Source organism: Gorilla gorilla, chromosome 2 (assembly GCF_029281585.2).
Source record: "Gorilla gorilla gorilla isolate KB3781 chromosome 2, NHGRI_mGorGor1-v2.1_pri, whole genome shotgun sequence".
Lineage (NCBI taxonomy): Eukaryota > Metazoa > Chordata > Mammalia > Primates > Hominidae > Gorilla > Gorilla gorilla.
The window spans coordinates 23,955,854-24,027,286 of NC_086017.1; the positions used below are offsets into that span (position 1 = coordinate 23,955,854).

General features: G+C 44.2%; 2 protein-coding genes across 4 annotated transcripts; one reads left to right on the forward strand and one right to left on the reverse strand.

Moving 5' to 3' along the window:
• Nucleotides 1–781: 781 nt before the first annotated feature.
• On the reverse strand, nt 782–33,953 carry XPC (XPC complex subunit, DNA damage recognition and repair factor). Of its 3 annotated transcripts, none has more exons than XM_004033661.5 (16): nt 33,652–33,953; nt 28,056–28,251; nt 25,645–25,757; nt 23,468–23,591; nt 22,384–22,468; nt 20,645–20,802; nt 20,030–20,150; nt 14,951–15,040; nt 13,224–14,105; nt 11,538–11,698; nt 7,614–7,695; nt 4,451–4,585; nt 4,199–4,368; nt 3,545–3,638; nt 2,923–3,012; nt 782–1,794 (listed from the first exon to the last, which is right to left on the reverse strand). In XM_004033661.5, the coding sequence occupies exons 1-16, from the start codon at nt 33,752–33,754 to the stop codon at nt 1,576–1,578; spliced, it is 2,823 nt and encodes a 940-aa protein (XP_004033709.5). In that variant the 5' UTR covers nt 33,755–33,953; the 3' UTR covers nt 782–1,575. The 3 variants fall into 3 exon arrangements, with proteins under 3 accessions (XP_004033709.5, XP_030865144.3, XP_055237043.2); XM_031009284.3 differs by lacking the exon at nt 11,538–11,698 and adding an exon at nt 9,159–9,313 and having other exon boundaries at nt 33,652–33,834; XM_055381068.2 differs by lacking the exons at nt 782–1,794; nt 2,923–3,012 and adding an exon at nt 3,019–3,469 and having other exon boundaries at nt 33,652–33,834.
• Nucleotides 33,917–53,347, forward strand: LSM3 (LSM3 homolog, U6 small nuclear RNA and mRNA degradation associated). Its single transcript, XM_004033664.4, has 4 exons — nt 33,917–34,067; nt 36,728–36,838; nt 39,104–39,199; nt 53,052–53,347. Exons 1-4 carry the CDS (start codon nt 34,047–34,049, stop codon nt 53,130–53,132), a joined length of 309 nt encoding a protein of 102 aa, XP_004033712.1. The 5' UTR covers nt 33,917–34,046; the 3' UTR covers nt 53,133–53,347.
• Nucleotides 53,348–71,433: the final 18,086 nt, after the last annotated feature.

The window sequence follows — 71,433 nt, forward strand, 5'->3', positions numbered from 1 at the left end:
CATATGCCTGAAGAAGTTTTATTTCTGCAGAGACATGGCAATGCCATCATCTCAAAACCCCAGAAAGACAAGCGTGGTGGTGCATACCCATGGTCCCAGCTACTCATGAGGCTGAGAGGATTGCTTGAGGCTGCAGTCAGCTGGGATCACACCACTGCACCCCAGCCTGGGCAAGAGTGGAACCCTGTCTCAAAAAATAATTAAAAAAAAAAATAACAGAAAACGAGCTGCCTCTATAGGAGGGCCGAGCTCTGGTGAGGAAGTGTGAGACCAGTTTCCATAGCAACCCCAGTCTGTTTCTCAACAAGAGGTTCCAGCCAGCCTCTTGCCACATATGAGTCATAACTCAAGTGTTTTGTTTGTTTCCCTTGGATAAAAGTGACTCCGATTTTTAATGGCTCCTCTCAAAGATTAACATCTCTTCACTAAATACAGAAGAATTCCATATGTAATGAATTTCCAGCCTCCATGAAAACAAAATGGAATCTTTCATGCTGTCTCAACATATGAATACATTGCTCTGTCACCTGGGTGTTACTACCGACGTAAATCTGAAAGAAGCTGGGCACAGGCAGTGGTGTGTGGGTGCCTGCAGTCCTGAGGAGCTGGGACTGTTTCCCGAACAATGCCTTTCCACCACACACGGTGGTTGTGAGGGCCAGCTGAGGCAAAGCCCTCAGGAAGACCACTCAAGCCCAGGAGTCCAGCCTGCGCAAGACAGTAAGACCCCTTCTTAAAAAAAAAAAAAAAAAAAAGCTGAAAGAAAATATAGAGCCAAATCTTTAGATAAATGCTTTATTATTTTCTCAAAATGTTATAAAAGTCATTTCTCCTTAGTACAGAGAGCTTTATACATTTTATCTAGTAATGAATAGAATCTAGTTTAACACTGATCTATTTTACTAACATTTCCTTAATTTTCAATTCGTATTTTTCCTTTTCTTTCCTGATTTTAGCTTTTTTTAGGCTTCTGCCACCACAAAATGTTACTTGGAAAACTAGATCCCAGCAGATGACCTGTACTTCTCTGCTCTCTCCCCTACTGCAAAGAGGCAGCGAGAGCAGCATTAGTAAGCCCGACTCAGGGGAAGGTAAGTGGCCTGCAGAGAAATGGTCCTAGGTCCGCAACCGAGGCGAGTGAACTTGTCGGACAGATGAAGACTCTAACTGGAAGAAACGATCAGCGCATTCATGGATGCACCACCATCCAGAAATCTCCCGGTGGCTTCCATACAAAAACTGATGTTTCTAAAGATGGAAAGAACAGGTCTAGGAGGCAGAAGAGTATCTCCTAGCAAAGTGTTCTGTAGCTCAAAGGGTGAGTGGGCTTTGGTAGCAAAAAGCTTTGAAGGCTTCACCCTGGGTGAATCTGACAAGGGCTGGAGCCAGACGGGACCTGCAGCACCTCCTCAGCTTGGCCTCGTCTCCCCTGACCCCGCCTCCGTGCATGCTGCCTCAGTTTGCCTTCTCAGCAGAGAAGCCCCCACCACCGGGGGCTGGGCATGCCCAGGGCAGGTGTGGGGCCTGTAGCGGGGCAGCAGCAACTGGTGGGTGCCCCTCTAGTGGGCGCTCGGCTCACAGCTTCTCAAATGGGAACAGGTGGGAAGCTGCTGCTTTCTTTTCCCTTTTGGTCTTCTTGGGCCCACCCTTCAGCTTCTGCTTTTCTTCATCTTCTCGGTTTTGAGGCCAGGAGGCAGCCAGTATCCTGGCCGCTTCTGCTTGAGAGCTGGTCCCCTCCTCTTCATCAGAAGAGAGTCCACCTCCTGCATCTGTGTGGGGAGCTGCTGCCTCACTCTGGACAGGTGGCAGTGGTGGGAGGACACAGGCAAGGGTCAGTAATCAGATACCAGGAAGCCCCATGAAGAGGCAGCAAGTTCCCAGCCTGCCCTAAGCTGTGTAACTCTGGGAGGACAAGGGCATGGGACAGGGCAGGGAGAGAGCCCAGACCCTTCTTACTGAGCCGTCCCAGCCTGGGGTGCATCCAAGCAGACACTGGAGCACCTGCTATGAGCTGAGTGCAGGGGAACACAAGGATGATGGCTGGGCAGGAAGCTGCCCTCTAGGAGCACACTGCCTCATCTGGGGATGCCTGTGATTCGTGCCTTGCATTTGCTACCTCATTTCTGGACAAAAGCACATGATGTCTTGAACGGGCAAGATGCACAGTTTAGCCCTCGGAGCCCTAAGATCTGAGGCGGCACTCCCTGCCAGCTGGGATGGCTAGGGAGGGTTTGGATGGAGAAGGCGGCAAGGAGCTGGTCAGAACATAAAGTCAGATGAAGGGCTTTTCTCCACCAGAGGGACTGGAATGAGGAGCGTGACAAAAAAATGTTGAAAGGCAAACAGGCAGCACAGAGGGTTGGAGAGAGGGAACAAAACATGCCAGAGCAGTTTCTGCTGTGTCTGAGACAGCACTGACTACACCATGTAACTGGGCCTGGGGTCCATCTGCCCCAGGGAGGGGCCCCCTTGAGGGCTGCATGTCAAATTCACACCTGTGTCCAAGCCTGGCCTGGCACATGGCAGGTGCTGTGAGAGAGGTACTGAGCGGGCCACTGCAGGCCTGCAGGATGGTCACAGGCACTGGGAACACTGGAAGGCGGAAGGGTGCACCAAATGCAGGACACTTGGCCCTCCCTATGTGTTCAGTGCCAAATCAGACCCATGGCATTGCTCATGTGGACAGTAGAAACGGACACTGGGACAGGGCTTGGGGCAGAAGAGCCAGCTGAGGCCTCACTCCAGCGACACCTTTCCCAACAAGGTAAAAACAAGCGGCCTTAGAGACAGAAGACTGAGGTGTCCTAACACAAAGCTATCCCTGACTTGATGCTGGGGCAGAATCTGGGCCAGGCCTTTCTGAGCTGCATCTCCAAGAAACTGCCCCTGAGCTTGTCTTCTCTGCAAAGAACCTGCACTGACCTTGGGCCCGTAGCGACGCTTCAGCCTCTCCCTGATCAGCAGACCTTTGGCCAGCAGCTTCCAGTTCCCTAGAGCCCGCTTCTCCCTTTTCTGCAGGCAAAAATGAAGTGGGAGAAAAGTGTTCAGCACTGACATTTTCAGGAAAAATATTAAGATGGAAACTGTGAATGTAAAGACAGATATATACACCACTTTAGAATACAGCCTCTCCTTCACACCAAGTCTCACTTCCAAAAAATTGATCTGATTTACAAAGTGATATACTATACCTGAAAGCCACAAAAACAGATAACTTTTTAATCGTTACTGACTCCAAACTCTTTAGTGGGTGAGGTCTTCCAGAACCTGGACACAGGCGATTCAAGACAGAGGCAGGTGTGGGCAGCAGGGGCAGTAGACCCCAGAGCCCGGACCCAGGCTCCTCAGGGACAGTGATAGTGAGTCTGCGGGGTGGGCAGGAGCCTGCTGTATTCAGTGCTCGCTCCCTCGGGTGCCTGCCATGATGTCAGAGAGGGCTGGGAAGAGCCTGGGAGCACATGGAGGCGGCCTGGGGAGGGAAGAGGCCACCCGCTGAGTATTGCTTCCCACTTCTGCTGTCCCTCAGTCCTGCATATGCGCTTACCTCCTTCTCCTTCCTTTCAATAACTGCCTGCTCATTTTCCCAGGCAGTCAGGAGCACATCTTTGAATTCCTCGCAGACGATGTATCCATCAGTCCTGTGGGGGGACAACGCGATGTCAACCCTCGAACCTGCTGCCTGCTCTGCCTCTCCTCCCTCCCCGGTTTGCGGAAGACAGTGGGCCACATCTGAGCACTAGGGGTCCTGAAGGATGTTGCGGGTCAGCCAGTGTCCCACACCCTCCGTGCAGAAGGCAGGCCTGTGGAAACTGGCACTGCCTCTTCCTCCCCAGATTCTGCCGAAGAAAGCTGGGGTGAAAGCCCCTATCCAGCCTCACCCATCATGGAACAGAGCTCACTAACCAGGCAGCTGCCCGGGAAAGATGCTGACTGTTTTTTGCTCACTAGCCTGTGAGTCCCTAAACCTGGGAAGAACGTTTTAATCCAGCATTACGATGCCAGTTTCATGGGCTCTGTTCCCTCTGGAGGGAAGCCAGAATTGGTAAAGCACTGACTTTGCAAATCCAGTGTAACATCCTGAAAATTGGAGCCACCAGGCCTCAACTCCCAGCAGCCCCATGCCAGCTTTCCATCCCCATCTCTGGAGCCACCCCTCCCCATCCCTCTGTTTAGCCTCTATCGAAGGCCCCTCACGCACACGGGATGGGAGTAGCCGCCATGGAAATCAAAGCCAGTGATGGCCTGGACACAGTCGATGTCCAGCTTGCGGGCCACGCGGTGTAGATTGGGCAGGTTCAGCTGGACACAGCCAATAGGCATCATGCTGGGCAGGAAGAGGTACACATTCCCAAACTCGTTCCGGGGCACCTGTGGCGGGTGAGCAAGTCAGCATTTGGCCAGCAGGGGAACAAGGCGGCCTGGTCCTGAGCCCTTCTGATGCTGCCCTTACCTTCCCATCCACGGCCACTGGGGGCTGATACTCCTCTGTCTGCCAGTAGCCAAACAGGCCCAGGTCATTTTCTTCCCGCAGCTGGGGCTCAGCAAGTCGGGCTTTCCGAGCACGGTTAGAAAAGCCTTTCACCATCTGCACCAGAGGACACGGCCACAGTTTACAACAAAGGCATCCAGTTCCTCAGCACTGGGCCAGGCACCATGCTCAGTGCTGCATGCCTGGTACCTGGTGAACCCTCACAACACGCCTACCAGCTGGGGTGCTTTTTCCTCTTTTTTTTTTTTTTTTTTTTTTTTTGAGACAGAGTCTCGCTCTGTCGCCCAGGCTGGAGTACAGTGGTGCAATCTTGGCTCGCTGCAACCTCTGCCTCCTGGGTTTAAGCAATTCTCCTGCCTCAGCCTCCTGAGTAGCTGGGATTACAGGTGCCCGCCACCACGCCCAGCTAATTTTTATATTTTTGGTAGAGATGGGGTGTCACCATATTGGCCTGGCTGGTCTCAAACTTCTGACCTCAAATGATCCACCTGCCTTGGCCTCCCGAAGTGCTGGAATTACAGGCATGAGCCACTGCGCCCAGCCTATCTTCAGCGCTTTATATGTTATTAACTTATTTAATTTTTTCAACAAACCCACAAGGTAGGTCTTTGTATTGTTTCCGTTTTACAGATGAACACCACAGACGGGGTAAATGATTTGCCTAAAGTCACACAACTCGTAAGGGCCAGAGCCCGCACTTTCATCCACTAGCCTATATTCTGTGCTGTCATCACTGATAGCAGTGACTGAGACTGAGAGACAAAGTCACTTAAGAGCTGATGGCTGGTAAGTGACAAGAACCAGGATTTACAATTCAGGTAACTGTCCATCAGTAGAGCCTGTGTCTCAACATATAACCTATGTCTGCTCACACGCCCTAGAAAGCACTGACAGTTCAGGACTCCCAGTGTGCTCCCCAACAGCGTGCAGTGGCCAAGGCCAAGATCTTCCCTGGGGAGTGAAGTGGTGAAAGGGGCGCAGGACAGGCAAGGACAGAGTCACGTAACTCTTAGAGGAGTCAGGCATGGGCGTGCGGCTGAGGGCTGGCCCCTGGGCCTCAGCATACAGACTTCCTCTAGTGCAGGGGCCCACAAGCTTGTTCTGTAAAGGGTCATGCGTGGCCTCCATCACACATTCTTTATTCTTCTCATTCTTATAACCCTTTAAAAATGTGAAAAACCATTCCCCAGGTTGGGGGTGGCCTGCGAGCTCTCATGTCCATTCCTGCCACGATTTCTGGGCGCACCCTCTCTGTCACCGCTTCAGGGACAGAGGGACTCTGAGTTCTGACAACCGTCCCTTTCTGAGAAGCCATTCACCCAGCACACTGTTCAGTAAACTTCCACTGGGATCTCTTGGAGACCAGGCCATGACCCAGTCATGAAGGAGGGATGGAGCGAGGACAGTCTTTGCTCTTAGGAGCTCAGGCTCCTGCAGGGGAAGAGACAGAGCTACAACTCAGCGTGATGAGTACAGGGTGGAACAGGAGCTCAGAGGCAATCCATTGCCCAGCCCTGAAGACAGTGGAGGCAAGAAAGGCTGCTCAGAACAGGTCCCGCCTGAGCAGAGGCTTAAAGGGGCAAGGGGTTGCCCAAGAGAACAGGGCTGGACCCCACAGGGCACAGAGGTGGGAGAACACTGGGACCTGGGGCCTAAGTCCTCTGGAATGCAGAGGCAGTGAGCACCAGAACATCACCATGCACCATGGGGAGGGTGCGGGACTCAGACTAAAGGCGCTGGCCAAGGTGGGACGAGGATGGCCAAGATGCACAGAAAGAGCCTAGTGACTGACGGGGGAATGGATTCAGGCTGGGAAGGAGGCTGTGGCTGTTGCCCAAGCAAAAGATACTGAGGCAGGAGCTGGGGTGGTGGGGATCAGAACAAGGGGTGAATTTGAGAGATTTGGGATTCCAGAACTGTGCTACCATGACAGCCACCAGTCACGTGTGGCCAATGCACACCTGAAACGTGGCTGGTCTGAACTGAGGTACAGAAAGTCAAATACACAGAAGATTAGAGAGACTTAGGAACAAAATGGATTTAAATATCTCATTAACACTTTAAAATATTTCTTACCGCTGAAATAGTATTTTAGATATATCTCGATATATTTTAATGTTAAAATTCCACCTGTTTTTGGTTTTTAATGTAGCTACTAAAAAATTTAAATGTGTGGCTCACGTTACATTTCAACTGGACACTGCTATGCTGGTTCCAGCATGAAAGACAGGTGAGATGGTGCAGAGAAAATCCTCAGCAACCCTGCAGGCCCAGGCAGGGGGCATCACCCACTCCAGCCTGCTGCTGGCAGTGACCGTGACCAGCGCCTGCAGCCTTTCCCACTAAGCGGAGGCCCCTCCACTCCCCACTCAGCTTCCCGGAGTCTTGCAACCCCCAAGGACTCCAGGGGTCTGATGAGAAGTAAATGGTCTCTGTGATCGGCCACTGTACACTTCTGGTCGTACGGAGCTGTGTGTCCTGTGAATAGTCTCTGTGGGACCTCGCTCAGTTCGTGTTCCTCAAGAGCAACCAGCGTTAACAGTGCCGCAGCACAGTGTGAAAGGAGCACTGGCTTTAAGGCAAAGCCTGGGATTCTCACCTGGGCTCTGCTCTGCGATTTTACTAACTGTGGGGACTTGGACAAGTCACTTGCCCTGAGCTTCAGTTTTCTCATCTGTAAAATGGGCATCATAATGCCAATTCCTATGGCTTTTGAGGCAACAGAGATCACATCCATGCAAAATGCTCAGTGAACTGCCAAACAGAAGGGCAATCTGACTGGAGAACGTGCTGCTATAAAGCAGGGCTCTGACCTCCCAGGACCCAGTAACTCAATTCCAACCTGTAGAACCTTTGAATTCACAATAGGAATCTGAGGCCTACTTTTTGGCCTAGATTTCTTTTGTGTTTTGGAAGATCCATTTCTTACAAATGTCTTATTAATAAGACAATTTAAATGTTTCTCTCCTCCTTGAATCCTGCTCAAGCCGGGAAAGTGAGACATTTCTGATCAGGATCCTGGGCAGGACTGGGAGGCTCCTCATCACTTCCCTGCCCCCAGCTCTCCCGCTCAGCTACAGTCCTGTGTCACCCCTCCCCACAGGGACCCCCCAGCTCCAGTTACCTTGTAGGGTACTTCTCCAAGCCTCACCACTCTTGCTTTCTTCAGCCACGTGTCCCTGGAATGCAGAGTGTGCACACAATCCCTGCGGAACCAACACAGGACACAAAGGTAACTCAGTCCACAGCCCCACTGCGGGAATACGGGACAGAGGAGAGCGCGGCCCTGCAGGCTCCCTCCTCAGGTTCAGCCACCCTGGAGCAGGCCGAGCTCCTAGGGGGCCCAGAGAAGCTGTGCTAGGCAAACAGCCTTGAACGTGGACTGCCTGTCTTTTGGGGGATGTGTCCACTTACAAACCCTAATCTGCAGCCTTTGTGCCTTGCCTCCACCACTCCTCCCCTTCATAGGTTTTCTTCTCCTCTGCTGTCCAGAGCCTGTGAGAGCTCCAGCTGCAGACTATCAGGATGGGGTAAAGGCCGCTGTGCGCAGGCACACTCACATTTACTACCACCACCAAGCAAACACCTGCTGAGGCTCTGATCTGCTGTTAACACCATGTGGGGGAGGGAAGTGTCCAGAGGAGGGGGCAGTGAACCCAAAGGAAGGCTGCAGAGAAGCCAACTATAATAAGCTAATAAGCTATCACAGAATCAAGACACCTGCACATGGAACAGTCAAATGATTCCTGCAGGCAAAGTTCCTCTGGCTTCACTCTTCCTCCAGAGCTAAGAGCTCACCAAAGCCGTGCAAATCTACTTTCCAATGAGGCTCAACCCCTCCCTTGCCAAGCCATTTTTAATAAGGCACACCCATCTCATTAGTTTGCACCCCTTCACTCTGTCCAGGGAGCAGCTCCAATGAGCAAGGGCACCCCATTTCCTCCTAGTGCAGGTTCAGACCCTTACCCACAGAGGAATCTGAGGCTGAATTTCAGCACAGCACAATGGATGGAGGTTGAACCTTGCCTGTGCCACTTCCTGGCTGGGCCACCTGGACAAGTCACTTTACCTTCCTGAGCCTCAGTACAGACAGTCCCCAAAGTCCAGTGGTTTGATTCAAGATTTTTCAACTTTATGATGATGCAAAAGCAATATGCACTTGGGAGAAACTGTGCCTCAAGTACCCATACAACCATTCTCTTTTTCATTTTCGGTATTCAATAAACTACATGAGATATTCAATACTTCATTATAGGCTTTGTGTTAGACAACTTTACCCAACTGTAGGCTAATGTGTTCTCAGCACGTTTAAGGGAGGCTCAGCTAAGCTATGACCCATGCTACATAAAACAGGAGTGAACCTTGAGGACTTTATGCTAAGTGAAATAAGCCAGTCATAAAATGACCATAAATACCGTATGATTCCACCTACATGAGGTCCGGTTAGGTTTGGCAGGTTAGGTGTATTAAATGCATTCTCAACTTAGGATATCCTATTTTCAGCTTCCAATGGGTTTATGGGGATCCAACCTCATCCTAAGTCAAGGAGCATCTGTGTCCTCACCTATCAAGTAGGGACAGTGAGCTTGCCCTTTCTACTGCACATGGTTGCTGGGAGGACCAGATGTTTCCTGTGTGCCAGAGCAGCGCTTCTGCCAGTAGCACCAACCTGCCAGAGCTCAAAGCTCCGCTCATGCTCCCACTGGGGGCGGAACATCTTTGACTGCCCAGAGGAGTGATTATGTGATGGTCGTGGTCTTCAGACAGGAGCGGGTAAAAAAGGGGTCTTAGGGGTTGACAGGTAGGCAGCATCTGGACATCTTCCTAAGGAAAACAGCAGGGAAATGGACACAGTCCTCTCAGAATAAATGTGAACTTTTAACCATTTCACACCCGTTAAAATGGCTATTACCAAAACAGAAAGTAACAAGTGTCAGTGAGGATGTGGAGAAAGTGGAGACCTTGTGGACTGTTGGTGAAAATGTAAAATGGGTGCAGCTGCGGTGGAAATGGTAAGGTGGTTCCTAAAAAAATGATGGGAATTACCATCTGGCCTAGTAATTGTACTGGGTATATGCAAAAAAACAAACAAACAAACAAAAACTGAAAGCAGAATCTTGAAGAGCTATCTGCACACCCATGTTCACAGCAGCATAATTCACAACAGCCAAAAGGTGGAGACGAGCCAAGTGCCCATTGATGGATGAAGGCACAAACAAAATGTGGTCCACCCACACAATGGAGTAACAGCCTAAAAAGGAAGGAAATTCTGACCCATGCTACAATATGGATGAACCCTGAGGCCATTATGCTAAGTGAAATAAGCCAGTCACGATGTGACTATAAATACCGCATGATTCCACCTACATGGTTCCCTATAGTAGGCACACTCAGAGACAGAAAGGAGAATGGTGGGTGCAGGGCTGGAGAAGGGGAATTGGGAGTTTTTGATGGGGACAGAGTTTTGGTTTGGGAAGAGGAAAAGAAATCTGGAGATGGATGGTGGTGATGGCTGGATGACAGTGTGAATGTGCTTAATGCTGTATGTAGGCTGTACACTTAAAAAATGGTTGAGATGGTAAATGTTATGTTACATATATTTTACCACAATAAAAAATAAATCAATAAATATGCACCTCTAATGCTTCCTTCTATCACTGACATGGTGCCTCTGGACGACGCCTGCATTCTCTTCCCAACAGGCTTTCTCCCGACTACCCGTACATACCCATAAGAGGAAGCCTCTATCAGGGCAGCCCAGGCCCCCTGCTGCCTTTGACTGCTGGGTGCTAAAGTCCCAGAACAGCAAAGCCCTGCCCCTGCCCAGGGCGTCATGCCCCCCCCGACATCACACAGAAAGCTCCAAGACAGGGCAGAGCCCTGAAGAGGGGTCCAGCATGACTCCCATGGGGGGCTGACAAGCAGGAAGTCATCCCCAGTGGGAGGACTCAAATTGCCCACTCTCATGTGGGTTTCCCTACGCTTCCTTTTTCTCTTTTCTGTACCTTCCTGTTTTCTCATTTATTAAGAACATCTCCTATTTCTTGGTCTTGTACATCCCATGTCTTTTAAAATCACTTATTTTACTTGCTTTTTATTCCCATTTCTCAAAATTCCTGTTTCTATTTTTTTCTTACCTCAAAATTGTATTAACATTTTTCAATTTTAATTTTATATATATTTTATTCATTTTTTGCTCTTATTCCACTCTTTTTTTAGCTATTTCTTTTTACTGTGGTATAAAACACGGTCACATAAAATACACCATTTTAACCATTTTTTTGTTTTTGATACGGAGTCTCGCTCTGTCACCCAGGCTGGAGTGCAGTGGCGCGATCTTGGCTCACTGCAAGCTCCACCTCCCGGGTTCACGCCATTCTCCTGCCTCAGCCTCTCCGAGTAGCTGGGACTACAGGCGCCCGCCACCACACCCGGCTAATTTTTTGTATTTTTAGTAGAGACAGGGTTTCACCGTGTTAGCCAGGATGGTCTCGATCTCCTGACCTCGTGATCTGCCCGCCTCGGCCTCCCAAAGTGCTGGGATTACAAGCGTGAGCCACCACGCCCGGCCCATTTTAACCATTTTTAAGTGTGCAGTTCAGTGGCATTAGGTCCATTCACAACATTGTACAACCATTACCACCATCCATTCCCAGAACTTTTTCATCCCAAACAGGGCTCTGTACCCATGAAAAATCCACTCACTTTTAACTTTCATAATCAAATCCTTTATTCCTTCCTTTTGTATGTTTTTGACTTATATTTGTGGGGCGTGTTTTATACTGCCCTATCTTAAATTTTATTTTTCCTACTTTGTATTTTATTTTCCCTGTAACTGTTTTTCCCCTGCCATTCTTTTAAACCCTGTTTTAATTTTCAAATTTTCTTCTCTCCTACACATCACACACACACAGCACACGCACACTGGCTCAGCCCGAGAATGCTGTCCAGTCAGATGAGCTCCCATCAGCAACCCTTGCCTAGGAAGAAGGCTGCTAATCCCATGCCATCAGAAAGCCCCTGAGGCCAACCAGGCTGCATCACGCACCTGGAGTAGACCGCTTCTCCACGACAATACCCAAGGATGGCAGCTGTCTCGGGATAGATGGCCTCATATTTCAGGAGATGCCGCTTCAGGGCATACAGAGGGTGGTTCTTATATAAGCCAATGGCAGTGGGCAAAGGCTGGTCCATGTGTTTTGCCTGAAACTGCAAAGGCCAGACAGACAAAGTTGAGCATGTTATTTAGAAGAGGAAATGAAGTTTGAGGGAGATGATCCTTAGACTAACTTGTTCTGACAACAGATGGTGGAGCCAAGGTTTCATGAACACTAATGGTTTTGTAACATCACATCTGTAGCTCTGGCCAGTAAGTCAGTTACAGATCAATCAAAAGCTACAAAGAATCAAATAAATCTGTGGCTTGTGGCAACTTCAAAAAGTTGTCTAACCTATTTGAATGCTTAGACACCTAACCCAGCCACAGCAGATCAGTGCCTGCTCTGTTAAAGGTCTGCAAGGAAGAAAAACACAGTGCTCTTCAGTAAGAAGGTCTTATTTCAAAGGGACAATCTTCTTCTAGAGCGTGAGCTTACCTGTCTGCTCTCACAGGAAATTGAGAGCAGCGGTTCTCACCCTGCGACTTTTCTCTTCGTCCACTATGACAGTGTTCTCTCTGCCCTTCTCTGAGATTGCTCATTTCTCAGTAGGCAATTCACTGCTGTAAGTCACCCTGTTCACCAGGCTCTCTAAGGCTTGCCCTTGGCATCTCTTCAAAAACCCCAACAGACTAGAAAGGACTGGCAATGTGGAGTTGCTGAGAGTGGGAGAGGACGCTGCACGTTCAGCTTCCACTGAGCTTTAGGTAGGTTAGTTACGATACCATCTGCATACTTTCCACTTAACCTGTCATTACTAAGTAAAATGAACTTAGTAATGCACCCATTTTACTTAGCATTACTAAGTAAAATGCACCCCTGGAGCAAACACTCAATATGGGATGCATTGCACTCCTATAGGAAATGATTAATAAATCTGCAATTTACCTATCCTGAGGGACTGGAAATAAACCTGCGACAAATCTGGGCATGTTCCTGTGTAGCAATGGCAAGCTGCACCCAACACCACCACTGCCGTACACACAGGCGGCTCGGGCACTATTCCTGGTGTCAGTGCTGGTTCTAGGATCAAGTGACATAGCTGTCATGTTCTAGAAGTCTCTGCCTCCCGGTCTGCCTTCTCAATAGACTGAAGATACTGTCTCATTCCGAGACAGTATCATGTCTGTCTCATTCTGAGACCCCTCTTTCCCAGGAGGTGAGTGTTCTATGTATGAGGGGTGTTTGCACATACATCTTTACATTCACGCATGATGGGGGAGTGGGGGAGAATATATCCATGGGTTATTCCTTCTTTCACTCAGTCTGAGTTATATTACTTGCATAAATTATTTTAAAGCTCCAAATTTATAACTGGGCAATAACTAAAAGTATACAGGCTCCAAAGCCACACAGACCTGGGCTCAAGCACCGCGGCAGTTCATCTTTCAACTCCACAACTTTTTACACTAAAATTAAGGCAGCAACTGCCCCAGCTTTATATGGCTGTGACAATTAAATGAGACAACCCATTAAAAACACCCAACATAGTGCTGGGCATATATAAGGTGCTCAAAAACAGGAATAATTTTAATAACCTGACTGTGTCTTGGAGCCCCTGGCAGCCAAGGCCTTACCTCCAAGTCTTCTTTCTTCTCCCTGTCCATAAATGGGCTCTGGTATGGTCTCAAGGTCTCGGCCCACCACTCAGCATCAACCCGGCACTTGCGGGTCACTGTCATCCAGACTGGGTCGTACCTCTGTGTGACATCTCGGACCCAGCCGTCACTGTCAATGCCCACCACATAGGTCATGGGCTTGGTGGCGTACTTGTAACAGGTCAGAGGCTGGCCCACCACACCGTGCACACAGTCTACACATACCCACTTTTCCTCCTGCTCACAGAACACCTCTAGCCACTGGTCTATACCAGCTATGCTTCTTTTTTCTGCCTTCTCACCATCGCTGCACATTTTCTTGCCTCTTTTACTGCTTGAAGAGCTTGAGGATGCCGCTGGCAAGCTTGGGTCCTTATGATGGCTCCCACGTTGGGTCCTGGAGGCACTCTTGGACCCAGCCTTTGTCCTCTGAGGAGCGGGGGCCTTCCTCTGCTTTGGAGGGCCAGGTTCGGAATCCTCATCAGAGGGATCAGAGGCTTCTCCACTGGAGAGCTCAAAATCAGAGCCACTGCCAGCCTCATCACTCCCACTCTCCTCTTTATAAGACACCCTGGAGGCCACCCGCCGCTCCCGGCCATGCCGACGTCGCTGGGTTGGCTTCTCCTGCTTGTCTCCTGGGCCCTCATCTTCCTCGCTGGAGGAGGGCTTGCTCCGTTTCTTTCTGCCTCCCTTGTTCCTCTTCCCTTTGACACTTGGCTTGCAGGTGCCCTTAGCAAAGGTTTCCTCTTGTTTGGTTCCTTTGCTGGTCTTTGGTTTGGTGTGGTTTTCTAGAACTTGGCTGGAAGTTTCTGAGGAGCCTCCTGGATCCGCAGTCAATCTTTCCTTGGAAGGTTTCTTTCCCTTAAACAGAATAAGAAATTTTGCTTTTTTTTTTTCCCCTCTTTTGCTAATGATATGATAGAAATCCTGTAATCTAATAGGGTTAAGTCACCAGCTAGAGAACCAATACATCAAGATGTCCCCAGCTCAGACAGTGATCAACCAGCTATCCTTCAGGGCTGTATGCATGTATTGGCTAAAATCTGTAGCATCTTAGATAAGGCCACAGTATAATTCTTTTCACCCTATGTAAAGAGAAAAGAACATCGCATTTGGACAGCCAAACATGGGTCTGAATTCCAGTTCTAACTCTTATTGGTTACGTAAATTAGGTAAATTACTTAACCTCCGAGTTTCAGTTTCCTCAGCAGTACTACTACCCACCTTGGACATACGCATTTTGCAAACAAATACTTATGGACTTAATACAGTTGTAGTTTTAAGAATACAGATATTATGAAAATCAGCTTCTAGACCATCAGGCTTCAGACAATGCCAATACCCCAATAAGTACAGCATTTAGCTTCTTGAAGCTAACCCAGACCACCTCAAAACCCACAGTGCTTCACTCATCAGCACTCCAGGGAGCAAGCAAGGACAGGCACCATTCCACCCAATTTACAGAACAGAACAAAAGCAGCACTGGGCCGAGGCCTCTCACAGGCCACTCTGCACACGTGAACTTCAGGCTGCTAGATACCCACTCACATACCCAAGTCTTCCCTAACACAGGGTATGTGCAAGGCTCGAAAGAACCCACACTCCGTGAATACCAGCTCTTAAAAAATATAATAATGATCAATTTTTTTAAGTGTGACAATTTCCTGTCAATTGCTCCTCTTCTCTGGCAGCCCTGAGCACCTCACCTTTGCTGTTGCTGACTTCAGAGGAATTGGCTGTAGAGACAATACCAGCCGGGTCAAGAGCTGCAGAGCCCGGAGAATCAGTAAGAATATCTATGATGAAAAGGAAGAACATAGTTATCCTAAGAAAGTAATTAAAGATGTAATGAGTTCAATGTTGTTTGTTATGGTGCTTGTTCAAGACAGGGAAAAGCTGGAAACAGCCATACTGTCTAACAGTAGGCGACGGAAACTCCACACACTGTTAAAAATGATGATGCAGAAGTTTATCTTCGTAGAAGAACAGGAACATGCTCATCATATATTAAAGGAAAATAGAAGTTTTCCTTTAAAAAGTATGATGTGATTACATTTTTATAAGAAAAATATGTATATATAAATTTAGACATACACGTATATTTGAAAAAGCATCCATATACTGGGTTATGGGTGTTTACAGGATTTTTTTTCTCTGCTTACCTATCTTCTGATTGTTCTGTAGTCAATATGTGTTGTGTTTGTGACTAAAATAATAAAATGAAATACCACTTTGGGAAGAAGAAGTAGAAAGTATCATTATCGTCAGATCACCTAAGTCTGTTCCCTGTTTTCCAATTTTCCCCACATTGAATCTTTAACTGAGTCTGCAGCTCTGAACGCTGTTAACTTGGAAGTCTGGGAGCCCCTCAGGGGACTTAACTCCAATGGCAACAGTGATAATGTACTCGGCCAAGGCCTTCCTACACGCATCTCCAGGTCCCAGCATCTCTCCTTGATTACTGCCACAGCCTCGGGAGAAAGTCCGGTGTGAGAAGCCATTATTATGCTGAGATAAATGATTGCTTTTGCCTTGTTTCTTCTGCGGCTAAAAATTTCCAAAGTGTCAAGGTCATGAAAGACAGGGAAAGCCCAAAACACTGTCACACACTGGAGGAGACTAAGGAGACATGATGACTAAACGCAAACTAGTATCATGGAACAGAAAAAGGATATCAGTGAGAAAACTTGGAAAATCCAAATAATGTCTGTAGTTTAGCTGACGGCATTGTACCAGTATTAATTTCTCAGTTTCTTCTTGTACAGCATGGCACAGGAGCACAGGTCCAGAAGTCTGGATAACTAAGTGTTCACCACTAGCTGAGTGACTTCCCTAAGCCTGGATTTCTGCATCTAAAATAATCCCTGCCTTGGCTTCCTCACAGGACTCTAAAGAGGATTAGACAAGATAATGCAGGTGACAGGACTTTGGAAACAGTATAGTGCTACCCAAGCATACACAGTCACCACCTTTAGTAAGAAATCTATCAATGTACATTGCTGAGGAAAAAAATCAGGTTACAGAACTGTACGATCCCTACAAATTAGATAACATAGAGAAAATGGACAAAATCCCAGAAACATACATACATGACCAAACCTGACTCAAGAAGTAATGGAAAATCTGAACAGATCTGTAATAACAGATCGAGTCAGAACTCAAAAACCTCCCAACAAAGAAAATGTCTAGGACTAGATGACCTCACTGGTGAATTCTAGCAAACATTTAAAGTGGAATTTACCTCAATCTTTCTCAAACTCTTTCAAACATTAGAAGAGGAAATATTTTTTAACTTGTTCTATGAGGCAAGCATTAATTACCCTGACACCAAAGCCAGACAAATACATCACAAGAAAATAAACCAATTTATGAATATAGATGCAAAAATCCTGAATAAAATACTAAAAAACAAATTGAACATATGAAAAGGCTTATACAACATGACCAAGTGGTACTTATCCTAGGAATGCAAGGATGGTTCAACATAAGAAAATCAATCAATTAAATATACATTAATAGAATGAAGGAAAGAAAATCCAGAGGATCATTTCAACTGACAAAGAAAAACGCATCTGAGACAATCCAACAGGCTTTCATGATTAAAAAAAAAAAATTCAGAACACTAGGAATAGAAGGGAACTGAGTCAACATGATAACCCAGATCTAGTATGATACTTAATGGTGAAAGATTGAGAGCTTTCCCCCTAATTATCAGGAACAAAACAAGGATGCCTGCTGTCACCACCATTATTCAACATTGTACTTGAAGTCCTAGCCAGAGCAATTAGGCAAGAAAAAGACACAAAAGGCATGCAAACTGGACAGGAAGAAGTAAAATGATCTACTCATAGATGGCATGATCTTATACATAGAAAATTTCAAAGAATGCACAAGAAAGCTAGTAGAGCTAATAAATGAATTCAGCAAAGCTTCAGGGTACAAGACAACACAAAAAAATCAGTGTGTTTCTATACATTTGCAGTGAACAATCTAAAAGAGAAATTAAGAAAACAATGCTATTTCCAAGAGCATCAAGAAGAATAAAGTACCTAGGAAAAAATTTAACCAAGGTGAAAGGCTGTACACTGAAAATTACAAAATACAGCTGAGAAATTAAAGACAAAAATAAAAGAAGAGACATCCATGCTTATGGACTGGAAGACCTAATAACCAGATGGCAATGGTACCCAAATTAATCTACAGATTCAGTGCAGTCCCTATCAAAATTCCACAGCTTTTTCACAGAAATGGAAAAACAGATCATCAAATTCATATGGAATTGCAAGAGGTCCCAGATAACCAAAGCACACTGTAAATGAACAAAGTTACACTGAGGCTTCCTGATTTCGCAACTTACTACAAAGCTACAGTAATCAAAACAGTGTTGTACTGGCATAAGAACAGACATGTAGACCAACAGCATAGAATTGAGAGGCTGGAAATTAACCCATACATTTATGGCCAGTTGATTTTTGAAAAGGATGCCATGACCATCCAAGCCCCATTGAAAAAATTGTCTCTTCAACAAATAATGCTGGGACAAATGGATATCCACATGCATAAGAATGATATTGAACACCTACCTGATATATGCAAATATTAACTCACAATGTATGTAAGAGCAGTAACTATAAATCTCTTACAAGAAAACACAGGGGTCGATCTTTATGACCTTGGATTTGACAATGGAATCTTAGATATGACACCAAAAGCAAAAAGAACAAAAGAAAAATAGGTAACTTGGACTTTGCCAAAATTCAAAACTTTTGGGTATCAAAGGACTTCATCAAGAAAGTAAAAACGCAACCTACAAAATGGGAGAAACCATGTGCAAAGCATGTATCTGATAGGTAACTAATATCCAGAATATACAAGGAGCTCTTACAAATCATCAACAAAAAGTCAACATAATTAAAAAATAGGCAAATATTTGAACAGACATGTCCTCAAAAAAGATACACAAATGACCAAGAAGCCCATGAAAAGACACTCATCATCATGTCATTGGAGAAATGCTATCAAAACCACAATGAGGTATCACTTGACACCCATCATAATGGCTATAATCAAAACATCGGAAAATAACCAAGTGTTGGTAAAGATTTGGAATCCTCGTTCATTGCTGGTGGGAATGTAAAATGGTAGAGTAACTGCAGAAAACAGTTTGGTGGTTTCTCCAAAAATTACATATAGAATATACATATGACCTAGCAATTTCAATCCTAGGTATATACCCAAAAGAACAGAAAACAGGGTATGTAAATAAATATATGTATAGACATTATTAACAACACTCTTCACAACAGCCACAAGGTGGAAACTAACTAAATGTCTGCCAATGGATAAATGGATAGAGAAAATGTATAAACATGTAATGGAATATTATTCAGCTATAAATATTAATGAAATACTGATACATGCTAAAATGTAGATGAATCTTGAAAACATTATACTAAGCAAAAGACAGGCAGAAAAGGCCACATAGTGGATAATTTCTTTTATACTAAATATCCTAAATAGGTAAATCCACAGAGACACAAGACAGACTGATGGTTGCCACGAGCAGGGACAGGGGGGTAACAATGGGGAGCTTAATGGGTATATACAGGGTTTCCCTTGGGGGTGACAAAAACATTTTGGAAATAGAGGTGGTAGTTGCACAACATTGTAAATGTACTAAATGGTCACTGAATTGTATCCCCTCTTTAAAAGCCGTATGATCCTATTTTGCTTAAACAAATAAACAAAACAAATACATACGTACACACATACACAGGAACAAAGTCTGGGAGGACAATACTAAAATATTAATGAGTTACCAGCCTGGCCAACAGGGTGAAGGGTGAAACCCCATCTCTACTAAAAATACAAAAATCAGCCAGGCATGGTGGTGGGCACCTGTAATCCCAGCTACTTGGGAGGCTGAGGCATGAGAATCACTTGAACCCAGGAGGTGGAGGTTGCAGTGAGCTGAGATTGCACCACTGCACTCCAGCCTAGGCAGCAGAGAGACTCTGTCTCAAAAAACAAAAAACAAACAAACAAAAAATTTGGCAGCATATTATAACGTAATTATCAGCCTTGCCAAATATCTTAGACTTTTTAAAGCCAACACGGAAGACGAGAACTAAAGATGTCAACCATCTTTTTCTCCAGAGAATCTGGGACTCCCAGATTGAACTGTATGGATTAATAGGAATCTTCTAGGGATAAAACCACATTTCCATCTGTTTTTGTTTTATTCAGACAGAGCCTTACCTACAGGTGCCTGTAGGCATTTGATAAAGCCTGCCTGTCCCTGGAGCACTCTGCCATCATGATTCCTTTTTATGGACAGAACCCTCCTCACTGCACTGCTGCCTGCCAGTGTCAACACCAAAATGTGAGGTACAAAAACACGTTCTCAAGGACTTCAGCATCCAATTTGAAAAAACATTTCCTTGGGACTTCTGAAAACAAAATTGGAAAAATTAATGAAAATATTTCTAGCATATCTGACCAAAAACTACGGGCTTTTTGGTACACCAGAACTAGAGGCGATAGGGAGGAAAGCATACAGGCCCTCCACTCAGACTCTGATCCCAATCTCGATTCTCAGGCTCACCAAGGAAAAGACCTTAGAGGCATCATGTAGCTATTCTGGGCTTCAGCAGCTATCAACGTCATTATGAGGACTGAATAAGGTAGTGTCGGTAACACACCTGGAATGGCATCTGGCACATGGCTGCCATTATCATTAGTTAACAGTACTGATAAAAAACAGTGATCCGGGAGGAATCACTTACATGGACCAATTCCTCATCATCTCGAGCAGAGTAAATAGCAAATCTCCTTTCCAATGTAGTCTGCAGGTTATCTTGTTCACTGGCTGAAAGTTCCGCATTAACTGTAAATGTTCCAATGAACCTGGGGAGAAAGCAGGCATTCCTTGTGTCAGAGGTCAGGGCAAAGGGGAATTTTCATTTCCAGCCAAGAAAATCAAAAGAGGGAGTGAATCGTGAGACCCGCCTGCCTCTGTCCTACTTTCCCCAGCCCGTCTAGCTAACTCCTATCATCACTGCAGACCCAGCTCAGACTTTACCTCCTTGGGGAGCCTTCCCAGACCTCCCAGCTGAGAAAAGCGCCCCTGTTATGTGAGCCTGCAGTCCCCAGAACACCCCTTCCAGGGCACTCCTCATGCCATCCTGTAATTACCTGGTATGTATTTGTCTCCCCACCAGTCTGGCAGCTCTACCAGGGCAAGATCATACCTGGCATTTCTCTATCTTCAATGCCATGCCCACCATCTGATACATAGTTACCGCCTCAGGGAAGGTCTGTGGAAGTGACCTGAACCCAGCCTCTGAGAGAAACACAAATCCTACACTCCCCAGCTCTGCAGGACAAGCGGAGGGCCTTACCACTTCACCAGGTTTGAGAGGTAGTAGGTGTCCACATCTCGAGGCAGCACTCTGGTAAAGCGGGCTGGGATGATGGACAGGCCAATAGCATGCAGATCTGGCTGGCTGCAGATGTTATTTCGATAGAAACCATTTGCTAGCAGGCAGAGAAGGTGAACCTGTGAAGAGGAAAGGAGGAAGGGGCAGCATGGAAGGAAGGCCGGACACCAGGAGGAATTTTTGCTGCCAAAGTCAAGACACGCTGTGGACAAGAAATACGTGTTGCCATTTCTACATATAAGAAAGTAAAAACACTAGTATTGGCCACTTCCCAAGCTTGTCTTTGACCCTCTCTTTTTCTCTCTGTATACTCATTCCTTCAAAGGAATCATCAAACCTCAAAGCTTCAAAATACAAATTGCTTTGTTTTCAAAATACAAACTGTTTTTGTTTCGGTCTTGTCTTTTAGAGATACATACTGGAAGATTTCTGGATGAAATGCTGCCATGTCTGGGGTTTGCTCCGCGAGATCAGAAGGAAAGGCAAGCGGAGTGGAGCTGGAGAGACTGCTGGAAGCCTGTGGAAGCCGGCGGGACACACCCCACTGGGCTCACTGGGCTGCTCTCGCCACCTCTCTGGGTGTTTGAGCCCAACCTTCTCTGTCACAGGCTCCTCATCTTTGCCCTTCCTCTGACCCCAAAACCCACCCTTCATCCACCTACTGAAATGATTATATGACCTCTTCCCCTCTTTTCACACACTGCTTTGTGTCATTTTCCCTTCAACCTTGGCTTCCTCCTCCCCCACTAACAGCCTCCCTATTTTAATCAATAGTGCTGCCTCTCTCTCCTCACTTAGGCCTCAAACCTGAGAGTCATCTTCCCTTTCTTTCACCTCCAGCACCCAACAAGAGGTGAAAGGCACACAGCTGTCTCGTTTCATGCCCCAGGCCTGGGTGAGGGAGGCGACCCCTCTCTAACCTCGTCACCATCCTTGCACCTCTAGATTTCTGCAGCAGCTGCACACAAAGCAACTCACCCATCCCATCACTATCCTCTCAGGCAGCCCACCATCCATCAAAGGGAAACCAAAGCCCACCCTCCCTTCACCCCCACCCCCCAACACCTACATACTCCACACACGCAGGTGAGCTGGGCACCTCGCCGTCCCCTCCACAACTTGGCTAGAGTCTTCAACTTTTTCTCCTAGACCTGGCTCTAATCCTTTCCCCTACATAAAGCCTTCCCCAGCTCCACAGAGCCATGCTGATCTCTTTCACTGTTCCAGGCATAGTCTTGAGTTTCTGTTTGGAAGTCCTTGTTCCTTCTAGAGATCAGATACTCCTCAATTGTAGGAAATAAGCTTTATCCAAGTCTCTATCCCCACCATGCCAAGCACCTTGCTAGGTGTGTGCAAGTGTTCAATAACTGTCAGCTAAAGTCAAAAGCCAGTGCCTGCAGCTGGGATTAGAATTAATGATATTAAATGGCTGAAAGGAGAGATGGAAGGCAAGTGCTTTTTATTTAGCCTCTGCTGCATGCCAGGCATTGTGCTGCAAGTTACCCTACCTATAATACACAACCACCCTCCAAGACAGACACTATCACTACTCCCACTTCCCAGATGAGGATGCAAAGGCTCAGAGAGAGTAAGAAACTTGCCATGGCCACAGAGCAGCAAAGCCAGAAATAAAGCCTCGGTGAGCACAAGCTCTTTCCACTGACAAGGAAGAGTCCTTCCCCATCATTCCTTGCCCTTACCTTGTGTGTGTCCTCATGGACCTCTTTATTGAAACGTTTCATCGCCCTCCGAAGATGTGTCTCAAACTCCAGCTTTATCTTTTCACTGCAACACATAGTGAAAAATCTGGGAATGAAGGGGGGAACTGAAACCAGACTCCACTCCCCCAGGCAATTCCTTCTCCTCGGATGACAGTGAATCACTCTCCCTGTTTCCCTACACAAGGCTGTGCTACTCAAGTCCGTCTGCAAGCCAGCTATTTCCTGCAGGCTCTTTGGCTCCTTCTCACCAGCAAACCTCGGCCTGGAACATTCTGTACCCAGACAACCCTCCTCTCAACCAGCAGCAGATCACACCTCACCTACATGCCTCAAAGCTCACTTCTTCCAGGAAGTCTTCTCTGGCTGTCCAACTCTTCCAACTACTGACTCTCTCCTTAGCAACCATTACCTTTATTAATGTTAAATTAACACACCATCATTTATGTGACACTGTTCTAGTGTAAAATCTCTTTTTCAGTCTGTATCCCATTAATCTTCAAGACAACTTGACACTTCTTGAATGATTTGTATTATCTCCCTCTTCTGTGCCTAGTAATGTGCCCATCGCACAGTGGAATTCCCAAGCCATCAGAGGCTGCAGAGGTACTCCGGGATGCTGGGAAGGATAGGGGCTCCCTACCACGGCGGGCACTGCCTCAAGTCCTGCAGCATGACATGGTGAGGAAAATGTGAATGCCAAGTCAATGAGAAGGATTAGGTCTCAGCTCTTCCATTACTGGCTGAGTGACTCCTGAAACATTACTTAGCGTCTGAACGTTACTTAGCTCCTCATTCACAATGCTGTTGTAAGGATTAGGTAAGATAACGGATGACCTGCTCAATCCTTGGCACACATGAGTTCCCTCTCCTCATCCCGCACCCCAGCCAGGACACGAAGGTGTCTCATTCAAGTCTCTAAAGGTAAATCAGGTTCCTGACCCAAGGTTCTCGACCACTTTGATACTCAGTCCTGATCCCCTACAAGTTTCTCCAAAGTCCTCCTAAGCAGCAGCTGTTGCCTACTGCATGTGACAGGAGCCTAGAAGCAAGGGCCTAAGCTTACCTTCTTTCTCTTGTCTTCGCCTGCTCTGGCGTTTCAATCTCTATCTCCACTGGCTTCACAGGCAGAAGAGATCGAGAGAAGGCTGTACTTTCTCTCACGTCACCCAGCACAGGCTCACTAAGTTCTATCAACAAGCATTTTTAAAAATCAGTAATAGTAATAACAATAATAATAGCTACTGTACTGAACAGAATCAAGGTTCTGCCGGGAAGGAGGAAGTGAGGCATGAATGTGAGGGAGACAGCCCACAGAGACCCCTAGACATGCCCTGCCCTGAGTCCTACCATGTGCCGGGCAGTGTGCTGAGTGTTATATATTCGAGTGTCTCATTTAACCCACACAACCCAGACAGTCTTTAGATAAGGAACCTAAAGCATAGAGACACTGGGTTGAATCAGATACAGACCCCTCTATCAAAAAGCTGACACTCATGCATGTATATATATATACTTAAAACTCTTTAAAAAAAAAAACCCAAATGAGAATAATCTCCTTTTCTCTGTATTCTGTATTACCACAGTAACAATTAGCACAATTTGCTTTGTATAGAGTCATGACTCAGGTGTCCGTCTTTCATTCTCAATTATAAACTTGTAAGTGACAAGAAATATATCCTTTTCATCTCTTCACCCCCTACGTTGCTTGTATACAGTAGCTGAAAAGGACTGAACTTGCTGAACTGGATCTAATTGAAAACTTCATTAGCAAAAGTTCCTTAAAAGAGGCTCTGGGCCTAGAAGCCATGACATCTTACTGGCAAAGAATGCATCTAATGCCAGATCTTGGTCTCTATACATGAATCTCTATTAAAATGAACCACAGCTTCTTGAAGAAAAAAAGGCTGGTTTCAAGTCTACAGCAAGAAAAGTATAAGCTGAACAAAAATGTTCTCAAAGACTAATGAGGCCATGTCAAAAGGACATGGTAGTACAGCTAGCTTAAAGGTAGTATGACTAGAAGAGGAACAACCTGACATTAGAGGTGGCTTAATCAATGCAAGATGAGGTTTAAAGCATCATCTAGGAAGGATTCTTGGAAAAAAAATAAAAGTTTAATCAAAATTAAATCATGTCTTTGGACATGAAATACAGGGGATACTGAAACAAGTTTAACACCACCATGAGATGTGTGACTGTTTATCAGACAAAACCAGAACATGAGACAGTCTACAAAACAAAAGACTAGGATCCTTCAAAAAAGGCAGTGCTATGAAAAGCAAAACAAGGTGGTAGGTGGGAAATACTGCTCTATATTAAGAGAGTAAAGTGACATAAAGACCAAATACAAGGCTTGGTTGGATCTTGGTGTGGAAAAAGAAACAGCCATAAAGGATGCTTTTATAACAATTGGGGACTTATTTTTCATTTTCGTAGGTGTGATGAGGTCATTTTGTCATGCAGGAGAATGTCTAATTATTAGGAAATGCAGGCTGAAGTATTCAGCAGTGGAGTATCAGAATATCTACAACTTATTTTCAAATGGTTCCACAATGAATATTTACAGAGAGAAACACACATTCAATGTGGCAAAATGTTAATGAACCTACGTGAAGAGGACATATATTACATTTTTCACTCTTTTTATAAATTTGAACACTTTCAAAATAAAAAGGTGAGGAAAAGTCAGGCCAGACAGAAGGAATCAGGGATGATAACATTAGCTGGTATTTACTGTGAGTGTATGATACATTAGGCCCATTACATTTGCAAACTTTCTTTTCCCCACAATAATCCTACAGCCTATACTGTTAATGGCTCACACTAAACATTCAGTGTTTACAGAGTGTTACCAATGAGAAAACTCAGTTCAGAGAGGTGAAGTTACTTGCTCAAGATTAAATTACTCACTCACACTGCCACCTAAGTGGCGAAGTTGAGCGCTGAACCCAGTTCTAACTACTTTCAAAGCATGTGCTCCTTCTCCTAAATAGTGCTGCCTCTCTATTTATATCTACCCCATTGACAGTCACAGAGGAAGAGAGTAAACAGCCTTCTTTGGTAACTTGGCCATGAGTTTTTCCATATATATCAAAGCAAGTCCCTAGTACAACCTTATCTGTGGTCTCATTAGCTCAAAAGAAAACAAAAGGATTGCAATTAGTGATTTGACTCCAAACAGAATCAAACAAAAAAACAAACAGAACCAAACAGTTCTGAAAACAAAGAAAGATGTTTCACCTTCAACCTCTTCCCAATCATTTTCACTTTCTTCCTCTTCTTCATTGCTGTCTTCATTCATGGTAGCCCCTCTCTTCGGATGGTGTGCCTTCTTGAGGTCACTTGGAAAGTCCCTGTGTAAAGACCACAGGAAGGAAGATGAAGAAGGCTCAGACATCCTAGTGTTCCATTCAAGCTAAATAGAATTTTTAAAACCCCTCCTATTTATTGAGAATCTGTTGCAACTACTTAAAGATGATTAGTAAGCTCTGAGCCTCACTTCCTCCATCAACATGTGTTCCAAATCTCATCAAGATGTGCTCTGATCATCTGTCTAATTAATACCAGATGTGCTGTCAAAAAACCTACAATCTAGATCGTGTGAAAGAAAACATAGCTGTGCCTGGACATGACAAGGAAAAGTTAGAAGACACCAAAATAATAATGAGTTCCACAACTGTGATATCTGTGTGACATATGTGCAGTTGGAGGCCAGAAAGAACAGAATAAAATCTACATTTATATATCCTACTATAAGCCTACTCAGACTTCTTTTCCATCTTTAAGAAATATGATGTAAGGAGACTGAAATTCATAGCATTCTAACTTCAAGCAGGGATGTGACTACACATAGGTGAGTCATAAATAACAAGAGACATAGACAGCTAGCTAGCTAAGTAGATAATAACATAGATAAGTAGCTGGCTAAACAATGGCTCAAGGCTAAGTACTTGCTGATACGTAATATATTTCTGCAAATTCATATATAAAATGTGTCTAGAGTATCCAGTTACTTTTAACTTGTGTAAACTTTGGCACTTGGTACCAAGTGAGAATATTATCTAGGATTTTGGTATAAACATTTAAAATAACCAATCATCAATCTTGAGCTCTAATAATACACTCTTTTTTTAGAGTACCACTTTCTCTCAAAACACCAGCAATAAGAATTTCCCCTTAGAATGAACATAGCAGAAATGACCACAATCAATGCTCAGGGGAGAGGGAAAGGGGGACCCAGAGCTTTCCTTGGCAGTATCGTGGCCTATCTCTATGTATATGTCTCTGGAGATAGAATTCAACTAGTGAGGGGAGGCAACTGGAAAGCAGTAAGTTCAGAGGTATTCTTCAGAAAAGTCTAGGGAAGGCCAGGCACAGTGGCTCACGCCTGTAAGCCCAGCACTTTGGGAGGCTGAGCAGGGCAGATCACCTGAGGTCAGGAGTTCGACACCAACATGGTGGAACCCTGTCTCTACTAAAAATACAAAAATTAGCTGGGCATGGTGGTGGGCGCCTATAGTCCCAGCTACTCAGGAGGCTCACTTGAACCTGGGAGGCGGAGGTTACAGTGAGCCAAGATTGCATCACTAGACTCCAGCCTGGGCAACAGAGCGAGACTCCATTAAGGATGGGACCGGGACAGGGATGGGACGGGATGGGAAGGGAAGTCTAGAGAAAAGGAGAAGAGATGGATCATGGCAGAAAATCATCATGCTGTCCCGTGTCCCTTCCTGTGCCCTCTACTGGACTACTCTCCCATGCCAGGACTAGAGGCTGCTGGAAAAGCTGATACTGGCAGTGAGGATTTGTTTATGAAGCAAATGAAAAACTATCCCTCCGTTCTTCCTCTTCTCCCCACCCCTCAACTTTCTTAGGAGGCAGAAAATCAAGTGTTCCCTGGGCTCATAATCATTGTCCACAACATATTAATATAAATGCTCATTCATTGCAAAAACACTTGTTCAGTTTCTGCCAAATAAAAGGGCCTGCAATGGATGCTACAGGGTATATGAAAATGAACCCCACATGGTTCCAGCCCTCTGAGAGGTCACAGGGTAGTAAGCCTGGTAACAATAACTGGCAGACATATCACACTCCCTAGAAGCGCTACAGGAAATCAGAGGAGAGAAGGGGGAAGAATCAGTGAAGCCTCTGGAGTAGGTGGTTTCAGATCTGCATCTTCAAGATGGAAGCCAGCAAGCACTCCAGGTAGCGGGAATACCATGAGCACAATGCAGGTGTAGAAAGTATGAGAATGTGTTCAGTGAATGATGAGAAGCTCAGGTGGGCCGGAGAAGAGCGTGCTTGAGGACAGTAGTATGAGATAAAGCTGGAATGCCAGGTAAATATTTTGTATACATCTAATATTTTTGTGTAGTAGAAAGAGCACTGGACCAGGAGTCAGAAGACCTGGGTTCTCCTGCTTTTGCCACTGTCCAGCTGTGGAAGCATGAATAAATCACTTTCTGCACGCTGTCACTGTTCTTATCTAAAAAGTTTCCAGCTCTTACTAGTCTGAGTTGTACCTAGAAGAGTTTAAAGATCCAATCTTCCACGGACCCCAGTGACAAGTAAGAATAAAGGTTTTCATTATTCACAATTCTCTGACGAGAAAAATCAAGACCCGAGACAAAGCTTTGCAGGCATCTCACCTGAGGTCATCCCCATCGCTGAGGGCTTCATCCTTTATAATCTTGAGGTTTTCAGATTTAACAGTCACCTTGGCCACTTTCTTTTTTGCTGGACCATCTGCTGAACCCCCAGGATGACTGCAGCCTCTTTTCCTCTTTCCTTGTGAAACTTTGGAGAGAAGGCTCTTCTTTGGGGGTTTCTCATCTTCAAAGGCATCTAGGTGACAACACAGAACATAAGGTGAGGGGTGGAAGGAAAGGTGGAGGCAGTGCAGCTTATGGGCAGGGGCATAAAACGGCTCTACGACCTGTCTCCAAACCCCATCTCCATCACTGGTTCACCATCCCCTGCCTGGTCAGCAACCAGCTCTCAGCTTCTTCCCACCTGCGGCTAGTCTATATTCACAGTAAAAACCATCTTCCTTTATCAGCACTTTACTTCTCCTATGACTAGAGAAAATACCATAGGACTCAAATAAAACCTAACTTCCAGATCTTAAATGTCAGCTAACCTCCGGCCAGGAAAATACAACATCCATTAATTAGCACCTTATTTATTATCTGCCAAAATTAATTGTCTTATGGATAATGTACTCCTCTTAAGTAAAATGTTAAGTACATAAACATGTCCAAGTTTTACCACAACATCATTACTATTAATCTACATTTCTGCCAACCTTCAAGACCAAACTGCTCAAAACACATACTGCTCTGAAACCTTTCCAATGTAACCCAAATGGCACTCATATACCAACCACCTCAGCAAACTTACAGTTGGAAAAAGCAGTAATTCAAAAGTATTTTCTTAAAATAATAATTTTTTTGTTAAAGGGAAATAAAAAATGCATAAGCTGCTGGTTTTAGTCAAATTGGGGTATCTAAAATTATGGTTTATTTACATATAATAATTATATTAATATATTAGTTTTAATAAATAATATGGCAGGGAAGGATAGTTTTCTATTTTGCAAATATATTCACACAAATTATCTTGAATCTGAAATAAATCTTTTGTCTTTGCATGACTCTGCTTCAATTAATTTTAGAAAATAAAAATACTCTACCTTTTATTGAGGTTCCAAAAGGGATTGCAATATTAACCTAAAATATAAAATTATTTAATAATTCAGTCTTTTCATTGTTTGTCTTGCTGACTCTCTGGATGGGTATTTATATTCCACAAGAATATACTTTTGCATGAGGGAAAAAAGACTCTCCCTTCTGATCTAAATGAAATCATGATTAAATGTTAATAAAATTCATATCAAAGGAGCATTTATTTTAATGTTAGATCATTGATTCCGTTGTTTCTTTAAATGTTTTATAAAAAAGGAATTTATGCATTCCCATTTTTAAACATTGTGATGGAAACCAAAAAATAAGGAAAAATTTTGAAGTACAAATTATTTCAAAATTAATTTTTTCAAATCTGAGAACAGATTGCCTACTCCAAGGCCAGAGGCTGCATAAAGCTTAAGATTTGACAGTTTGAGGAGGGTGCCCCTAAAAACCAAGATTTCTGGATCTTACAATGGTAGTTAGCCCTCTAATAATAGGCAAAGATGCTAAACACTTCAATTTCTACTAATCTAAAAAAATGCACGTAGGAGGATACTTCAGAGGCATCACAAACTTTTCTAGTTGGTTAAAAAGCACAGCTTTTATTTCTGTTTGAAGAGAAAGGTAGAGGAGTTAAAAGGGAAAGGGGGATAAAGGAAACACAAAAACTGTGAATCAAAAGGATGTTCATAGTATTCAAAAGCATCTAACAATAATCTGAATGTCCAATCATGAGATAATTGTTAAGTAACTTATGGCAGAGCCACACAACAAAATATAATTGAGTCATCCTTTAAGATAAAGAAAAACGATATATGATGTAATGTTAATCATGCAAAGTTGATTTTACAGTATGCTTTCTGCTATGTAAAAAACAGACTAGAAGGAAACAGACCACTATTTCATGGTGGCTATTTCTGGATGGCAGAAATATGGGTGACTTTCTGTTCTTTGCTATTTTTTGGTCCCTAAGCATCTAGAGACTCTTTTCCAGGACTCTCCAAAATCTTGAGTTATCTAATATGCCTAACCAGACTCCTTGAGTTCAGTGTTCTTTCAGTAGGGCAGGAATTACCACTGTGGTCTGCTTGCCCATCTACTGGGATTTAATAAGAACACCGGAGTAAACCTTCCAGCAGCAACTCATAGCACTCAGAATAAAATTCCAACTCCTTAGCTTGGTATCCAAGCTCAGGCCCTTGCTCACTTCTCCTACCCAGCCCCTCACTCGCTGTGTCCAGCCAACTGGCCAGGTTCATTCCCTCCTAAGAGTGTTTAAACACACTGTTCTCTCTGCCTAGAACTCTTTTCCCCAGAACTTCCTATGAATGGCTCAAAATTACACTAAATGCCTCAAAATGCCACCTCCTTACAAAGGCCTTCCCTGACACTGATTCCCATTTAGCTGCCTCTTCCCCAGCCCCATATAAGTTTGAGGGTTTTTCTTTTCATCTATAGAAGCATTTTCTGCTATGTACCCAAATAAGTTTTATCACAGTAGTCTTAGCACAGGGTGATAGCTCTTATCATCATGTGAATCCGTTTTTTTTTTAACTTGTTATCTGCTCTATGTACCCCTCCCCCCAGATTATAATCATGAGAGCAGGTGCCTCATCTGTCTTGTTCACTATTATCCTAGTACCTGGAACAGTGCATGAAAATAGTAGGCACTCAGTAAACAGCTGTTGAAGGAATTAATGGATATCACTGAAGGTGTTAACACAGAGAAGAAATGAAAAGAAACCCGAGGTGCTTTAGTAACACAAAGGAAATCATGTGGAAGCCTGTTTTCTTTTCTCCTATTTGTCAAAAGCAGCCAAGTATCACCTTCATTTGCATGTACAGGGGTGCTATTAAAACCTACACTATTACAGTGTTAGCAACTACACTGATAGTCACCAAATTATTGTCATCTGCAGCCCAAACCATACTTGCTAAGTCTATGCTTCCCCACAAAACCACCAAACCACAACAAAGGTTGTAACTCTGCAGATCCTGGAAGCTGCCTTGGGAACTGACTGCTAGCTCCTTTGGCTAGCAGAGTAAACTTGGGTGCACCTTTACCTCCGTTTAGGCTGAATGACACCAGCTAGCCCAACTAATTACCTAACATGGGTAAAGCTAAAGCTCTTGGCTTTATATGCTATCCCACTGAAAACTCACAGCCACCCTGCAAGGCAGTTATTACATTTCACAGAGGAAATTCAGAAGGGCTAAAATATTTGTCCAAAATAATTCACCCAAGTGCACATAACTAAGAATTGAAGCTCTACCAAGCTGGAACCGAGGTGAAGTGTTGAGCTGGGAAGAATACAGGTAGCATTTCCATCAGATTAAAACTGTAAATTTTTAACTGCCATATATCCAAATTACATTCTGACTAGAATACCAGCCCCTTTTTGTGACCCCTTGCTAAAATAGCAACCATCCTTTAAATCACAGATCAAACTACTTCAGATAGCGTTCCCCGATCACGCCAGTCAAACTTGATTAATCCTCTGGAAGCTACAAAGCCTTGTACCTTCTTCCACAATATTTAGCACACTCTGCCTTGAATGTTTTACATGTAAATGTCATGTCAACACTACTCTATGATCCCCCAAGATATGTTTATCTCTCATGTCACCTCATTCATGTACAGCACATAGTAGATACTCAAAAGATGCCATTTGAATGAGTAAATGAGTGAATAAAATGGAACTCGTAATATTACACATGAGGTAAATCACCTCCTAAGTTTACGAATTATTACCATCTCACTATTTCCTAATGGATGATGAATTTATAACCGGTATAGAAACAGAATCTAGTATGATAGCCTTTGCCGGTTACCTAGTCTAATCTACCCAGTTTTTTCAGGAGACCCAGAAATTCCTTCTACAGCCTGCATTTTGCAATTATTTAAAATATTTACTAGCCGGGCACAGTGGCTCATGCCTGTAATCTCAACACTTCGGGAGGCCGAGGCGAACGGATCACCTGAGGTCAGGAGTTTGAGACCAGCCTGGCCAACATGGCGAAACCCCATCTATACAAAAATACAAAAATTAGCCGGGCATGGTGTCAGGCACCTGTAACACCAGCTACTCGGGAGGCTGAGGCAGGAGAATCGCTTGAACCTAGGAGGCGGAGGTCACGCCACTGCACTCCAGCCTCAGCGACAGAGTGAGACACTGTCTCGAAAAAAATAAAAAATAAATAAAATATTTATTTAGCATTTAGCCCTACCAACCCACGGGCCCCGCATCCACAGATTCAACCAACCACAGATGAATATATTTCGGGAAAAAAAATACAAATTTAAAAAATACAGCATGACAACTATTTCCATAGCATCCACATTGTATTATTAGTGATCTAGAGATGATTTAAAGTATGTCAGAGGATGTGCATAGGTTACATGGAAACACTAGGCCATTTGATATAAGGTACTTGAGCATCACAGGTTTTAGTATCCGCGGGGTATCTGGGAAGGACCACCTTAGTTTGCTCAAGGAATGTCTAACTTGAGTTTTGAAGAAATAGAAAAAATCAGCCCTGGCAAAAGCCATGGGGGGGTCACTCTAGGCAGAAGGCACATCAAAGGAAAAGGCTCAAGAAATAACTTGGCATATTTGAGGAAGAGAAAGGAGGCCAATAAGGAGGGTATCTGGCAAGGAAACAAGTGGTAAGAGAAACAGGAGAGGTAGCAAGAGCCAAAATATGTAGCATCTTGTAGGCCAGGATAAGACAACTGGATTTTAAGCTAAGAGCAATGGAAAACCAAGTGGAGTTTAAAGCAGGAGCAGGGCATGATTTTTTTTTCTTTTTTTTTTTAAGATTATTTGGGCTGCTGGATGCAGAGCTGGGAGGCCAGTAAAGAGGAAACTGCAGTCACTCAACTGAAAGGTGATGATGACTTGGACAGGGGCTGTGGTCATGGAAATGAGAAGTGGACAAATTTGAAATACACTCTGAGGCTGAACTGACTGGACTTGCTGACGGACTGGATGTGTGGACATAAGAAAAAGGTGGGCTTTGCTTTATAACAAGTATTGAGACTGGAAAAACGGAGGAAAGCATAGATTTAAAGAGGAAAACCATGAGTTCTGCATTGCCCATGACAAATGTAAGAAGCCTATCAAATATCCATGAGGGGAAGTCAGGTGGGATCCCACTGTGGAACTCTGAGTGAGACTCAGCTGAAGTTATCATTCGGGAGTCAGCACACTGCATCACTCTACGTCCTGGTCCGTCCGTCTGTCTTCCTGGGACACAAATAACTGCCTTCTCCGAGTTCAACCCTGAACATCTGTATCCTCTGGACAACGGGGAGCGGGAAAAAAGCTACGCAGGAGCTTGGATCGGGCGAGGCTCGCGGGAAACCGCTCTGGGTGCGCAGGACAAAGGCGCGGGGACAGAGGGGAGGGCCGGCCGCGGCCTGCCGGGCTGCCCCCACGGCGCGGAACGCGCGCAGCAATCTCCACCAGGCCTCCGCGTCTGGACTCCCGCCCTGCCTCTGGGCCTCCTCCGCCCACCGGCGGCGTCTCCCGCGAAGCCCGCTGGGCCTCGCTCTCACCCTCCTCCTCCTCCTCACGCCGGGCCTTGCTCTTGGCCTTGGATTTCTGGCTGCGCGGTTCGCGTCCCCGCGGCTCCCCGCCGGCCGCGCGTTTCCGAGCCATGTTGCTTGTCTGGGCAAATTCCACTTCGCCAGTGACGCACCCGGCGGCGATGCGCTAGAACGCCGGCCCCGCCCCGAGGCGGTGTGCTTGGCCACGCCCCTTCGTTGGAGGCCTAGTCACGCCCCTAAAGGAAGCTCCACCCCATACCCGTGGCCACTAAAAAACCGCGGGAAGCAGGAAAGAGCACAACAGGTTTCTCTCTATTTCCGGTGTATTGTATCTTCACGTTTCCGGAGATTGACGTTGCTCTTGTGTTCTCGCGAGAGGCGGGAAAGGGCGCAGGGTTTGAAACATGGCGGACGACGTAGACCAGGTGAGTGTATTTTAAGGAGGTCGCTCGAAGCAGCTTCTTGTACTAGGCTGCTTTTTCCAGACTCAGGAAAAATGGCCAGTCGTGCCTCCTCTCTCCAAGTCACCATGGCCTAATCCACCCTGTCCTTTCCGTAACCCCCCCTCCGAATTTTGCCGTAGGCCCTGAGACCTTTTCCTGTTAGAAGCCCACCTGATGACTATTCTCACACTCTTCGCTTCATTTTTTTAAATCTGTAGATTATTATCCTTGGCTACCTCATGGAGCTGTCAGGATTCCAATAGAAAGCCAGGTAATAAAGTTAGGAGTTGTTATCATTAGTGAGCGCAACAATTATTTATTCATTCAGCAGATAGAGTGAACATCAGCTTTGTATGGTTAGACACTGTTCTAAGGGCCAGGGACGCTGACATCGACATATAAGAGATCCTTGCCATTACTTGGAGCTTATATTTGCGAGGAGAACAGATAAAAGTAAATATAAATATGTAAGACTTACAGGAACTGTGATGTGCTATGAAGGAAACAAGGAGCTGGTATGCAGAATAACAGATGGTCTTAGAAGCTTTTTCACCTGGTCTTTTTCTTCCTCAAATATCTTTGGAGATCATGCCACAACTTAAACTTTCTACTGAAATCTGACCTCCTCAGAGAGGACTTCTGCCCAAATAGCACTCCCGCTACTCTGCTTACCCTGCCTCATTTTTCTTCATGGAGAGTTATTTTTTCATATTAAATGTATGCATCTTTGTTTAATGTGAATCTCTCCCCACTAGAATGTAAGTGCCATAAGAGCAGGGATTTTGTTTTGTTCATTCTTTTGTCTTTGGGGTTTAGAACAGTGCTGGAAACACTCAAAAAATACTTGAGTTAATGAGTTAGATGATCAGAAGAAGCCTCTTTGAGAAGCCAATATTTAAAGCTACAGGATGAAAAGAGCAGACAGTGGGCATCCCAGACAGAGGCTTAGGTAGCAGTAGGGCTTTTTCATGTGCATATTCTTACAGTATTATAATTATTTGTATGCCTCTCCACAGTAGAATGAGCTCCTTGAGGGTGGGGATTGTGACTTCTCTATCATTGTAATCTAACAGTTGGTTATCTGATCCTTTAACAAACACTTGTTGAACTGAGGGACATAGGGACCAGTTGAGTTAGGTTATTTTTTTCTCTCATCAGGCCTTTTGAATCTTCAGAGCCTGTTACCAATTCAGTTACCTTCCTCCACTGGCCTTGTGTACTTACTGAAGAAGCTCTCCTTGAATAATCTTTCTAACTCTTAGCGGCTGCAACCATCCCTTCCATGTGGGTGACCCCAAGTCATCCTAGCCCTGACCTCTAAAACCAATGTTTCCAGCAGTTCTTTAAGAATATAATATTAATAGGAATCTTTTCTTTTCCTTTTCTTTTCTATTCTTTTCTTTTTTTTGGATAGAGTCTCACTCTATCGCCCAGGCTGGAGTGCAGTGGCGTGATCTCAGCTCACTGCAACCTCTGCCTCCTGGGTTCAAGCGATTCTCCTGTCTCAGCCTCCCAAGTAGCTGGGACTACAGGCGCGTGCTGCCACACCTGGCTAATTTTTGTATTTTTCGTAGAGATGGGGTTTCACCATGTTGGCCAGGCTGGTCTCAAACTCCTAACCTCAGGTGATCTGCCTTTCTCAGCCGCCCAAAGTGCTGGGATTCAAGCGTGAGCCACCACGCCCGGCCAATAGGAACCATTTCTAAGTATTAATATTTTCTGCTTTCCTGGCACTGTTTTTAAATGCATTAACTAGTTTAATCCTCATAAGAACCCAGAAAGAAGGTTGTGGCTTTCTCAATTACAAGTGAAGAATCTGAGAATTACAGATGGCATGATTTTTAATCTCAGTTCATAAATGTCAGGTCACAGCCAGGAGTTGAACCCGGACTGCCTGACTCCAAAGCCAGTGCTTCCTTGCTTTTTTTTTTTTTTTTTTTTTTTTTAAAAAAAAGACAGAGTCTCACTCTGTTGCCCAAGCTGGAGTGCAGTGGCATGATCTTGGCTCACTGCAACCTCCACCTCCCAGGCTCAAGCAATTCTCCCGCCTCAGCCCTTGGAGTAGCTGGGACTACAGGCATGTGCCACCATGCCCGGCTAAGCCAGTGCTTTCAACCAGTTTTCTATACTGGCTACTAAATGTATTTATCTTACTCACCAGTTGGCAGCCTAAACTCAACATGTGCTGAATTCATAATCTTCCCATAAACCTACACCTCTACTTGGCATTCTGACTAGTGTATGGTAGGCATTAAGTGAGTGTTTTTCCAATGATTACATAATATTTGAGATAAAGCTAAAGTCCCTGAGACCCTATACCCTGAAATTGGGTCAGGCAGTTTGGATTTTGAGGGAACAAAGTATAGTCACGATTATTTTGCTGTGTAACTTCTCATGTATGTGTGTTTTAACCTATATTTATATAGCACGTACTATGTGAAAAGCTCTGTTCTAAGCCTTCATGTATATCACTTAAGCCTCACAAAAACAGTATTAGGTAGACACTATTATCTCCATTTTACAGATTAGGAGACTGAGGCAGAAAAAGGTTAAATAACTTGCCCATGGTCACACAGCATAGCAGTGATTTAAGCACTACTCTAACTCTAGTACTACATTACTAATCCTGTTTCTTTTATCAGCAACAAACTACCAACACTGTAGAGGAGCCCCTGGATCTTATCAGGCTCAGCCTAGATGAGCGAATTTATGTGAAAATGAGAAATGACCGAGAGCTTCGAGGCAGATTACATGTAAGTAAATTTATCAAGTTACCTTGAAATCAGATTCCTTCCTACCCCCACTCCCTTGAAATGTAAAACCTGTCCAGAGTGAAAGGGTATTTTGAAGGAAGAGAGGGTGGTGGAAAGTCACCCATATCACATAAGCCAAATAAAGCGGCATGTATTCACATTTTTAACATTTTTTCTTTTAATAGAAATACGTTTATTATAGAACATTTTTATTCCCTTCATTTTTCCCTTCTGTTTATTTGTAAATAATATTTATTTGTCCTCCATTCGTAAATGTTTTTTAAATTTAAAACACAAATATGTGTTTTATTATGAAAAGTTAAACAGCACAAAAATATATAGAGTAAAAAGTGAAATCCCATTTCTTCTACTGGTAATCACTACTAAAAATTGGATTATCTTGGCCAGGTACAGTGGCTCATTCCTGTAATCTCAGCACTTTGGGAGACTGGGGCAGGAGGATCACTTGAGGCCAGGAGTTCTCTGTGTTGCCAGCCTGGGCAACATAGAGAGACCCTGTCTCTACAAAAAATAAAATTTAAAAATTGGGTTACCTTTTCTGTATGTTTACACATATACACTCATATATGTACATATGCACATACTTGCATTATGTACACCCTACCTCTACAAAACATGGATCTTGCCATACATGTTTTTCAGCACCTTTTTTTTTTTAACTTAATCTTTCTTGGAAATTGATCATGAGTGCGTTTAATTTTCCTTTATTCTTTTTAATGACTACCTAGGATTCTGTATATGATAGTGATCGATTTTTTTTCATTTCTTGCTACAAATACGTAAATACTTGCAGTAAGCATTTTTTTACATATTTCTTTGTGCATATCTGCAAAATATCTGTAGAATTGGTCCCTTGAAATAATCCCATTTGTTCATAGAGTACCCTGAAGGTTTTGCCTCTCCTTAACGACTTGTTACTTTCCTAAGTGTGTTGTTTTTAGTGTTGCTACTCTACCCTAAAGTCATTAAAAATAGCTAACATTTATTGAGCATTAATTATAGACCAGGTACTATTATTCTAAGCATTTTGTGTGTGATATCTCATTTAATCTTTATAACAACCCTATGATGATACATACTAATTATTTCTGCTTTGCGGTGTAGGAAGCTCAGGCTCAGAAAGGTACAGTCACTTGACGGTAAAGGGAGAGCCAGAATTTGAATCTAGGTTGTCTGACCTGAGCCCCACTCTTAAGTACTGTGGTTCCACCTTCCACAAAACCTAAAGATAAAGAACCTCTGGGCTTGGAAAGGAAATAGGGACCCAGGGAGACAATCTACAGCTGGCCTTAAAGGAAGAGAGACTCCAGGAAAGGAATGGTGGTAACTTTGGGAATACAAATGGAATTGAGTTTAATTACTTAAGTTTGTGGCTCTTGGAGGCTTCTTCAGTTCCCTGTGTAAACTTGATGGTCTCTATCCTAAATGGCCCCAACTTTCTGTTTGTTTTGTGCCTCTCAGTTATACATGTTTGCTCTTGTTAGTGTGCCCTGCTTAGCAGTTCCCCACATGGCTGACAAGTGACTTTTATTTTGATGTGAGCAGGTGAACCATGTAACACGTTGTTAGAAGTAAACTTGAGTTCTGAACAAGGTCCCAGAAAGTGCACCTTTTAGTAAAATGAATGAACTTTGGAGCTTGGATTGAATATCTTAGCTGTAACATTTATTGATTGAGCCCACAGGTACTAAACACATTTAAGTTCTGGATAGGTTAGAAATGGGCAGGGTGTTGCTCTACTTACTTTCTCTCTGCGACATGTGGTCTACTGTGTGCCTTTAGAAGACTGCAGTGGCATTATCTTACCAGTAAACAAAGGATTTTATCTTCTTTACTGTATTTTTCTTGTCACATTGTTATAGGTGAAATTGAAGGATGTCTACTGATAAATGATGAAGATGAATCTGCTGTTTTTCATAATTAAATATTATAAATGATGTGACTGCCTTAGATAACAAGTGGGGTGGAGACTTTAAAAATAATTTCAAGTGATTTGAAGTAAATTTATTTTTGGCTATATAAGCAGTTTTATATTTTTATCAGGTCAATTAAGTAATCATTGGAAGTGACTTGTGAAGAAACAGTATATTAGTACCGTAGGATTACTTTTTATTTGCATGTAAAAGTTTGTGATGTAAGTATCAAATGCCCTAGTTGTAATTGAGCTATTTGCATATTGTTAAGCCTTTATCATTTTTGTAATTTGATTATTAAATTTCTTGGTTCTGTACCCTCCCACTTTAGGCTTATGATCAACATTTAAATATGATCTTGGGAGATGTGGAAGAAACTGTGACTACTATAGAAATTGATGAAGAAACATATGAAGAGATATATAAAGTAAGTCATGCAATTCTATTCATTGCTTTGCAAATATCAGCTGTTCTCTCTCGAACAGCTTAACCCATGTTTATGGGAAGCCTGTCATGTTTTGACACCTGCTTATGGACTCAGTAGAGCACAGCAATTAAAAGCAAGGGTTCTGGCATCTGACAGAACTGGTTGCCAGTACTGGCTTGACCACTTCCTACTTGGGCTACCTTGGGCAAGGGAATTAAGTTAGCTGACTTCTCATTGGTGAGCAGGAATACTACCACTTACCTCATAGGGTTCCCAGATTCAGTGAGATACAACAATGCAAGGTGGCTATGTATAGTAGTGTGTAACAGTAATAGTGGACAGTGTTCTTTCGTTTTCTATGGATTTGATCTATTAATACTTAATTTATTAGAAACTGAAACTGAAAAATTTTTTAAATATTTATTCATTAAAAAAACCTGGCCAGGCATGGTGGCTCACACCTGTAATCCTAGCACTTTGGGAGGCCGAGGCAGGTGGATCACCTGAGGTCAGGAGTTCGAGACCAGCCTGACCAATATGGTGAAGCCCTGTCTCTCTAAAAATACAAAAAATTAGCCGGGTGTGGTGGCATATACCTATAATCCCAGCTACTTGGGAGGCTGAGGCAGGAGAACTGCTTGAACCTTGGAGGTGGAGGTTGCAATGAGCTGAGATTGTGCCATTGCACTCCAGCCTTGTCAACAAGAGTGAAACGCTGTCTCAAAAAAAAAAAGGCTGGGTGCAGTGGCTCATGCCTGCAATCCCACCACTTTGGGAGGCCAAAGCGGGTGGATCACCTGAGGTCAGGAGTTCGAGACTACCCTGGCCAACATGGCAAAACCCTGTCCCTACTAAAAATACAAAATATTAGCCGGCTGTGGCGGCAGGCACCGGCAATCCCAGCTACTCGGGAGGCTGAGGCAGGAGAATCACTTGAACCTGGGAGGTAGAGGTTGCGGTAAGCTGAGATCATGCTACTGTACTCCAGCCTGGGGGACAGAGTAAGACTCTGTCTCCAAAAAAAAAAAAAACAAAAAACAAAAAACCACCTATCACGTGTTACTGTAACATTTTTATGAACAATAACTATTTTCTAAAACAAAATGTTTAATGAGGAATGTCTTTGTTTTACATTTTTGCAAATCTCTTTAATGCCCCGCTTAATCGATGACAGCTAGAAGATTCTCATATCTTTTTTCTGCGTTAAATCTATCATGAGATGTTGTAATTGAAGCAAATCTGACCACATAGATAGGTAGTTGGAAAGGAAGGAGTTTGTTTTGTGAATGTTCTACCTTTGATACTACACCCGAACTGAACAAGTGGTAGTCAGTCAAAGATTATTTGCCATCTGGAATCTGAAACGATAACAGTAAACTTTTCATACTCTTGTTAGGTGAAAATTCATTAATCTGCCTTGCACCTCAAATGGATCTCTTACTCATGCATGATTTGGTTATATCAGGCACTGGTTCTTTAGAAAATAGTAGTTCACTGGGCTATGCAGATTCATTTTATTTCTTCAATGTTTAAAAAAAAATCACATTTATTAGTATCACCAATGATCTTGTCAGAAAGGTCTTTTTTTTTTTTTTTAAAGACAGTCTGACTGTGTCACCCAGGCTGGAGTGCAATGTCAGTCTCAGCTCACTGCAGCCTCCGCCTCCCAGGTTCAAGCAATTCTCGTGCCTCAGCCTCCCAAGTAGCTGGGATTACAGGCATGTGTCACCACGCCCAGCTAATTTTTGTGTTTTTAGTAAAGACGGGTTTCACCATGTTGGACAGGCTGGTCTCGAACTCCTGGCCTCCCAAAGTGCTGGAATTACAGGTGTGAGCCACTGTGCCAGGCCGTAGCAGAAAGGTCTTTAAGATTTGGAAAGACAGTTTCTGACCCTGCCAGGGCATAGTGGTTAAAATGTGGGCTCAGAGTACAAGACTACATGGATTCAAGTTTTGACTCCCTTGCTTACCACCTTTTTAATTGAGCCAGCTCACCTAACCTGTCTGTGGATATGTTTCCTTGTCTGTAAAATGGGAGTAATAATAGGACCCACTTCATACAACTGTGGAGGATTCATTGAGGGCTACATGAAAAGCCTTCAGATTAGTGACAGGCACGTTGTAACTGTTAAACTGTTAGCCTTCATTGGATTTTGTAGTTCTGCTTTATCCTGGCTTTCCTCCTCTCTCTGACCACACCTGACTCCTTTGCTAGTGTTCTTTCTCCTTCTGAGTGTAAACATTTAGCATTTTTTTCTTTTTTTAAAATTTTTACGTATTTATTTGTGTATTTTTGCTGGCTTATTTCTCCAAGAAAGAATAGCATTTTTTAAAATCTGCATTTTTTCCCCTTTAGGAATTTCATTTATTAACTATTGTTTAGTGGTTGTTATTGTTTTCTTAACATGGACACAATCATAAGTACTAAGATGCACTTTTTCTTAAATTTTAGCATCTTAAAAATCTGATTGCATCTTACAGGTGATGTGATAAAAAAGAATTGTGTCATAGTTGAATTGGCAAAATTTATCCTTTTTCAGCTCAACTAAGCTTACAAATGATACCTTAAATGTGATAAAATATGGAATATGTGGCTTTAATATTCTGCTTTATTCATGTAACATTATTAACATAAGAATTTTACCATGAGAGTAGACTCTTCATAAGCATTTTAATGCTCTTGTCTTGAATTCTGCTTGTGACAGAAATGACTCTTCAACTGTGGTGTCTATTACAGAGAAGGGAACACTGCCACTTACTCCACGTTTGCAGTGAACTAACAGCAGGGTCCACCTCTGTCATCCTTAGTAGTCTGCTCCAAGTGCGGTTCCTCCTGACACTGTTTGAAGGTGCTATGTGTCCGTGCACATGTGCATTTCTCTGGTTGGAGTGTCTGTAACGGAGTCTCAGTAGTTACTGACCTCCATTAAGATTAATTGCTGCCTTGAAAGGCTACTGGGCCTGGTTAGCTCCTGAACGCTGCGTGCTGCGTGCGTGTGGCCTCTCTTGTGCCTAGAGTTGCAGCTGCAGAACAGTAAGCAAAGTCTGTTTAGTTAATGAGTTCTTTTTCACATTGCCATGATGTATTGGGTAAAACATTTAAAATTGAATCTTTGGATGACTGAGAATACTTTAGTGTGTAAATGTGTATTAACTATAGACATAGAAAGCAAAGACAGTGATATTATAGAGTGTCTGCATCTGGTTCGGTGCCATGGAGAACAACTACTTCACTCTCCTGTGCGCTCTTGTTACTCCTCTCCAAGATGGGAAACCAGACTAAATGGTTTCTTACCTTGGCCCATTTTACATTTTGCTCTCTCTCTCGTCTATTGAAATAACTAATGAACATCAACATTACCACCAAAACAATATAGGGGACCCATAAACCATCAGGTTGTTGGGTTTTTTTCCCCCATAACTTACATAATTGACTTCTAAATAATTAATTTGACTGCTGACTTATAAATGGGAAGGTGGAAAGCAGTCAGTCTTACTCTTCTGATTCTTGGTCCTCCATAATTGGAGTTTCCATTTTACAGATTGTGAACAGTCTGTGTTATGTGACCCAGACTACTTTTTCGGCTGTCCATCATGTGTGCTACCTTCCTTCACCAAACACCTCGTAGTTTGGCTCACCAGACAGTTTCTCTTGGGGACGTTGTGCCCTTTTGTAACTAAGCCCTCAGCTCCCTCTGCTTGCCCGAAGGCCTTCTACAGCATCAGATGGCTCTTCTAGACCTTTCTGTAGATTAGCACTGTAATAATAGAACTGTCCGCAGCAGTGAAAATTTCTTATCTATGCTGCCATTACAGGAGCTATGAGCCACATGTGGCTATTTGGCACTTGAAATGGATGCTGGTGTGATTAAGGAACAGAACATTTAATTTTATTTAATTTTAATTTAATGAGCCACCTGTGACTAGTGGCACTCGTATTAGAGCAGCTCTAGACCTGCTCCCTCATACATAACTAACTCTTTATGGTCCATGCTGAGACCATATGGTCCATATCACCAAATAGTACTTAACACATATTTCTTTTCTTACTCATTTTAAATTGCTTCCATTTTAATTTAACTTTTTGAGTAGATACTAGACTCACACAGTCTTAAAATACAAAATGCAGAAAGGAACACAGTGTAGTAAAATGTCTTCCACTCCAGCCTCTGTTCATCATCTTTACACCCCACCCCCAGACATAAGCACTGTTACTGGTTTCTTAAGAATCTTCTTGTGTCTTTATGCATATGCTAATGAATGTTAATTATTCTCCCTTCCCCTGTTTTTTTTTATCACAGTGCTCTTTCCCTTTCATACATAGCTTCCTTGTGTTTTCATTTTTAGCTTTATGGTGCTTCACTGTGTAGATGTACCATAATTTAACTATTTTCCTATTGATGGACAGCCATTTCCAGTATTTTGCTAGTAAAACCTATTCTGCTGTAAATAATTTTATCTTTATCTTTTTTTAAAATTATACTTAAAGTTCTGGATTACATGTGCATAACGTGCAGTTTTGTTACAAAGGTATACACGTGCCCTGGTGGTTTGCTGCACCCATCAACCCGTCACCTACATTAAGTATTTCTCCTAATGTTATCCCTCCCCTAGCCTCCCAGCCCCCGACAGGCCCTGGTGTGTGATGTTCCCCTCCCTGTGCCCATGTGTTCTCATTGTTCAGTTCTCACTTATGAGTGAGAACATGGGGTGTTTGGTTTTCTGATCTTGTGATATTTTGCTGAGAATAATGGTTTCCAGCTTCATCCATGTCCCTGCAAAGGACATGAACTCCTCCTTTTTTATAGCTGCACAGTATTCCATGGTGTATATGTGCCACATTATCTTAATCCAGTCTATCATTGATGCACATTTGGGTTGGTTCCAAGTCTTTGCTATTGTGAATAATGCCGCAATAAACATACATATGTATGTGTCTTTATAGTAGCATGATTTATAATCCTTTGGGTATATGCCCAGTAATGGGATTCCTGGGTCAAATAGTACTTCCAGTTCTAGATCCTTGAGGAATCACCACACTGTCTTCCACAATGGTTGAAATAATTTACACTCCCACCAACAGTGTAAAAGCATTTCAGTTTTTCCACAACCTCTCCAGCATCTGTTGTTTCCTGGCTTTTTAATGATCGCCATTCTAACTGGCATGAGATGGTATCTCATTGTGGCTTTGATTTGCATTTCTCTAATGACAGTGATGATGAGCTTTTTTTCATATGTCTTTTGGCTGCATAAATGTCTTCTTTTGAGAAGGGTCTCTTCATATCCTTTGCCCATTTTTTGATGGGGTTGTTTTTTTTCTTGTAGTTGTGTTTAAGTCCTTTGTAGATTCTGGATATTAGCCTTTTGTCAGATGGATGGATTGCAAAAATTTTCTCCCATTCTGTAGGTTGCCTGTTCACTCATGATAGTTTCTTTTGCTGTGCAGAAGCTCTTTAGTTTAATTAGATCCCATTTGTCAATTTTGGCTTTTGTTGCCATTGCTTTTGGTGTTTTAGACATGAAGTCTTTGCCCATGCCTATGTCCTGGATGGTATTGCCCGGGTTTTCTTCTAGGATTTTTATGGTCCTAGGTCTTACATTTAAGTCTTTGATCCATCTTGAGTTGATTTTTGTAAAAGGTGTAAGGAAGGGATCCAGTTTCAGTTTTCTGCATATAGCTAGCCAGTTTTCCCAACACCATTTATTAAATAGGGAATCTTTTCCCCATTGCTTATGTGCATCAGGTTTGTCAAAGATCAGGTGGTTGTGGCTGTGTGGTGTTATTTCTGAGGCCTCCCTTTTGTTCCATTGGTCTATATATCTGTTTTGGTACCAGTACCATGCTGTTTTGGTTACTGTAGCCTTGTAGTATATAGTTTGAAGTCAAGTAGTATGATGCCTCCAGCTTTGTTCTTTCCCAGGATTGCCTTGGCTATGCAGGCTCTTTTCGGTTCCATATGAAGTTTAAAGTAGCTTTTTTCAATTCTGTGAAGAAAGTCAGTGGTAGGTTGATGGGGATAGCATTAAATCTATAAATTACTTTGGGCAGTATGGCCATTTTCATGATATTGATTCTTCCTATCCATGAGCATGGAATCTTTTTCCATTTGTTTGTGTCCTGTCTTAGTTCCTTGAGCAGTGGTTTGTAGTTCTCCTTGAAGAGGTTCTTCACATCCCTTGTAAGTTGTATTCCTAGGTATTTTATTCTCTTAGTAGCAATTGTGAATGGGAGTTCACTCATAATTTGGCTATTTGTCTGTTATTTGTGTATAGGAATGCTTGTGATTTTTGCACATTGATTTTGTATCCTGAGACTTCGCTGAAGTTGCCTATCAGCTTAAGGAGGTTTTGGGCTGAGACGATGGGGTTTTCTAAATATACAATCATGTCATCTGCAAACACAAAATTTGACTTCCTCTCTTCCTATTTGAATACCCTTTATTGCTTTCTCTTGCCTGATTGCCCTGGCCAGAATTTCCAATACTATGTTGAATAGGAGTGGTGAGAGGGCATCCCTGTCTTGTGCCGGTTTTCAGAGGGAATGTTTCCAGGTTTTGCCCATTCAGTATGATATTGGCTGCGGGTTTGTCATAAATAGCTCTTATTATTTTGAGATATGTTTCATCGATACCTAGTTTATTGAGAGTTTTTAGCATGAAGGGGTGTTGAATTTTATCGAAGGCCTTTTCTGCATCTATTGACATAATCATGTGGTTTTTGTGATTGGTCCTGTTTATGTGATGGGCTACATTGATTTGCATATGTTGAACCAGCCTTGCATCCCAGGGATGAAGCTGACTTGATCGTGGTGGATCAGCTTTTTGATGTGCTGCTGGGTTCAGCTTGCCAGTATTTTATTGAGGATTTTTGCATCGGTGTTCATCAGGGATATTGGCCTGAAATTTTCTTTTTTTGTTGTGTCTCTGACAGATTTTGGTATCAGGATGATGCTGGCCTCATAAAATGAGTTAGGGAGGATTCCCTCTTTTTCTATTTTTTGGAATAGTTTCAGAAGGAATGGTGCCAGCTTCTCTTTGTACCTCTAGTACAATTCAGCTGTGAATCTGTCTGGTCCTGGACTTTTTTTGGTTGGTAGGCTATTAATTACTGCCTCAATTTCAGAATTTGTTATTGGTCTATTCAGGGATTCGACTTCTTCCTGGCTTAGACTTGGGAGGGTGTATGTGTCCAGGAATTTATCCATTTCTTCTAGATGTCCTAGTTTATTTGCGTAGAGATGTTTATATTTTTCTCTGATGGTAGTTTGTATTTCTGTGGGATCAGTGGTGACATTCCCTATATCATTTTTTATTGCGTCTATTTGATTCTTCTCTCTTTTCTTCTTTATTAGTCTGGCTAGCAGTCTATTTTGTTGATTTTTTTCAAAGAACCACCTCCTGGATTCATTGATTTTTTTTTTTTTTAGGGTTTTTTGTGTCTCTGTCTCCTTCAGTTCTGCTCTGATCTTGGTTATTTCATGTCTTCTTCTAGCTTTTGTTTGCTGTTGCTTCTCTAGTTCTTTTAATTTTGATGTTAGGGTGTCAATTTTAGATCTTTCCTGCTTTCTCTTGTGGGCATTTAGTGCTATAAATTTTCCTCTAAACACTGCTTTAAATGTGTCCCAGAGATTCTGGTACGTTGTGTCTTTGTTCTCATTGGTTTCAAAGAACATCTTTATTTCTGCCTTCATTTCATTATTTACCCAGTAGTCATTCAGGAGCAGGTTGTTCAGTTTCCATGTATTTGTGAGGTTTTGAGTGAGTTTCTTAATCCTGAGTTCTAAGTTGATTGCAATGTGGTCTGAGAGACAGTTTGTTATGATTTCTGTTCTTTTACATTTGCTAAGGAGTGTTTTACTTCCAATTATGTGGTCAATTTTAGAATAAGCGTGATGTGGTGCTGAGAAGAATGTGTATTCTGTTGATTTGGGGTGGAGAGTTCTGTAGAGGTCTATTAGGTCTGCTTGGTCCAGAGCTGAGTTCAAATCCTGAATATCCTTGTTAATTTTCTGTCTCGTTGCTCTGTCTGATATTGACAGCAGGGTGTTAAAGTCTCCCGCAGTTATTGTGTGGGAGTGTAAGTCTCTTTATAGGTCTCTAAGAACTTGTTTTATGAATCTGGGTGCTCCTGTACTGGGTGCATATATATTTAGAATAGTTAGCTCTTCTTGCTGCATTGTTCCCTTTACCATGTAATGCCCTTGTTTGTCTCTTTTGATCTTTGTTGGTTTAAAGTCTGTTTTATTAGAGATTAGAATTGCAACTCCTGCTTTTTTTGCTTTCCATTCACTTGGTAAATATTCCTCCATCCCTTTATTTTGTGCCTATGTGTGTGTTTGCATGTGAGATGGGTCTCCTGAATACAGCACACTGATGGGTCTTGACTCTATCCAATTTGCCAGTCTGTTTCTTTTAATTGGGGGCATTTAGCCTGTTTACATTTAAAGTTAATAGTGTTATGTGTGAATTTGATCCTGCCATTATGATGCTAGCTGGTTGTTTTGCCCATTAGTTAATGCAGTTTCTTCATAGTGTCAATGTTATTTACAATGTGGTATGTTTTTGCAGTGGCTGGTACTGGTTGTTCCTTTCCATGTTTAGTGCTTCTTTCAGGAGCTGTTGTAAGGCAGGCCTGGTGGTGACAAAATCCCTCAGCATTTGCTTGTCTGTAAAGGATTTTATTTCTCCTTCGCTTATGAAGCTTAGTTTGGCTGGTTATGAAATTCTGGGTTGATAATTCTTTTCTTCAAGAATGTTGAATATTGGCCCCCACTCTCTTCTGGCTTGTAGGGTTTCTGCAGAGAGATCTGTTGTTACTCTGATGGGCTTCCCTTTGTGGGTAACCCGACCTTTCTGTTTGGCTGCCCTTAACGTTTTTTCCTTCATTTCAACCTTGGTGAATCTGATGATTATGTGTCTTGGGGTTGCTCTTCTTGAGGAGTATCTTTGTGGTGTTCTCTGTATTTCCTGAATTTGAATGTTGGCCTGTCTTACTAGGTTGGGGAAGTTCTCCTGGATAATATCCTGAAGAGTGTTTTCCAACTTGGTTCCATTCTCTCCGTCACTTTCAGATACACCAATCAAATGTAGGTTTGTTCTTTTCACATAGTCCCATATTTCTTGGAGGCTTTGTTTGTTCCTTTTATTCTTTTTTCTCTAATCTTGTCTTCTCTCTTTATTTCATTAAGTTGATCTTCAATCACTGATGTCCTTTCTTCCACTTGATTGATTCAGCTATTGATACTTGTTTATTCTTTGCGAAGTTCTTGTGCTATGTTTTTCTCTATATTGGTTATTATAGTTAACAATTTGACTAACCTTTTTTCAAGGTTCTTAGCTTCCTTGCATTGGGTTAGAACATGCTCATTTAGCTCGGAGTTGTTTGTTATTACCCACCTTCTGAAGCCTACTTTTGTCAGTTCATCAGACTCATTCTCCGTCTAGCTTTGTTCCCTTGCTGGCGAGGAGTTGTGATCCTTTGGAGGAGGAGAGGCGTTCGTGTTTTTGGAATTTTCAGCCTTTTTGTGCTGGTTTTTCCCCCATCTTTGTGGATTTATCTACCTCTAGTCTTTGATGTTGGTGACTTTCAGATGGGGTCTTTGAGTAGATGTGCTAATCCTTTTTAGCACATCTGTGTTTGTTTCTTTCCTTCTAACAGTCAGGCCCCTCTGCTGCCAGTCTGCTGGAGTTTCCTGACCCAGTTTGCCTGGATATCACCAGCGGAGGCTGCAGAGCAGCAAAGATTGCTGCCTGTTTTTTCCTCTGGAAGCTTCAACCCAGAGGGGCACCTGCCAGATGCCAGCCAGAGCTCTCCTGTATGAGGTGTCTGTCGGCCCCAACTGGGAGCTAACAGTCATTATACACGGGGGTCAGGGACCCACTTGAGGAGGCAGACTGACCTTTAGCGGAGCTCGAACGCTGTGCTGGGAGGTCCGCTGCTGTCTTCAGAGCCGTCAGGCAGAGACGTTTAAGTCTGCTCTAAGCCCCTGACTGGGGCTGCTGCCTTTTTTACAGAGATGCCCTGTCCAGAGAGGAGAAATCTCAGTTTTATCTTTTTCTTATGTGGGAGTATACCTGCAGAATAAATTCATACTTTCTCTCTTTTTATTTCTAGAATGGGGATTCTAGGAGGACAGTCCATGTTTTATTCATCTCTCTGTGTCTACTGCCTATCATAATACCTGACACATAATGGGCACTCTAAATGTTTGTATGAGTGGACTTCAGATTTCATTGCAGGTTGACTCAATAATTTTTAAACAGAAGATTCTATTTCATTGCAAGGACTGCAGATCCAAGCCTTGTCACCTATCGGACACACATGCACACTTAAAAAAAAATTCTGGGTGAAATTCATCACCATTACTAGAAAATTTAATACTTTTCTCTGATATTGAGTTTATAGCATCCTTTTTTTTTTTTTTTTTAACCTAGAGCACTTAAGTTTACACACTGAACTCCTTGTACTAGAGTCGCCTTCTTTCTCAGGAATTATTTTTCTGTAGCCAGATCTCCTGCCTGCGTGTTATGACCAGACAGCCCAGGGGAGATTCCTCACACATGGGTTGTTGAAAGTATACTCTGGTGGGCATATTAGTTCGTGTTGGCTAGACTGTGGTAACAGGTACCCCCTAAACATGTACTGGCTCAGCAGTCACAGATGTGCAGTGGTTCTGCACTGCTGGCGTTTGTTTCTCAATGACGTAATTATTCTAGGTAGGTTTCCTCCACACATTCATTCAGGAACCCAGACTCCTTGTGTCTTCCGGCTTCACCAACCCCTAAGTCTTTTGTCGTGATTTCACATCCAGCCAGTGGGAACAAAAAGGAGTGGAGGAGTGTACATGAGAAGTTTATGAATCAGCCTGGAGGTTCTACACCTCTTCTTAAATTTTTTAGGCTAGAACTCAGTGATATGACGCTAGCCAACTGTAAGGGAGCCTGGGAAATATAGTAGAATTGTGTGCCCAGGAAGGAAGAAGGAATTTTTATGAACAGCTAGCAGTTTCTGCCATAGTCTGCTCCCCTCCCCCACACTGGCAACCAGTGTCTATATATACCTGTGAGCAAAGGGCTTTAAAAAAAAAATTATTTATGGAAAAATGACCATGGGTTAACTTACCAGTTCATTTTCCCTAGAAACAGATAAAATTGGAATGTCAGCTGTGTTAATAAAAAATATTGCTGTATTTTAAAAAGAGGCCCCTGGTTTGTGAACTGCATCTGAACTGAGAGAACTGTGAATGAGCTCTGAATACTGTTAGGAGCCCATAGCAATGGTCTTCCCTGAGAGCATGCAACCCTTGTAGTGGAGTGTGCCCCCTCCTTGGTGACTGTAAAGCCACATTCATGGAACTGTTGTAAAAGATACTGGTTCTGGTGTGGAGCTTGGCGCAGTTAAGCCAGGGTGGCTCCTGCACCCACCTGCTAACTAAGCAGTCATTTGGGTAGCTAGAGAAGAACCCTTGGAATGCTGTAAAGACTTCTGAGACACTTGCCGCTGCCCAGCTGGCATGTGCTGTGTTTCCTTTGTATAAAGCTGTGTGCCCTTGGCTATCTTGAGCTTTGTGAGTTTTTTTTTTTTTTTTTTCTTTGAGACGGAGTCTCACTCTGTCACCCAGGCTGGAGTGCTGTGGCACAATCTTGGCTCACTGCAAGCTCCGCCTCCCAGGTTCACGCCATTCTCCTGCCTCAGCCTCCCAAGTAGCTGGGACTACAGGTGCCCGCCACCACACCCGGCTAATTTTTTTTTTGATATTTTTTTTTTTTTTTTTTTTTTTTTTTTTTTTTTTTGAGACGGAGTCTCGCTTTGTTGCCCAGGCTGGAGTGCAGTGGCGCGATCTCAGCTCACTGCAAGCTCCGCCTCCCGGGTTCACGCCATTCTCCTGCCTCAGCCTCCCGCGTAGCTGGGACTACAGGCGCCCGCCACCACGCCCGGCTAATTTTTTGTATTTTTTAGTAGAGACGGGGTTTCACCGTGTTAGCCAGGATGGTCTCAATCTCCTGACCTCATGATCTGCCTGCCTCATCCTCCTAAAGTGCCGGATTACAGGTGTGAACCACCGCGCCCAGCTGAGCTTTGTGAGTTTGATGGCCAAGTTGCTGCAGAGATCAATGATAGTGGGTGTTGCAGAATCCTACTTCCCAGACAGAACCATCTCTACCCCCAAAGGATGCAAGCAGGATATCCAGCTCAGGATGCAGGACTGCCACGTGACTTTCGGTTCTCTCCGTCAGACCACATGTGGTCACTTGTACAGAAACCTATCCCCAAAGAAGATGAATAATTTACCCCTCCCACATTTATGATAAACACAGCAGGGACAGGATATCCACCACAAAAACTCTCTTCCCAGAGAAGGAAGGAATGAGAAACATAAGACAGTTACTGGTCCCTAACAGTGGTGAATCCCACTGGGAAGGCATGAATGCTCCCTGTCCTGGTAGCAGCAGAAATCCCTCAATTAGATCAAATATGTCCCATCCAATGTTTGGAACTTATACTAAATTTAATTGTGCGTCCTACATCTTTATTTGCAAAATCTGGCAACCCTAAATGGGGTCCGCAGAGCTTTCAGGGCCAACTTCTATTATGCTGGAAGACGCAAATAGTCAAAGGTTTTTTTGGCCAGGCTTATGGTTTCTTTGGCAATGCAATTTCTTTAAAAACTTAGAACATAGGTTTCTGAGCTGTTTACATCCAAACAATTCAAAGGGCCAGTAACCTGTCTAAGCTCTTCCCTAGGCATAGTTTATAGGACTGCTTTATTTCTTCAGTTTCTCACCCCTGTTCTGCTTTCTGAAATTAATGTTGACTACTTTGAGGCCATTTGCTACAAAAGTTTGGGTGGAAAGACAACACCCTTAATCTGATCTTTGCCTCAGGGCTGAGTTTGTTTACCTGGGAAATTTTGCTGGGCCTTGTTTCTCAAAGCCTTTTTTCATACTTATTTCTGTAACTTGGGGTCTAAAAGCCAATGGCTTTTCTAACCCTGTGAATCCTGTTTCTTTTCATCTCTGCTTGAAAACCAACTAGTTCTTGCCTGAGCTTTTCTGTTTCTTCTACTGCCCTGCTAAATACATTAGGCTAACAGCAACATCTACTAACATTTGGCTTTTCCAGCCTCTTCTCCCAGAGCTCGTGAGTTTAGGAGCCCCCTGGGCTACATTCCAAGTTTTATCTAATATTTTGCCAAGGCATAATATTAGGATTTCGAACATTCATATGTTTCTCTACTGCCCAAGGCCTGACCACTAAGCTCATGCTTCAAGGTATCCATTCCATATGTGTGACCACAGTAGCACACAGAAGTAACACATAATGGCTCACCAAAGTAGAAGTTGATCTCTTGCCCATATGACAGCCCTGGTGGGGTTTAGATCTGCACAATAGCTTTCTTCCAGGTGGCAAGTCAAGGACCCAGGCTTCACCTATCAGTGGCTCTGCCATCCTCTGAGCTCTCGCCATTATCTTAGTTCATTTAGTGTTAGAGGAACGACTGCAGAGGGGCATTCTGGGTCAGTCTGGATATAGTCCTGTCATTTCTGTTTACTTGCCATTGGTTAAAGCAATCTGATGGCTACATCTGGTTGCAAGGAAGAATAAGAAACATAGTCCAGCTGTGTGCCCAGGAGGAGAAGAGTGAGTTTTAATGGGTAGCTCCAGTCTCTGCCACAATTGTCGAAAGGAAGCAGTTGATGGATTGGTTCTTGGTGCTACCAAGGGAAGTGATCAGGTTTTTTAATCCAGTTTTTTTGTGTCATGATGAATCCATTTTTTAACATTTCTGTCACAAGCAATAAGCAGTAATACACAGTTGTACAAATATGTTCTGGTTTTTTTTCTCTTCTAGTCAACGAAACGGAATATTCCAATGCTCTTTGTCCGGGGAGATGGCGTTGTCCTGGTTGCCCCTCCACTGAGAGTTGGCTGAAACAAAGAATTTGTCCTGTATGGAAAACGGGAGACTTTGTACAGTGGCCTCTCTAAAAGTACAAAACATTCACAAGAGAAACCTGCATACATAATTCCGGGGATTCTTCCACTCCTGAAATGAGTTGATTTGCAGATAACTCGCAACTTCTTAAGCTAAATGGTATTTTCATTTTTCTCAAGCTCTCCAATAAATATGACCACCAAGATGCAGAACTCTTTCAGGACTTCTTTTGCTCCATTATTCTCACAGATACTTACTGATTTTTTTTTCCTTTAAATTGGTGTTTCCTTGTAGATTTTTTTAAGTGCGGTCTTCTGTCTTGTGAATTATTTAAAGTAAGCATGTCTTACCTTCACTTAGCACACATTTGCAGTGCACCTACTGTGTTTGAGGCACCAGGTTTGAGTGCTGGGAACCAGAGTTTTATCAAAATGCTTTCTGGGCCAGACACGGTGGCTCATGCCTGTAATCCCAGCACTTTGGGAGGCCAAGGCGGGTGGATCACCTGAGGTCAGGCGTTTGAGACCAGCCTGGCCAACATGGTGAAACCCTGTCTCTACTGAAAATATAAAAATTAGCCAGGCGTGGTGGCACATACTTGTAATCCCAGCTACTCAGGAGGCTGAGGCAGTAGACGCTTGAACCCAGGAGGCAGAGGTTGCAGTGAGCCAAGATCACACCATTGCACTTCAACCTGGTCAACAGAGCGAGACTCCGTGTCAAAAAAAAAAAAAAAAAAAAAGTTTTCTGCCCTCAAGTCTTCTGGGGAGGCAGATGTTTAAACCAACAATTGCAGGCAGTAAGATTAGTGCTGATAGAATCATGCACATGCAGGATGCCATAGGAGCATGGGGAAGAGCACCCAAATATGGGAGAAAGGGGCAGAGGGACATTGTAAACATTAACCCTGCAATAGAAGACAGAGCAAAGCATGATTTTTCTTTTCTCTGGCCTGATTTAATTCTAAGGTCAGACGTTCAGCTTGATCATAACCTGTTTATAATTATGACTCAAACCATTTTTCCACTCTTGGATCATCGGCCATTAATGATGAGGGGTCTCAAACAACATGTCTCAGTGACACAGTAAAGCAGAAATTGGCTGAAAGCAAAGCTATTTTTATTTCTAGCTTCAGTCAGCACATAATGCTTAAAACCTAAAGAGGAAAGTAAAAGCGTGTTACAATCTCTCAAACTTTATCAAGACAGGGCTTAGAACCTGACATCCTCCGCTATGGTCATTCCATTTTGAAATGTAGAAAATCCAACTTGTGGATGGTTTGTCTGTAAATGAGCTGAATGTGTGTGCGTGTTCATTATCAAGCACGATATGCTCACAAATGCACAGTACTTTAAGCCTTGTGCAAGAAAGATGCTTTCAGTAAACATATTTAAAAGGTTTTATTTTCCTTACTAATGGTACATGCCCCTGCAAGTTCATGGAGAAGAGAAAAACAAGTGTGGGTGAGCTGATGGAGGCTTCATCTTAGGTGAGGAGGCAGGAGAGACACCCTCCCTTCACTTGTGCCATCCCCACGCTTTGTCCTTAAGCTGTAGTGGTCCCAGGAGATAACCTGTTTACAGCAGCCCATTCACTATTGAAAAATGAACTCCCTCCTGCAGAATGTTGGAAGAAACAACCTCAAAGACCTCAAGCCACCTGTGGTCATTAGTACGTGGCAGCAAGATTGAACCTGCCTGCCTCCTACCTGTGTGAGCCTGTGGTGTGGGTGTGGTGCCAAGGCCCTGGCTCTGGGCAGTCTGTTGGCTCCTGGTGTTCACTAAGGCGTGGGGTGACAGGCCATCTGGCCTCGCTCTGCCAGTCTGCAGTTCTCCCCAGCACTGCATTCATTTTTAGTGGTTTCTGATAGTCACACTGAATTCCTGGACACTTTCTTCTCTTCATTCTTAGTTATCTTTCTCCTTTTTCTCCTGGAACTGATAGTTTACACTAAAACTTTTGGCTGTGAGGACTTGATTATACACATTTCTAAAACCCATGAACCTTAGTATCTGACACTGTTACTCTCATATGCACACACAACTAAAACATACCAACCTGCTTCATTTCCTAGCTGCTAAGATACAAGGAGAGGGACAATAAAAGGTTAACTGCAGAATAGCCACCTATATGTTAGGAAATGGAGGGAGGGGAGGCAATGTGTGAGTCCTTTTGGAGCTGGGACTCAATCCACAACAGAGACAGCTCAAGCAGGGCCCTGCCATGGTCCACACTGAGGTTTCCTCTGCAGGGGTGCTGTCCACTGAGGGGTTATGGTGTGAGGGCCCCTGGGAGCCACGCCTTGGACTTCTGAGTCTGCAGAGCACTCGGCTCCAGCCAGCTGGATGGCCGGTGGTCAGTGGAGCTGGTGACTGGTGGTTTCTGCAATGAGGTGTCAGATTAGCCTAAGGGAAGCCTCTTCAGCAAGTATCATGCCTGGATCCCGGTCTTGGTTGTTTTATGAGAGGCCAATATGAATTGCCATTGCCTCCCACAAAGAAAAATGGACAAAATACGGGACCACATCTTTGAGATGAAATGTGCCCAAAATGAAAAGTAACTTGAGTATCCCAAGTTAAACTTAATCATTAGCTGCAAATGGACGATTTTCAAATTTCAAATAGTGATTTTTGAAGATTTGCCCAAACTAGAGTACTATCCCTCTTCACACCAAGAGGCACAAAGTGGTTTCACACACCGTTTTATTTAATCAGCTAAAGTGGGTGCGGTGACGCACACCTGTGAACTCAACCACTAAGGAGACTGAGGCGGGAGGATTACTTGAGCGCAGGAGTTCGAGATCAGCCTGGGCAACATAACAAGACCCTGTCTCAAATAATACTTAGCTATTACCCATATTGCTTTTAGCCTGCTGCCAGGAGGGGAGAAATGTTATTGTTTGAACAGATGTCAGATGTGAGTAATGCTCAGCTGTGTTCAATGTAGAAAATTAATAAAAGTTCCAGGAGTCATCCTGGCTAGATCAAGAAACACAGTTGATGTTTCTCTGTCACTCAGCTCTGCTGAACTACGTGGATTTCATTCCTGGGCAAGCTCTTCCCTGTAGCGGATGCAGACTTCCAGCCTACCTGCCCTCCAGCTAAAGTGGTCTCATCCTCCTTGCTTGGTCCCTGTGCCCATCTGTGGGCTGGTTTTTACGGCCATGAGAATGTGGGGCTCTGATTGGCCAGGCCTCAGTCACATGCCCATTTCTGGAACTAAGAGCAAGGTTATCCCCACCTGAGCTGTATGGTCTGAGTGTAGAAGGAGGAGTCGTTCTCTTAAGGAAACCAGAGGAAAGGGGAAATGGAGCTGGACACAATGCCTATTAGACAGGAAGACTTTTAGTCTGCCCCAACTTATAGAAAAATAAATCCCTTTGGTACTTTCCTATTAGTAACAAATTTCTTGGAACACACCTCAGACTGACACTATGACTTTAAGCTATTGCTCTGGAATCCAGGAGGTTCTGGAGCAACCTGTGTGGGGATCAGTATGGATGGAGCTCAGATTTGTTGGCTGACTGGGCCTGATGGTAGCCCGAGTCCTCTTGAGGGGTCTAGGTAGGAGATCTGCAACACAAGAGGGCTGTTAAGCTGGGGGTAGGTATCAGGGGGTCCTCAGAGCTTCTGGGGAGGGCAGGGTAGTCGAACAGAGTGGACTGAAGAACACTAAGCCCCATGAGACAAATTGCTGCTTACAGGCAGAGACCATATTCACAACCCCTGGCAGAGGGCCTGGCCAAGAATTTGTCTTCAATAAATGTTAAATGAATATTTAAATGACAAGAAGACTAGTGCAACAGGACTTTGTGATCAGCACTGTGGATGGAAGGTTCAAATGGGAGTTTGAAAGAAGGTGAACTTTGCACGTTGTTTTCCAGACACTTGTGGTTTCCTTCCCACAATTGGACAATGTTCCCCGGTTTTTTACCCTCGTGGCCATCCTCCCCATTACCATTTACCTGAAAGTGTCAGTATTTGCCAACTCTAGATACCTAACTAGTTATTAATTTACATAGAAAACTAATACCAAGAAATGAGGAAGATAAGGCCAAATGCTTTAAATTCCTTTTAGATTCATTGCCCAATTTTAATAAACCAGAGCACGTAGGTTCTTATTTTCTTGGCTGCTTCTAGAAATGTCCTGGATGTGGAGGCAGCATGCCCCATTGCAGTTTCTGATATTGATTACTCCAGAGGAATGTTTTCTTGGTGCTCATCCCACCCACCTGCAATGCTGCAGGGATCTGGGCTCTGAGTGTTGACACGAGCCCCAGAGTGACCCTTAGTGAGGTGGAAAACTGAACATACAGGGTCTAGCAGTGCAGCGGGGTCAGAGAAACCTGGCTGCAAGTCCCTGCTGTGTCACGTACCAGCTAGACAAACAGCTTCTGTCCTAAGGTCAGTTGTAAGGGCTGGAAAGTGGCCCTAGGAGCAGGCTAGGGTGGTGCTGGGATGTTACTGCCAAATCACTGATACCAGGGTCAGAGGCACAGAGGTGGAAGGGGCACTGGGAGGCCACTCCTTCAGCTTATTCCAATTGTCCCTGCTCTTTTCCTCCCCAGATAGTTTTCAGGAGAATGGTGAATTTGAAATAACTTGATTTGTTCCATTGAAAGTTATTTTCAGATGTCCGCTATGTGCCAGGATCTGTCCACAGAGGCCTGAGCAAGACCAACTATGTTCACGATGCTAAGAGCTGGGAAGGACCTGAAGTGGGTGAGGAGATGGGAGGTGACATGGTGTTGTGGGGGGTGAGGGGGAACGGTGCTCACACGAGGTCTGTCTCAGCAGAGAACATTTGAGCGGACATCTGAATAGCAGGAGGGAACAGGCCCCAAGGGGATTTGGCAAAACAGCATTCTTCCAGAAACTGGAGGCCGTGCAGAGGCTCTGAGATGAGGCTTTTCCTGGTGGAGGGTCGGCAGGGAGGCCAGTCGGCATGGGAAGAGTGAGCCAAAAGTCTGAGACCTCGGAAGTCCAGGCGTCATTCAGCACCTTCGTTTCACAGAAGGGGATGAAGAGCCCAAGACAGTGAAATAGACTTGCCTGAGGCCACCGCGAGTCCAGGCTAATCTAGTTCTAAAGCCTAAATAAGGGCTACTGTGTGCCCCAGCTCCAGTGGTGCCGTCATGCTGTAGCCTCTGGACCCGTGCAATGTGCTGCTCCTGCAGCTACACGGTCTCCTCCTTCCGATCACAGGCCAGCATTTCACCGTCCTTTCCCTTTTGGAAGGAAAGGGTCTTCTGAGTTCGCGGGTGCTATGGGGACCCTGCGCAAGCTGGTATTCAGGAAGGGGAAGACTGTGCTTTCCTTCCCTTGGCCAGGCCTCGTGGGAGGAGCACAGAGTTGGAAATCACACCCGTCAGACTCAGCTCGATCACCGTGTGCTCTGTGACTTTTGGCGAGCTCCTCGCCCATTCTGGGCTTCCATTCCTCACACGAAGGGAAATGCAGGGAGTTGTTTTTACTCCTGAACCTGCATGTCTTAGTTGCCAACACCAGGTGGTGCTGTGCTCTTTTGCTTTTCCACTTCAGTCCTTGCTTTGCAATCAACATGAGCTAATACTGGCCAGCGAGCTTTGAAATCCAGTTTGTGGAGCTCCAACCCTACAATAGCTACATAATATGTAGGCCCCAGGGAGAAAGTTGTAAGGGAAAATACCATTCCCGTGGTGCCCATATCCTGCTGAACTGAGATCACCAACAAAGCCGCACTCCAGGTGAGATGGGTTTTGCTGCACTGGCTCTGTGCACGTGGCTGAATAATGGGTGGACAGAGCTTTCTTTGCGGCCTGAGGCCAGATTCTGCCATCCTGTTGAGCAGATCCCTTTTCCTGCTCTTAGCCTTGGAGTCCTCATCTATACAGTGTCCTTTGAGCTTGAACAATGTGAGTTTCAGGAAAAGGACTCGATCACTCTGCTATTGATTAAAAGAGCCTAGGTTTGGAGTTCTTGGTAGCAGTATCTGAAAGCCGACATTGGTGTGTGCTAGGAAAAGCCTACAGATTTGGAGTGAAAAAGCCATGCATGTGAACCCTAGCACTGCTGCTTCCCAGCTGAATAACAGACTCCAACTCTCTGACCCTTAGTTTCCTCCTCTGTAAATGGGGATAGTGACAGTGCCCACCTCAGGAAGAAGGGCTGAGGATGAAAAGTTGTCCATCAAGGATGGAGCTCAGGTCCTGCCATGGAGTCGGAGCTCAGGACATCTTTGATTCCCTTAACTGGGCCAGCAGCTCTAAATAAGATGCTTCTTGTCTCCTCCTGAATGCCTTTCTGAAAAGACTACCTGTAAATATTTATCTGTCTTTATAACAAGGATGCAAGCTGTTCTTCATGAATCCATAGTTTCTGCCTTGCTGAGTCTACTACAACATTTTTTAAACATTTTTTCATCAATCTCTCCTTGCATTGTTTTTCTTGTATGACTTTTCCAGGCTGAGTTCTGCTAGAAACTGGGATGGCTAACAGCTGGTCATGATAAGGGTTTGGGAATCAGATGAGGGAACAGGGGAGCCTCCCCTTTGCAGCGTCCTCTGCCCTCCCTCTCTGTGGTTCTCAGCAATGTTTTTCTCAGTTCAGCTTCAAGGTAGAAGAGAAATGGATGAAACCAGCTCCATGAACAAGGTCACCCCGCCAATATCACGAGAAAATGACATCACTGTCAGCTTCCGCTCAGGAAAAACCTGGGACTTGAATAACCAAGGGAAAGGGCAGGTCATCCTCATGGCAGGTTGACAGAGCTGGTTACAGACCTCCCTGCCAGATATCAGGGCCTGGGAGTGTGGCTAAAAATGACCCAGGGACCACACCTGCCTCTGGTCAGTTGCCCCCGGCAGCCTTACCACCCTCGTATGCTCAGAACAACGGAATATCACCAATGGGGTGTTTTATTTCCCCTTTCCTAGAAGAAAGGTTACCAACTGCCAGAATCAAAATAGAACATGAACCGTGTCACTGGAATCCTGTCCAATCCAAGCACACTGATATTGTGCAATGCCCTTTGGGAGATAAAGCAGATAAGCAAAATCTCCAAGCTATTATCACACCATTGGACCTGGCATTGCAGAAGGCCTCTAGCCGGCCTCTTCTAGGCTTGTCATGTTTCTGCAACACTGTGTCGAGTGCTTTTTGTGCTCTAGAAGAACACTATTTCATAGATGAAACCAAGCGCAAAGCCTCACAGAAAGAATTATTTTGTTAAAGTGAATAGTTGTCCCCAACTTTTTCCATTTCCCAAGCTCATAGTTTTATACATTCTTTCTTTTTTTAAGGCTTGGCTTAAATTCTTTATTATTATTATTATTATTATTATTATTTTGAGATGAAGTCTCCCTCATATCCCCCAGGCTGGAGTGCAATGGCGCGATTTTGGCGCGATCTCGGCTCACTGCTGCAACCTCCACCTCCCGGGTTCAAGCCATTCTCCTGTCTCAGCCTCCCAAGTAGCTGGGATTACAGGCACCTGCCATCACACCCGGCTAATTTTTGTTTTTTGGGGTTTTTTTGGGGTTTTTTTTTTGTTTGTTTTTTTGAGACAGAGTCTCACTCTCTCACCCAGGCTGGAGTGCAGTGGCCTAATCTTGGCTCACTGCAACCTCCGCCTGCCAGGTTCAAACAATTCTCCTGCCTCAGCCTCCCAAGTAGCTGGGACTACAGGCGAGTGCCACCAGGCCCAGCTAATTTTTTCTTTTTTTGTATTTTTAGTAGAGATGGGGTTTCACCATGCTGGCCAGGCTGGTCTCAAACTCCTGACCTCGTGATCCGCCCGCCTCAGCCTCCCAAAGTGCTGGGATTACAGGCGTGAGCCACCGCGCCTGGCAATTTTTGTATTTTTAATAGAGATGGGGTTTCTCCATGTTGGCCAGGCTGGTCTCGAACTCCTGACCTCAGGTGATCCGCCCACCTCAGCCTCCCAAAGTGCTGGGATTACAGGCGTGAGCCACCGCGCCCTGCCAAATTCTTTATTATTCTTAATGGCACAACATAGTTTTCCATATGGTAATGAAATACCCACGCTGACTTTCCTGAGGAACAAGGAAAAATGAACAAATTGGAGAATTCAGTGCTTGGCAGGCTTGTCTTCATATACATGATGAATATCAGCCTTTCCTGAAGCTTTAAAATTCTCTTGGTCTAAGTTACTTTTCCTTGAAGGATCATTCCTGCCCCTTGACATCTTTGAGAATTGTTCAACATGTAAATGATGTGCATCAATTGATCAACTTACATTTTAGCTTCTTTATACTATCAGCATATTTTTTTCTGTCACTTTCGTGTTAGTGAAGTATAGTAGATATTTGTAAAAGTATTGTGACTATATATTTTTTAATTTTTATTTTTGATTATAGTAAAAAATGCATAACAAAATTTACCATCTTAACCATTTCATAAGTGTGCAGTTCAGTACTGTTAAGTATATTCACAGTTGTGCAACATATGTGAAGTTTTCTTAAAGCAAAGCACTCCTGAATGTCCCTCATCCACAAGTCCTTCTCCCATGATGTAATACTTTATTATGGTGCCTAAACTTACCCTTCAGGGGTTTCAAAGCCTTGGACAGTAACTCTGAACAAAATCCATGGGCAACATTTAAAGTATGGGGAGCACTTAGAGAAGGCTGTGAAGCTACTTCATCCTTTACTCATCACAAGCCAAACTGCTTTGGGTAGAAAGCGCTTGACTGACAGGAGGAGAGCTGGCCTTGAAACTGCTGGATGAAGGCCCTGGTGAAGGCCTTCAGATCGCATCACCCTGTGTAAAGCCCTCTGGTGGCTGCCTGTCTCACCAGAGTAACAACCACAATCCTGACCCATCTCACCGCCTCCTGATTCAATCCGCCCTGGTTTCTCTGGCCTCAACTCCTGTCCAGCCACACTGGCCTCCTTGCCATTCCTTGAAAATATCGAGCTCATTTCTTCTTAAAGGCCTTTGCATTTGCTCCTACCTCTTCCTAGAACAATCTTTTCAAATCATGTTGGGCAACAGAACCACTCATGGAGGTCATCAAACTCTCAATGCCCAGGCCACATCTTACACCAGTTAAATTATCTCTGGGGCCTTAGAGATCCATTTTTAAAACAAAAATGGAAACAAAACCTCCCCAAGAATTCCAATGTGTAGTCACTTTTAGGAACCGGTGTCCTAGATCTTGTGGTTCCCAAGGTGCGGTCTCATCAGCAAGAACAGCATCACCTGGGAACTTGTTAGAAATGCAGATTCTCAGGTCCTAGCCCAAGGTTATTGAATTGGAAACTTTGGAAGTAGAGCCCAGGAATATGTATTTTACCAAGCCCTCCAGGTGACTCCCATGCACACCAGCTTTTGAGAACCACTGTCCTACATCCTTGGTGCTCAAGATGAGCCTTGTGGACCGGTATCATCTGCACGTCCTGGAAGCCTGTGAGACAGGCAGAGTCTCCAATGCACCCCCGTAGGCAGATCTGACCCAGTGAATGAGGATCTGCACTTCACCAATATTCCTAGTCATTCATATGCACATCAGAGTTCAAGAAGCTTTCTAGCTCTGTCCCCAGAGAGGTCCTGGAAGTGGTAACACACCCGGTGGCAGGAGCCCACCCAGCCCCCAGATCTTGGATTCTAAATATCTTTTAACACCAAAAGAACCAGGCTTATTGGAGAAAGGGCTGATTCCAGGGCTGGGGCAGGGAACATACCAGATGAGCCCAAAACATCTTATTGTGCTGGAAGGCAAGGAAATACCTGAAGAATGGTGGGGCTGTGTAAAAAGACACAGAACCCAGTCTGAAGGGCTCTCATTGATCAAATCTGAGATGGTCTGATAGCAGTGGATTATAACCTAGTAAATAAAATAAAAAGCCATGAGTTCATAGTTATGTAAAGAAATATATGATTATATAAATAAATGGGTAGGGCCAGGCATGGCGGCTCACACCTGAAATCCCAGTACTTTGGGAGACTGAGGCTGGAGGATCACTTGGGCCCAGGAGTTTGAGACCAGCCTGGGCAACATAGTGTGATAGTGTCTCTACAAAAAAATCAAAAAATTAGCTGGGCTTGGTCGTGTGCTTGTAGTCCCAGCTACTCAGGAGGCTGAGGTGGGAGGATCCCTTGAGTCCAGGAGGTCAAGGCTGCAGGGTACTGTGATTGCACCACTGCCCTCCAACTTGGATGACAGAGCAAGATACTGTGTCAAAAAAATAAAAATAAGAATAAATAAACAAAGTAAATGGGGTGAAGGAAAATCTCTTCCTTACAGTACAATGGCAACTAATAAGTTGTAGAAGATGAAGTATGCTAAAACTAGTGAGGATCAGAGCACTTACATTCTAAAAGTGCCTCCCCACAAATTACTCATTCATTAAAAAGGGGGGAAAGGCAATTTTTTAGTGGAGAAACCCGGAGGAGACCACCTAAACCAATCAACCAACATTAATGTCCCCAACGTAGGGACAAACAGCGCCACGTGCCTCCTGCTGTGATGCACTGAGGGGGACACAACATCACTTCTGTGGTGTTCCTGCCACAATGGTGTCACCTGAAAGTAATCCTCAGGAAATATCAGCAAACCCAAATGACAGGACGTCCCACAGAATAACTGGCCTGCACTCTTTAAAAAATGTCAGGTTCAAGAAAGACAAAGCATGGCTAAGGAACTGTTCCAGACTAAAGAAAACTAACAAAACATGAGGACTCGGTGTAATATGTGACCCTTGGCCTGGAAAAATATGTGCAATTTAAAAAGGTTATTGTTGGAGCAACTGATACCATTTAACCATGCATTGTAGATTAGATATGGACTGTGGTTATATAAGTGAATGTTCTTATTCTTAGGAAGTACACACTGAAGTATAGGGTGAAAGGGCAGTATGTTCGCACTGTGCACTCTCAAATAGTTCTGCAAAAAGTGTGTGTGTGTGTGATGTGTATATTGTATACTTAGAGAGAGAGGACAGAGAATGAGGCAAAACGTAAACAATTAGTGGATTGAGAAGATGAGATTTCCTTGTACTATGCTTGGAATTTTTCTCTACCTCTGAAATTATGTCAAAATAAAAGTCATGTCCCCTCTTCCTGCAAAAAAGACCAATGAGAGCAAACACCCAAAAGGCAGTGTTCTAGAACACTCTTGCTCCTGAGTTTGGTATGACTCTCTCCCTCTGGTCTTTCAGGTCCACTTTTACATCTTATGCCTCCTCTACAGAGAGGCCACACCTAGTCCCCCAACCAGTGTACCACCCCATTCCCAGCCCTCCTCCATTACACTCCCCTGTGTTCTTGCTCACCATAGCACTTTCTTAGTATGTGACAGTATTCTTGTTTATATATTTGTCTACTCATTTACTGTCTCCTCCCACTAGAATGTAAGCTTCATAAGCATGGAGACTCTTTCTGTCTTGATAGTCCCCTCTATGTGAAATGAATGAATGCACAAATGGACAGATCTACAGATCTGAGGCTCCGTTTGCTCATCTGCAGAACAAGGGGCTTCATCTGGATTCTTTCCCCATGCTGACACTGAAGGAAGGCATCTGGCAGTGGAAGAGCTACTGTGTCGTGCACATCTAAAACACTCTAGGCTTTTATTTACAATTTCTCATTTAATCCTCACCATGATCCAGCAACAGTGGTAAGAGTATTCTCATTCTGTTCCTTCATGTAGCAGAAACGTGCCGAATGCCTGTTACCTGCTGGGCGCTTAAGAAGACAGTGCTGAGCACCAGAGGCACAGCCCCACCACCACGGAGCCTGCTGGTGAGCAGGACTGGCTGAGAAAACCGAGACTCAGAAAGCTTGCCCAACTTGCTGAAGTTATGCAGCAAGGACATGGCAGAGCTGGGAAGCCCATGCTGTCTCCACTGCTGTAACAAGGGGCATAAAGGAGAGAAGCTGCTGAGTTGGCCACTCCTCAGGTGGCTCCCTCGGAGCTGTCATGCCCACCCGTGTCCATGGCCTTAACACCGCAGCAAAACAGAACACGCTGTATCTCAGCCATTTCCAGTTGTGTTTTTTATGATTCCATGGCCTCTCAGTCATTTATTATTTATCTCCATTTTAAATTATTAATCTTTTTTATCATTTACTATTTATTTCATTTATCTGTTTTTTATTATTTCATGGCCTCTTGGAGGAGACAAAGGGCTCTGTGGGGTGAGAAAATGTGAGATTGGAGTGACGCACAGGAAGGATTTATGTCTGCTACAACACATGAGCCTGGAGAAGGGGGAAGGAGGGTATTATATGTTTGAGGACACATCATGTGTATTTGAGAATATAACTTTCAACAAGAAGGGTTGCATGGACCATAAGCTTATACTTCCCATAAGCAAGAAGGCTGTCTGTTTCACTGGGCAAATATTGTGTTCAATTCAACCTTAGAAGTAATCTAAGTTGGAGATGAGATCAAATAACCTTGACAGAAAAAGCAAATCAAAGTAACAAAATAAGAACCCACTTCAAAAATGTTTAATGAAGACACTGAGCATGAAGAATTAAAACAACGTAAAGGAGTGGGGGTGGGGGGCGACAACTTCTCAAAAGATGTTCTTTTTTTTTTTTCACCTCACTGATCCTTTCCCTACTTGAAAGCTTTCTCTGCCAGTGAATCACTCAACTAATTGCCAGGTCCTGTTTCCCTGTTTATAATCTTGAGCCTGAAGAAGCCTTCTGTAAAGGCCACAGTAAATTTCCCTGGCTAGCAAGACAAACATTCATCCTAGGGGCTGGATTACTATGCTGGGAGGTCTTAGATTCCTGGGATTTAGTGCATGCTCGCGCCTCACATTTTTTGGGTGACCTTCACCTCTCTGTGCCTCAGTTTCTGAAGCTGCACAATGAAAACAATGTTCCCCACTGAGTCACATCCTAGGATGGCTCTGAGCTCCCCGTTGGAAGGTGGAAAAGGGTATTTGGCGGAGGGTATGATTTATCTGTGCCTCTAAATGCTTCTCCTCCTCCTTCTGGAAGCTGGCTCATTATGTTGGGAATTGAAATGCATTCTCTGTGGGCATATGAAGTAGATTCCTTACGGGAATGTTTAGTGGGTGGGTGAATAAAAGAGACACATTAACAAAGTTGTGTTATTCTAGAGAAAAAAATGTCATATCTTCATTTTTTTGTGACCACAAAGTGCAGAGTTGAGGAGGGGGTGGACAAGAAAACAGTATTGTTCTTTGGAGCTATTATTCCCAGATGGCTTGCCCATGATAGAAGCTTTTCTGTCGCTGTTGAATGTCATTTTTCCAAGAAAGCCAGTCAGCTAACTGGCAACTATGTGGGTGATGACATGCCCCACCTTTCTCTTTAGTGAGTTCCCCTTCCTTGAAAGTAAGAATAGAGTGAATAAACCCTCGTCAAAAGGTGGGGTAGAGAAAGTTCAATCAGAAGAGGGGTTCAACTAAGTACCACTCACTTTCCTCCAACCTTAAGATTCAGAGATTCTAGTCCATTTTGGTGCCACATCCTCTTCTGAATAGACAATCCAAGCTGTGCAGCAGTGCGCAGGGACAAAGGGCTCTGTGGGGTGAGAAAATGTGAGACTGGAATGACACACAGAAGGGATTTTTGTCTGCTACAGCACACGAGCCAGGAGAACCAGGGAGGGAGGCTATTATATGTTTGAGGACACATCATATGTATTTGAGAATATAACTTTCAACAGGAAGGGTTGCATGGACCATGGACTCTGTAGCCTGAAAGGAATCCTGGGAGCCCCCGGAATCCCTCTGGATGTAGCTTTCAGCCACAGGAAGCTCTGTTACTGAGGAGAGACTGGAGGAACCCCAGCACCAAAAACCCAGAGAGGGTGAGCACAGCGGTAGAAATTGCGGATGGTATCAGCTTAGCCAGGCCCTCATTTTAGAGTAAATTACAACCACAATAATCACAGCTCCCCAGCCTTAATCCTCTGCTATGTGCAGGTGTGATGCATAGCTTGCTTCATTTACCTCAACAATTCTTCAAGGGAGATACTACAGGCCTATTGTAGATGAAGAAACTGAGGCTTCAGTTTCACTAGAGAGAGTAAGTGAGTTGCCTTGCAAATGGCAGAGCCAGTATTCACACTCAAGCCTATCTGACTCAAGACCCATGTTCCTTCCAGTGTGTCAATAGTCTTGATTTAAAAGTGGGGATTATAAACCCCACTCTTTTGCAGACAGAAAAACCGAGCTCATACAGTGGAGATAACACTGAGCAAACTGAGGTTTGACTGGTTCCAAATTTCTGCCAGTCGTTTTGTGTGAGGAGCAGTTGGACCTTGCAGAATGATGAAGCTGGGGGACTGACCATAGGGTGGTCTGATCAAACCCCTTTTGTCTACAGAGGGAGAACTGGACTCAGAGGGCATAGGTAAGCAGCTCACGGCAGGAGGCAAGAGAGTGGCAGGCCAAGCACAGAGCCCCTGTCTTCAGCCTCCCAGGGATATGACTGAGCTGCTCTTGGGTATAGTGGGAACAGATCTGTCCCACCTGCCTCCTGATGGCCTCTGTGTGCCTGGCAGGGATGTCTGCCCCAGGCTGGGATGGAGGCATGTCTGCAACCTTGGAGGGGACCCAGGAGGCCAGGGCAGGTGGGGTTGACCTTGTGACTCGGAAGCTGGCTCTGTGTGAAAACACAGTCAACTGGACAGGGGCCTGGGGCCTAGGGGTCAGCAGCCCAGCACCTGTCTATGCTGGTGAACTTGAGAGAGAGTGGAGGGTCAGGTGAGGTGCAGAGAGCAAAAGCGAGGCTTTATTCATGGAGGTATACTGTTGTTCTCAGATGCCCCTGCTCATCCTATACCTCCCTTAAAGGCTCAGCCTTTGGAGAGAAGCCCTCTGAAACCATCTAAACTCCCTTTTCCTCCTCTGGCTACAAGAGTTGGAATTCCAACTACCATTTCTAGAAGGCTGGTTATGTGCCAGGCCCTGGGCCAGACATGCTACAAATAAGATCTGACATTTAGCTTTCCCAACAATCCTGTGACCATGCTGTAACGAGCTAAGGCTCAGAGAGATCAAGTGACTTGTCTAAGCTCACACAGCTGATGAGCAACAGAGCCAGGGTGGCAGCTCTGTTAGGATAGAGACTTTTTAAAAAAAAATTTTAGACAAGGTCTAGCTCTGTGGCCCAGGCTAAAGTGCAGTGGCACGACCACAGCTCAGTGTAGCCTCAAACTCCTGGGCTTAAGCAAGCTTCACACCTCAGCCTCAACCTCCCAAGTAGCTAGGACTACAGGTATGAACCAACACACCTGGTTAATTTTTAAAATTTTTTGTAGAGATGGGAGCTCACTATGTTGCCCAGGCTGGCCTTGAACTCCTGGACTCAAGTGATCCTCCCACCTCAGCCTCCCAAAGTGCTGAGATTACTGGCGTGAGCCACTGCACCCAGCTGGGATTTCTGACTCTTGTTTGCTGCTGTATTCTCAGTGGTTGGCACATAGTGGCCACTGAAATACACATTTGTTGAATAAATGTCTGACTCCAAAGCCACACTCTTTGCCCTATACCCCTCTGCTTCCTGGGAACTCTCATGGGAAAATTCAATTTTGAGGGAAAATTGACTTGGAGGACTTCAGTCAAGAGTGAATCCATTAATTTCTCTTCTATGGGTACTTTCTGTACTCACCAAAATAAAACAATAAAGAAAACTCCCCAAGTAGAGTGTCAATGACATTATGCACATTTTTGTAATTAGTAATCAGGGCTGCTGTGGAACTGATTTCTTCCTCAGGAGGATTGACAGAGATGCTTGTCAGCTCATTTTGCTTTTTGTCTTTCCTGCAGACAACACGGACAGCAACAGACCTTTGTTTTTCTGTGTCTGGTCCTTCTCCAAAAGTTCAAAGCCTTTTTGATTTTGCAACACAGAGTCTCTAAGGCACCTTCCTTAAGCCATGAGTTTCTGACTTTATATTCAACCTAGGCTTTGGGGGTGTGGAAAGGGTCATCTATATATCCTCAGATTTCCAAAAAAGGAGTTGTGAGGATGGCTTACTGCATAGCCCCCTGTTGCCCAGCAAGGCCCAAGGCCTGTTTGTTGGGTCATTACCATCCATGCCACACAGCAACTACAATTCTACAATTACAAGTGAACTTCATCTAACTTTACTGACCATGATTTTTGTGGTTGTTCATCATTCAGGACATATAGTTCAGCATCTCACAGAGCCCTAAGTCAAAATAATGCACTTTGAGTTTTAACTTCTCAGAGCTGAAAGGGATCCTACAGATGACCACATCTAACTTTTCCCAAAGTCTTTTTCACACCACACAGCCACAGGATACTGTACCCAGGAAGGTTTCCTTTGTTGCGGAAGTGTGGGAAGTGCTACGTGGTCTACCTCCCTGTTAGGACCCACAATGCGTAAGGGCAGACTGAGGTTTCCAAGAAGTCCTGTAGGAAATATACTTTTATTTAACTTTGTTCTACACCATATTCCCAAAATTACTGGCCCAGGAGGGGGAAGCCTTCTATGTTTTCTTTCTTTTTCAATTTATGGAAAATTCTTTGGGAAATAAAACTCTTATCAGACCCCACCTCTCCACCTCCCAATTTTACAGATGTAGAAAGTGATGATCAGCGGAGGAAAGAGAAAAAGCAGCCAGAAGTTGTCCATAGGCCAGGCCTGGGATGTATGTCTTAACTCCAGGTTCACGATTCCTCTCAGCCACACCTCCCAGGTAGGACTGTCAAATGGTTGTTAACAGAGATAGCAGGATAGTAAAGTGCAGATTGACCCAGGTTTTATTGCACCAGGTTTTGCTGATTCTGAAGCCAAGTGTGCTGAAAAAGATAACTGTGGAGCAAGTTCACTTCAAGTCATCCCAGGTGACTGTTTTCACGCCTGCATTTGAGAGCACAGGGGCTGAACATGGCCACCCTCCCTCTTCTCCAGCTGTAGATGACTTCTTATAAAGAAGATTTGGGGTAGCTGGAAGATGGGAAGGCGGGAAGGGCGGGTGGTCAGCGACAAAAAGGCCATCACACGTCAGCCCGCTGGAGTGGTTGCTTGACTACAGCGATGGTGGCCCCTCACTGAATGGGACAGGATACTGCAATGGTGAAACTCTGGGTTTAAATCCTGCCCCACAGAACAACTTCATGACCTTAGACAAGAAACGTAATCTCTCAGGGCCCCAGCTTCCCACTGTGAAAATGGGATAATAATGGCACCTACATTTTCCTGGCACTGCTCTCTCAGAGGAGCTTATGCCATGATTTCTTCATAGGGAACATGGGGTAATAAATACAAAGTTCCTGACATAGAAGGAGGTTTTCTAAAAGACACTGAGAGGCTCACCTGGTGGCTTCCTGTCATAAACCTGAAGTGGCGGTAGGGGTGGCTGGAGCAGGTAGCCCAGGAGGTCCTTTAGGCTGGCATGCAGCAGGAAGAGCAGAGAAGGGGGTAATAATTTGGGTAAAGATAAGGGAGAGATGCTCAGTTCACAATGATGAAGGGCATTTTTTTATTTTCTTGAGACAGGGTCTGGCTCTGTCACTCAGGCTGGTATGCAACAACATAATGATGGCTCACTGCAACCTTGACCTCCTGAGCTTGAGCAATCCTCCAGTTTCAGCATCCCAAGCAGCTGGGCCTACAGATGTGTGCCACCACACCTGGCTAATTGTGTGTGTGTGTGTGTGTGTGTGTGTATGTGTGTGTCTACTTTTTGTAGAGACAGGCCTCACTATGTTGCCCAAGCTGGTCTCAAACCCCTGGCCTCAAAAACAATCCTCCCTCCTCAGCATCCCAAAGTGCTGGGATTACAGGTGTGAGACACTGCACTGGGCCAAGGGCATAATTTTTAAGGAAAATTAAGGCAAAGAACAGTTAAGGGAGACAAATAGATGACAGTATCAAGGACTTTTTCATTAGCAATTAACAACAACAAAATAAAACCTCAAACTGGCTTAAGAAAAAAAAAGAGCAGCGGGAGCTGACTGTAGACATGGCTGCATTCAGGAGCGCAGGCTATGCCACCAAGAATCGGTCTTGCTCCGTCCCTTGGCTCTGCTCACCTGCTATTGACTCCGTTCTCAGTCAGATGCTCCCCTCGTTCCCCTCGTGGTGACAGGATGGCGCAGCAGCCCCTAGTGGACATTCTGCATCTCAGTCACCCACCTCATTACCGAAACGCCAACCAAAGCCCCAGGATTCATTATGGTTGGCCCAGCCCAGGTCATGTGCCCCTTCCAATTACTGGCACTGATTGGCTGGTTCTGGTGATGAAGCAGACAGGGGGCTGGGACCCTGGTCTCCTGCCTTCTTTCAGTTTCCTGACTTGTCCGTTCGTCTTCAACTGGCCCACTGTTCGCCGGGCTCTCAA

Bases quoted from the DNA above. Each gene is read 5' to 3' on its own strand.
- LSM3 (XM_004033664.4), top strand. From the start codon at position 34,047: ATGGCGGACGACGTAGACCAG. The intron at 34,068-36,727 runs GTGAGTGTATTT...TTCTTTTATCAG, and splicing joins TGGCGGACGACGTAGACCAG to CAACAAACTACCAACACTGT. The intron at 36,839-39,103 runs GTAAGTAAATTT...CTCCCACTTTAG, and splicing joins AGCTTCGAGGCAGATTACAT to GCTTATGATCAACATTTAAA.
- XPC (XM_004033661.5), bottom strand. From the start codon at position 33,754: ATGGCTCGGAAACGCGCGGCCGGCGGGGAGCCGCGGGGACGCGAACCG. The intron at 28,252-33,651 runs GTGAGAGCGAGG...GTTGTCACCTAG, and splicing joins GCGTGAGGAGGAGGAGGAGG to ATGCCTTTGAAGATGAGAAA. The intron at 23,592-25,644 runs GTGAAACATCTT...GCTTGTTGATAG, and splicing joins TGATTGGGAAGAGGTTGAAG to AACTTAGTGAGCCTGTGCTG.